At 40.3% G+C, this 69,287-nt stretch overlaps 1 protein-coding gene across 2 annotated transcripts; it reads right to left on the bottom strand.

The window, feature by feature from the left end:
* Positions 1 to 9,287: 9,287 nt before the first annotated feature.
* Papolg (poly(A) polymerase gamma) lies at positions 9,288 to 50,526 on the bottom strand. 2 transcript variants are annotated; one of them, XM_028778063.1, is made up of 23 exons: positions 50,271 to 50,514; positions 46,977 to 47,138; positions 45,579 to 45,645; positions 41,003 to 41,084; positions 40,512 to 40,621; positions 39,415 to 39,468; positions 37,505 to 37,616; positions 33,767 to 33,856; positions 30,335 to 30,473; positions 28,220 to 28,292; positions 27,535 to 27,655; positions 27,094 to 27,178; positions 26,104 to 26,157; positions 24,482 to 24,601; positions 23,559 to 23,668; positions 21,775 to 21,896; positions 21,371 to 21,540; positions 20,916 to 21,004; positions 20,619 to 20,839; positions 20,037 to 20,102; positions 19,818 to 19,874; positions 17,988 to 18,107; positions 9,288 to 9,872 (listed from the first exon to the last, which is right to left on the bottom strand). In XM_028778063.1, the coding sequence occupies exons 1-22, from the start codon at positions 50,285 to 50,287 to the stop codon at positions 18,009 to 18,011; spliced, it is 2,220 nt and encodes a 739-aa protein (XP_028633896.1). In that variant the 5' UTR covers positions 50,288 to 50,514; the 3' UTR covers positions 9,288 to 9,872; positions 17,988 to 18,008. The 2 variants fall into 2 exon arrangements, with proteins under 2 accessions (XP_028633896.1, XP_028633888.1); XM_028778055.1 differs by lacking the exon at positions 9,288 to 9,872 and having other exon boundaries at positions 16,718 to 18,107; positions 50,271 to 50,526.
* Between the last annotated feature and the right edge of the window lie 18,761 nt (positions 50,527 to 69,287).

Here is a 69,287-nt window from a genome sequence, read left to right as displayed (position 1 = left end):
GAGAGAGAGAGAGAGAGAGAGAGAGAGAGAGAGAGAGAGAGAGAGAGTCCTATAGGCAATGAGGGGAGGTATGAGATCAATGGTCAGAGAGAGGGTGAGACCCAGTGGAATCTGGCCTGGCTCAAAGACTCACAGAGCCCTGGTCTCTCAGCACGACTAGTTTATTCTCACAGGTTTTTCAAACAAGGCTTTTGGGGCTCTAAGGAGAGAAAGGCTGTTAGTCACCACTGGGGTGACTTTTGTAGACCATTGTAGAAAGTTATATTTCAGAGTCCAAGTAGAACACAACTCATTGTGTGTTGGAGCAGGATCCTTTCGCTCTCAAGAGCTCTCTTCTCCAGCTCAAAACTCAATGCCATCACGCTGGGATATTTCTCCCTGGAGACTGGAGGTTAAATGTTTACCAACATGAGCGTGAGCCACTTCTGCTGTTTTCAGAGATGCTCTAAATCTTCAAACAATATAAGTCCCCTTGAAAAGGTTGACAGTGTGACAGAGTGCCACAGTGATCCTGCCTGAGGCAGCCACAGAGAGATTTTTGCTGACCCACCTCTGCCCTCCCCTCATAGGAAATGCTCCCTGGACACTGGGTTGAGGGAGTCCGGGGTGGTAGGACTTGGTCAGGCACTGCTCCTGGCTCATCTCCTTCATGCTCACATGCTGCCAGGTTCTAGGGCCGTGGGTAAACTCTGGACACCCAGCACCTCATCCCTCTCCCCTGAGGAGAAGTTGTTTGGCAACAGAGGCCAGTCCAGGCATACTTCCCATCCTGCTTGAGTCACTCCAGTGTTTCGGAGAGATGTTTTAGTCATCTTTAGAATAGGTTGACTTTTGAATTAATCAAGCCCATGAAAGAGAACCCCGGAAGTCTACACGGCTAGAGCTCATCCTCACCTCAGTCTTCACTTTGTAACTTTTCTTTCTGGAATTTCCTATTTTACCCTAGACTCTCAGCTCAGGCAAGATCTGGGAAATTTTCCCAGAAGCCCTGAGGCTGGAGGGGTGCGGCACTGTCTTTGTTCTCCAGAGGTTTTGTGCTCACCTCATCCGCTGTAGCTGTCCGTCTGCCCAGGCCCCCGGTACAGTGTTAGGCATAGGATAGGTTCCTACTTAAGATGTAGCGGTTACACTAGAACAAAGAGCGTACATTCTGGGAGACTGGAGAAAGCTACACTTAACAAGCTCCTTGCATAGGTGACTCCTGTGACGGGCTGCAGACAATCACTCCCAAATGTGGCACGTTGGTATAAGGGTAATAATTTTCAGCTGCAGGAAACTAAGGAGGAACAGACTTAAGGAAAATTCTCTATCCCCATCTTTGCCTCAATGCAGGTCATCAACTGTTTAAAATTATTATTATTTTTTCTTTTTTTGCACTCCAGATTTTATTCCCCTCCTGGTCCACCTTCTGACTGTTCCACATCCCATACCTACTCTCTGCCACCCAGTCTCCATGAGGCTGTCCTCACCCCACCCCTGACCACACCAGACCTCTAAAATACCTGGGGCCTCCAATCTCTTGAGTGTTAGGTGCATCTTCTCTGACTGAACCCAGACCTGGCAGTCCTCTACTGTATATGTGTCAGGGGGGCTCATATCAGCTGGTGTGTGCTGCCTGGTTGGTGGTCCAGTATCTGAAAGATCTTGGGGGTCCAAGTTAATTGAGATTGCTGATCCTCCTACAGGGTCGCCCTCCTCCTCAGCTTCGTCCAGCTTTTCCCTAATTCAATCACAGGGGTCAGCAGCTTCTGTCCATTGGTTGGGTGCAAATATCTGCATCTGACTCTTTCAGCTGCTTGTTGGGTCTTCCGGAGGGCAGTCATGATAGGTCCCTTTCTGTGAGTGCTCCATAGCCTCAGTAATAGTGTCAGGCCTTGGAGACTCCCCTTGAGCTGGATCCCACTTTGGGTTTGTCTTTGGACCTTCTTTTCCTCAGGCTCCTCTCCATTTCCATCCCTGCAGTTCCTCCAGACAGGAGGATGCTCCTTTACCCTCCTATAAAGGAGAAGTCAATTCCTAGAGGCAAACATCATTGAGACCAAGGGGAGAGCAGAGAGGATCACATAATGCAACTTACTCTAGCGCCGTGGCTTCCTCCGTGCCTGTCTGTCTTCTACAATTTCCCTCTCCAGATCTTGTATTAAACTTTTAGTGTTTCTATGACCAAATATCCTGACGGAAGCATCTTCAAGAAGGAAGGGTTTATCTGGCTCATGGTTTGAGGCAATACAGCCCATCACTTCTCCACTGAGTTATCATGTCTCTGTTCAGATGCTGGGGAAGCCAGGTTCTGTCTTCTACCTTGAGTCACTCAACATGGACTGCTCTTGTTGTTCCCTCTTTTACCATGCTAACTGACAGGAAAACTTAAGGAGGTAGAAGGGAAAAGGCTTCCTCCTCTAGGTATTGGGACCGATCCTTTCCCTTCCAACTGTGAAGGTAAACTATCATTGTACAGAGAAGACACTGAAGACCAGACTAGTTAAGTGTCTTAAGGAGCATCACACAGCTGTTAACAGTTTTAGGGTCCACATAGAATTCTCTACCTTCCATTTTACAATGATTAGGGGAAGGTTGGAACTAAAATACTCAATTTCAGTGATTGAAAACTATTTATCTTAAAGATCCGTGTCTTTAGTTCTTATCAGACACCACAACCTTCACAACTAATTCCATGATGGTAATAAGATGCCCGAGGTTGGGTGTCTATGGTTTGCAGTTTGGGAGGCTGAAAGCACAAAGAGCAGGACACCAGCTCTGACAACATCCTGCTCCACGCTGGACACCTCCACACCGTGATATGTAGGGCAGTACATCCGGAACACATGAGAGAGGGAGAAATCACGTGGCAAGATGGAAGCCAGTGAGCACTTCAAGGGTGGGGCTCCCTGTTGTGAAGTAGCTCTTTCCTTAAAGCTACTCAGTACTCCAGGGAGCAGAGCCTTCTGTAGACCACTTCCTTCCCAACAGGCAATGGGCATCCTCTGTCTTAGAAGCACCCCTTAACATGCCTACGCTTAGTACCTAGCCTCCAGAGTGGGTCTGTCCCGGTTACAATCAGACCACCTCCAGCATAGCAGTGGTAAAGAGCACCGCTGTAGAGGTTAGGCAGCAGCGCCCCTGCATGTGGTGGCCGAGGTGGCCTGCAAGTACTGGGGCAGGTACTCAGAAAGAATCACAAGAGCCCTTGCTGGAGTTAGCACAGGGACCAAATGGACCAGGAAAGGAAAATAGTATCTTATTCTCACCTTTTGTTGAGGGAGGAAGTGATGAATGTCTCTGACACCCCTGCTACGGCAGATCAGATCTCCCATGGAGGAAACTCAGGAACCACAAGACAGCCACCACACTGGAGGCTCACTAGGCGCCTGGCGCCCCATGTTCTCCTTTAGCTCATGTGCGAGGTTTCCGCCCCAGCAGACATTCCCTTGTGACAAGTGGAAAACTAGCTTAAAAAAAAAAAATCTGGAAAGAATGAATGCAGCAAAGCGAGAGCAGATACCAGGAGCCTAGCCAGAGGGGACACACTGAGCCCTGGACAGGCTGCAAGAAGGGGGCTTCTCCAGGAGGCCCCGCAGTGCTAACACAAGTTCTCTGTAGCCTGAGCTTCTGACAGGCCCCCTCCACTCCTGAGTATTAAGTGGTCAGCTGTGAGAAGGGCCACAGGGCAGGTACTGCCTTCAGCCCTAAATTACATACGTGGGCAATATGGTACTCTGGCCAAACTTCACTTATGATCAGAGTGATCCCAGCAAGTCTCCTATCCCTTCTTAGTTTCCTGTGCCACGGTCTGCTTTCCTGAAAAGTGGCAGTGTTAATAATGATGTCTAAATTAGTGAGGATATAGAATATGGTCAGAACAAAGCATGGGATGGAGTCTCCCTATGTGAGCACACTGTCTCTGATTTCTGCAGCTGACACCTGCCCTCAAGCTGGTCCTACATGGCGGCCACCATCTTATTTAATACTTAAGTGAAAGGCTGATATAAAATAATGATTTTTATAATCTAGTCTGTTCTTCTCCAAACTTCCACCAAGAATATTACTTCCCCTACCGGGCTGTGATTTCTTGCTTTGTGCATCTCCTTGTCTTTTCCTTCTCCCCACAGCCATGCTCCAGAAGGGCTGTGGGAGCCAGCACTATCTTTGGGGTAGGGTGGAGTGCAGAGGAAAATTTGATGGAGCCCCCGATGACCCGTGAGCTGCTCGCGCTCAGACAGAGAGCCCAAACTGGAGCCTTTGGGCCATGAAATGAAGCTGTTTCCACCGAGGGCAGACGTGGTCCCTGAAAACCCTGGTCTTATTCTTTCTGTTCCCAGGTCATACAAACGCAGGCAGCATTGGCTCTTCTGGATGCAAGTGTGGCCTTTGGGGGACCTGGCTAGCTTGTCTTGTTTCTAGTTTCCTAAAGATCTTTCCATCTTTGTGGAAAGCCATGGGGTATGTTATTCTGAATGCTCCCCGCCAAGTCATTCTCCAGAAGCCCATGCACAGGACCTTCGGTGGGGACTGCTCAAGGTGAGAACCTTTCAGGAAGAACCTAGGATAGATAGAAGCCAAGTTCTTAGGTTGTCACAAAGGCAGCTCCTGCCAGTAGCACTAAAAGCCCAGGAGTCTGTGACCACTTGAAAAGGAGTACAGAGCCGACTTCTAGTCTCTGTATACATTCATTGCCAGATGCTACTTGCCCTGGAATCAGGCAGTGGCTCTCAAGTTGGGACAAATTCTGCAGAGGCTGTGACTGCAAGCTGCAGCAGCCAAAGCTGTCTGGCAGCTGAGGGTAAGCACCTGTGCCCTAGGGCAGCCACCAGCTGAGCTTTGGGCCCCTTCTTCCTCTCCCTACTTTTACGTACTTTATTATTCTCGAAGGTCCCACAGTGTAGTACTTAATGCCGGGTTTTAGCTGTCTATCCAGCATGTGCTCAGATTCCATTTCTGCTGTACGTCTGACAAGGCTGGCAACATCTATGTTCCAGGTGCTGTTCAAATGCAGAGGTGTGACTGTAGAGTAAGGAAAAACCTCAGACTTCTGCCACTGGAGCTGACTTGAGTGGAAGGGACATTGGCAAATAAAACCAAAACTGTACTGCTAAGAAATGCAGCCCAGTAGCTTGCAAGAGGCCTGGATCCAAGCCTCAATAGCAGAAAAGAAAAATATAGCAGGGTGGTCTATGCCATCTAACCCTGTATTTACTTACATGGTTTCTGACAGACTTCTTGTAAAGCTTCAGTGGAGACGGCGGGGGTGGAGTGGGGGGGGGGACGCTGGTGTGGGGGAAACCAGCATAGCAGGTACGTGTTTTGTGTGGAAGTCAGGCCTCATGAGCATGGCCACACAGAGACCTGAGAGTAAGGGCCACAGGCTGAGTCGAGGGTGCACTGGGAAATGTTCCTGCCCACAGGGAGTATGTGCTCAGGAGGGGAGATAAAGACAGAGAACTTTATGTAGGGAATCTACAGCAGATGAATCTGCAGGCAGAAAACAAGGTTGCTCAGGATTGGGTAAGTGGGTGAGCCTGGGGAGCTCTCTCCCTCTGGGTCTTCCCAAAGTGATTGGAAATGCTCTACAGGGCCCTGCTATGGTGGTGGCACAGCCCTGCCAAGGCACTAGAGCTGCACGGATGTTTACGCCAAGCGTGGAAGCCTCTGGTCACGTGAAGCACCCCTTAATAGAGCTATCTAAAATTAGAGCCAATGTCTGACTGCGGATAGGGCTGTGAGGGGCCTGTGGACCAGGTGAGGGGTGTGAGTCTATGCCAGAAGAGACAGGAAGCTTTCCTGAAGTCCCTCTGGAATGACTGGATTTACATTTGAAAAGCATCTCTTTGCTCTGTGCTGAAGGGGCAGGTGTGGGAGCAGGGAGCAGCTTGCAACAACCCAAGGGAAAGGTCGTGGTGGCTCCCACTAGGTGCTGGAAGCTGAGAACTAAGTGGTTGCATATGTACACTCTTTACTGGGGGTTCCGAAGGGAATGTGGTGTGTGTGTGGCGGGGAAGATGGGGTGACTTTTGGTACTAAATAGTACAGCTTCCATTTACCGGATGGCGATGGCTGTGAGAGTAACTTATCTGGAGTTGAAGATGAGAGCTAGTTTTGATAGGTGAAGCTTGTAAGGTCTCCCAGGCCAGTGGTAGTTGTGTCTAGAAAGCAGGCTGGCTAGAGGTGAAAGCTAAGGTCACCGGGATATGCATGCAGTCTAGTCCAGAGCACAGATCCAAGGTAAGGCCTAGGGTCTGGCCCTTTGAACCTCAGGTTTCTAAGCCAAAGAAGGACTACCTTTCACATCCCAGACTTCTTTACACATTTTGCTCAGCACACTTTTGATCTTAGCATCTTTGTCTTTGCTGTGTCCTGAACACTGGTTACAAGTCAGCTATTTTGCCAGGAACACCAGATTCCTTTGAAAGATCTGGCTCACATGTCCTGTGTAGGGGGAGATATTTAGAAAACTGTGCCCTGTCCGGCTTGTTCCTGGGCAACCTCCATGTTCCCGCTGCTCCTCAGCTCTGACCAGGGCTTTGGCTAGCTAGATGCGCAGGCCCTGGCACCCACAAGACGCCAGTGTGGGGGATGGCTCTGCATCCACAAAGTTCGGCTGAACCCCAGACAGTATCTGCCATCCTCGCTGATGTGTTTATAAAAAGATAAAGCAATAAAGAGAGTATGTCCTGTGGGTGTGTGGAGAGGTATGGGGGAAGGGGATGTCTCAGTGGGCCCATGCAGAGGCATCTCTTCCCCCTGAGGGACCAGTCACACACAGGTATAGCATAGAATAGAGTTTATTCAGGGCATGGGGAGTTGAGCCAGGAGGCTGACCATGACCACATGGAGAGAGAGGGAAGGGAAGGGGGAGGGGACAGAGAGAAGCTAGAGGTAAGAGATCAATAGAGCAAGAGAGAGGGGAGGGGGCAAGCAGCCCCTTTATAGTGGGCAGGCCTACCTGGCTGTTGCTAGGTAACTGTGGGGAGGAGCATACCTGGCTGTTGCCAGGTAACTGTGGAGGTGGAGTTTAGACAGAATACTAACACTCCCAGTACCCGGTAAAAATGAGACTCTTAAAGCTTAATGATGCCGGGCAGTGGTGGCGCACGCCTTTAATCCTAGCACTTGGGAGGCAGAGGCAGGTGGATTTCTGAGTTCGAGGCCTGCCTGGTCTACAGAGTGAGTTCCAGGACAGCCAAGGCTACACAGAGAAACCCTGTCTCGAAAAACAAACAAACAAAAAAAGCTTAATGATTATCTCAAGGATTTATATATTTAGAAATGCTCAATCAACAAGATGTCCAAACAATTAGAGTTTTAATCCAATATCTAACCTTTTGATAGAAGTTACTGCCCAGGACAGCTTTCAACCCATCTGTGATTCTCTATGGCTGCTAGCCTCCTTCTAATCCTCCCTTTCCTCTATTTCTCCCTCCCTTTCCTCTATTTCTCCCCTCCCCTTCCTCTCTTCTTCTCCCAGCTCTATCTTCTCTTCTACTGCCTAATCACTGAGCTCCACTGCGAATACAATGTAGCAGAATAAGTATCCTGCTACAGTCTTGCTTTCCAGAGAAGCACCTTTCTTGCCTTCAGGGCCATAAGAGTGCAGTCAACTCCTTTATAAAAAAACTCACAGAGTCTTTGTTTCTCAAAGTGCCTTTCAGCATGGCAACTGCTTCTTCAGGGTGAGTGACCCAAGCGGGAGGGAGAGCAGGGCCAAGGCTGGAAACCAAGTCTCTACCATCTATTCAGAAGTGGCATGCCATTGCTTGAGTGATACTGTTAGAAGCCAGTCAGCAAGTGTAACTCCTCCAGGGGATCATGTACATCAGGAGATCACTGCACAAGTCTTGGAAACTGTCCACACATTTTCTCTCCCCATATGGCTGCTCCTCTTCTGACCCGGTCCCTCAACACCTGCATGTGTTCCTAAAGCAGCTACCTAAGAGCCTATCATCACTCAGTCTTCGAGGCCCCACCTCAGCTTTAAGGCATGTCCAGAAATCTAATTTAACAATAAAGCTTCCACCTTGATCTGTGACCTTTGATCTCTCTTCCTTCCTTCCTCCCCGTTCTTCTTGAGAAAGTGACCTTTATTCCTTGCGCAGCTTCCTCCTCCACGGCAGGCTCTGCGACAGTCACCAGCGAACTAAATGCCAGGTCATGTGGCTGCTTTCTTCAAGTTGACCTCTGCAGCATTTCCTTCTTCCTTTTGCAGTACTGAGGATGGAGCTCAGAGCCTCACATATCCTAGGCAGGTGCTGTATGCTCACCACACCCCGCCCTCCCCGCAGTGTGCAGACTAAAGTGTGAGCAACACATTCTCAAGAACACTGCCCTCCCCGCAGCATTCAGGCACTGCTGATGCTTTAGTCTGTATGCTCACCTTACCCTGCCCTCTGCAGCATGCAGGTGCTCCTCACGCTCTTGTCTCAACAGTTTTAACTTCATCTTTTCAACTTCCCCAGTCACTGGAGTTGTAGGGTCAGAGCTAGGTCTCTGGCAGCTCTGATGGGCTAAGTTTGACCAGCTGTCCTCAATAAGCCAATTAAACAAGTGACAGAGAAGGATAGAAAAGAGATTGTTTTTTCAATGTAGCCATATTGGGAAGAGGAGCAAATAACAAAGGACAGGAAATCCCCAACACCCGTTTTCTGGGTCCTGATGCAAGGATTTATGCTTAGCATGAGACAGGCCATCCTGCTGAAGGGTGGTGGTACTGCCTATGGCTGTCTGGGCTTCAGGCTGTCTCTCCTGCAAGGTGGTAAATTGTGAGAACTCAGGGAAATGTCTTCCTCGGAACCAAATTCCTCCTCTGGCAAGTGGGTACCAGTCTTCAGCCATTTTTTCTCCTCAAAGTATGGGATTCCTGGGGGAAATTCTTGTCCTTTAGGGACCATTGCTTCAGGACTTAATGGCCACAGGGATTCTACAGAGCACAATGTCTCAGAGTCTCTTTGTTACTGCCAGGATGATTGTGTTCTTTCACCTACCCAGTGTCTGAGATTGCTGGCTGTCCCATGCTTCATGGCTTCTGCCCTCCCCTGTACCACCCTAGCAAGTTTGTTTTGTAAATGTTACTGCAGCTGGGAATTTTAGTTTTCCAACTCTGATGTGAAGGAAATAACAGTCTTCTTGACTGTAAGTCAACTTCCTGAGCTGGCAGGGAATAAATCTCAGTAACTGTTGAGTATCCTCCTGTAATAACTTCTTTTCTTGTTGTTGAGACTAAATATCTGACCAGAAAAACAAACAAACAAACAAAAACCCAAACCAAACAAAAACAAAAACCACTTAAGGATGGGTTTATTTTGACTTCTGTGCAGACAAGGTAGCAGGAGTTTGGGATGGCTGGTACAGTTGCCTCAACAGTCAGGAAGCAGAGCAGTGATCCTCAGTGCTCAGCCAGCTCTCTCTCCTCACTCAGTCCCTGGGATTAATGCTACCCATATCCAGGGTGGATCTTCCTTCTTCAGTTAAACTTTTTGGAAGCAGGCTCACAGGCACACTCAGGGGTGTGCTTCTATCGTGATCCTAAATCCAGTCATGAAGATTAACTGCTACATCTCCTTTGGCCAGAAGTGTGCCAAGCCTAGCTCCCCTTGGGATCTCTGCTAGGCAAATCCATTGAGCTTTGGTTCTCACTGGGCTGCAGAGATGTTCTCTGGTCCAGCTGAGTCCAGGTTCACAGGTCAATAACCTTGATGATTAGAGCAAAGGCATTTTCTGCAGAATGTGTGTTCTTGACCCTGGGTCCTCCTTACAGCATCTACCGCTGTGCCCTTTAAGGCTGCAGTGACACAGTGGCACCCAGATCCCAGCCCTTGGACACTTGCTGATATGTTCTCCCTCAGCTTCAGGGACAAGTCTCTCTGTTCTCCTCTCATAGCCTGCATAGAATGCAAAAGAGTACAGCAGATTAGCATATGCTAATGTAGGGGAGCACTCTAGAGATCAAGACTTAACTTTTTCTTTTCTGCCCCTCAGTTTGTAGGAGGCAAAGATCCACATTCAATTACTGACATAGACTTGATCGGAGACATGGTTTTGGGTCAGCTTCAGATGGGCTTGCTCCACAATCCAGCCCATCTGGCAAGTCCAGAGAGGTGCCGAGGGGCGTGACCAGAAGACTAATGAGAAAGGCCAGGGTCAGGTCTGGGCATGCGCCACTCCCCAAAATGGCCAATTAAGTAAACCTACTTTGGCTGTGGGTTGCAATGAGTGTTCAACCAGCTAAGAGTTTTTTCAACAGAACCCTTTTCCTGGAGCTGGGAAGCCCGCACAGTATAGTGGCTGGTGGTGAAATCTAGAGGCTTCGACCAGCATGTCTTCTGACCTGTCACGTATTACCACATGGACTTGCCATGTAGCGCTGATTAAACACCACCAATCTGAAGTCCGGAACCTCTCTTCCCAGGCGCCTCTGGTGTTGCTTAGTGACGGCAGTGATGCCTAAGAAAGGCGCACATCATCTTCCACGCTTCCCTCATGTATTATGTTGGCAGAACCCATCTCCCCCACCCCCAACCCCCTCAAAAACCTCTCAAAACTCGTTTTGCCAGCTTGGTTTCCTCTTTCATCTCTTTCGTCGTTACCTCTGGGCCTCTCTTTCACTCCAGCATCCATGGTAAGTGGAGCTCTGATTACTTTTCCAGCCGAACACATCCAGTACTTTCTCTAAGATTTTTTTTTTTCTATTTATATGAGTACACTGTGGTTGTCTTCAGACTGACACTAGAAGAGTGCATCATATGCCCATTACAGATGATTGTGAGCTACCATGAGGTTGCTGAGAGTTGAACTAAGGACCTCTGCAAGTGCAGTCAGTGCTCTGAACTGATGAGCCATTCTCCAGAGCCACATCCAGTACTTTTAACTAGTCCTTCCAATACTGTCTAGTTTACAGAACATTCATCCTAAACATATATGGAGCGAGTAGGCTGGTTGCCTACTGATTCCCTCTGGCCCCAACAGCATAGCCTTCTCAAACCTATGATACCCTCTCTTCCCTTCTTCACTCTCCCCACCCCCTCACCTGCTGACCATGATGCAACTGATTGTTTGCTGAATTTATAGGGAGTTTAATGGTGCTTTCCCTCTGGGTGCTCAGCTAGAGGTAGGCCGGAGGCAGGCTGTGAGTGGGCCTTGCTGGGGGAGCCACTGCTTTGTGCAACCTCAGGGCCTCCTGCAAATCAGACTTGATCGCCTTCATTTCCTGTGCTCTGGGAGATTAGATACTGCCTAATCAAGGTCGATATTTTTTTTTTCTTTTCTTAATATTTGAAACTACTAAATACCAGTTGCCATCCAAGTGGGTGGTGTTCAGAAATCCCCACTTTTCTGATGTTTGACTAGTTGGTGAATTTCAAGAAACCAACCTATTTGGAAAGAACCTGCATTTAGTTCTTTGAACTGCTATAAAGCTCTAGCAGGAAGTGAGTTGGAAACAGGGTTAGACAGTCTTGCTTCATGCCCAGGAGAGGTGGGAGGAGGGAAATACAGGTGCAGCTGGTATGGGTGTAGCTTTATACTGTGACACCCTCCCCCTGCATAGCTTACAGATCTAGTTGGATCAGAAATGAGGATGTCAACATACAGATGTTTACATTGCAGAATGTTAAACTCTGGTGGAACATCGGCTCAGCCAGATGTTCTGGGTGTTGTGCTGGCCGGGCAGGTGGATTTGCTATGTTCTCTAACCTGCTGTAATATATATGTGAGCTTTGTAACAAGTCATGAGTTCTACTTTTTTCCCCTACAAATACAGAAGCTGTTTTCCGAAAGGCTTGGTGACAAGGTGTTCAGCATCTGCCTGAGTTCAGCTGTGTCCACTTGGCAAAAGATCATCACAGCTGGGCCTGTTGGTCATTGTTCCCACATAGAAGATTGGAAGGCAGGGGGGCTGGGGGTTATGGGATCCTTACCAACCAATTATTTGCAATTACTTCCCAATTACATGTGGCCTCAGGAAGGTGCTGGGAAGGACTAGGGAGAGGGGCTTCAAGTCTACAGCATGGCAGAAGGGTAATGCACACTTTGGCAAGGATTCCAGTATGGCTTTTTTTCCCCAAGATTTATTTATGTATATGAGTACACTGTAGCTGTCTTCAGACACACCAGAAGATGACTTCGGGGATCCCATTACAGATGGTTGTGAGCCACCATGTGGTTGCTGGGAATTGAACTAAGGACCTTTGGAAGAGCAGCCAGTGCTCTTAACCACTGAGCCATCCTTCCAGTTCCCCATTATGGCTGTCTTAAGGTTACCTACTCTCCTGCTTGTAACGCCTTACTCCGTTTCTAAGCCTAATAAATGGTCAGTTCCCCCAGTGTGAATCTTGGAGATACTTCTGGAGTGTGCTTCTGAATAGTTAGTGTCTGGAAATGGTCAAATTGTCTCCTCAGGCCTTAGTTTCCTCATTTGTAACATAGTAGTGCTGCCTTATAGGATCATATGGATTGTCAGTGTTGTAAAGGGCCCATGATAAATGCTTAATCAGTGACAGTTATAATTAAAGTCTAGAACTAATATAATTACATAATTTTTAATGCTGGAACCCTATAATCTAGTTTCTGGACTGTGTTGGGGTGTATGATACATGGGTACAATAGGAATTTGAGTGAGTTTATGTCTCTCACATGAGCAAATCTTTAATAACTTAGTACGTACATTTGTGTTTTGCCTGCATGTGTGTCTGTGTGAGGCTGTTGGATCCCCTGGAGTTACAGGGAGTTGTGAACTGCCATGTGGGTGCTGGAAATTGAACCAGGGTCCTCAGGAAAAGCAGCCAGTGCTCTTAACCACTGAGCCATCTCTCCAGCCCACTTGAGCAAATCTTAACACACTATTGTTCTTCAGTTCAACCTTGACCCACTCTGAGCATTGATACACTCTGACCAATATAAAAATGTCCCAATTAATACTTTTTTGTTGCATATTGGCTTTTGCTTTGTTTTTGAGACAGTTTCTTTGTACAACCTTGGCTGTCCTGGAACTCACTCTGTAGACCAACCTGGTGTGCGCCACCGCCAACACACTAGGACTTTTAAAAATATAGACAATAAAAATAACTGGTATTACAATAGTAAGGAAAGTTATTTCTCCAATCTAAGACATTCCTATGTGAATACATACATACATACATTTTACATGCAGATATATTCATATATGCATATACACAGCCATCAACTTACATGAAACATGCTTTATGGGTTACTAGTAGAGAAACACATTTTAATGTTCTGCTTTCTTGCACTTAGTCCATTAAGTCTATCTTTAAAGTAATTGTATTAAAATTAAACAAACCTGTTTCCCTCCAAAACCAAAGATGCATGTGTTTTCTTCTTCAGTGTCCTCTAAGTTTTCTCTAAGGGAGAGCTATTGTTTTTCTCATGAGACAAGGATGTATCCTGAGCTGGCCTGGAAGTGGATAGCCAAGGATGACTTTCAACTTCTCACCTTCCAGCCTCTACCTTCCTAGTGATAGGATTGTAAGTGTGTGCCACCAGGTCTGCTTAAGAAGTGCACGATAGGCATGCACTCCATCAACTGGGGCACACCCCTAGCCAACCTCTACAGAGAGATTCTTGAATAAAGGCCATGTGTTAGTTCACTTTCTATTGCAGTGATAACTATATAGTCAGGGTAAACAAATATGTGAAGTGAGTGTTACATGAGTTTGAGTCTCTTAAGTGTTGTTAAGAGGTACAATAGAGATATGCATACTGTCAATTTTTACCCAGGGAGATGTAAGAACATATGAATTTCCTTATGTAACTTGTGATTCTAGGTCTGGTACTCAAGGCTGATTACTGATACTTCTGTTTTCAACTGGAGGCTTCTGGCTCCTAGAGCTGACAAGAGTGACAGCATCTTCAAAACCTGACAGATACCTCAAGTATCCCCTTGATGAAAGTATGCAGAAGGCCACCCAAAAGGACAGGAAGCTGGCACTTCTTTAAATTTAGATCATATTTGCAATTACAGCTTGCTACTAAATATTGCTAATAAGTGGTTGTGTGTGAGTCAAGTTGAGTCTGAGCTTTGCTTTCCTATTAAGTAGCTAGGAGATACTATTTTCTATCATAAACAACCTGAGTCATAAATGACTGGACTGCTGTCGGGTTAAGAAATAAGTATATAGTCTTCTGGCAGTTCTACAATACTCCCAAATAATATCACTCAGACATCACCTATATATCAAAGAAAGTTTATTAGATTACTTATTCCAGACAAATGAAACTCATGTGTACAATTATAAAATAAGACAAAACTAACACGTACCACACAACTATTGAGAAAAAAGCAGCAGCTGCAGCCATTTTCCAGAACACTGGCGCGATGTAGCACCATGTACATCAAAGATATGCTATATGGGTCTTTTCAAAAATTCAATAAGTTTAAAATAGTAACAAATTTAGAAGCTGGAGAGATGATTCAGCAGTGAAGAATTCTGTCTGTTCTCCCAGAGGACCTAAGTCTGGTTCTCAGCGTCCATGTTGGACAGCTTAAAACAGCCTATCACTTCAGCTTCAGAGGTCTTCTTCTGGCTTCTGTGGGTGCCACACTCACATTACACACCCACAGTCACAAGATCAAAAATAAGTTTAACAAATTTGATAATCTAGTGTTCAATTAACTTCAAATACAAAATTATTAGATTATTTCTAAAATAGAAAACTTGGAAAAGACCTTATATAATTCCCTTAGAAAATCCTAAGGAAAATTGTCATTACTGACATTGATTTCCTTCAATCATTTGCACAAATCCTAAGTTTTGTGTGATTTACTAGGTAGTTATTGATTTAAACATTATTTATATAAAATATATATGTAAAAAAACTAAAGCATTTATATTTATTTGTATGTTTCCTGTGTTCTGGCCTGAACTACAAACTTGGAGGAGGAAGTGAGAACTTTAATGCATGGAACTCAAAGGATTTGGATCTTTATTCTTCTGTCCTCTTGAAGCTACTATCCTTTTCTATCTTTTTCTAAGCCACTCTATTCTGAGTGACCTTGACAATGAATCTAAGTTAGCATAGGAAAGTTGATGGTAAACAGTTCTCTAAATACCAACCACATTAAGTTTCACCTGGAGTATATAAAATACCTAATGAACATAGTATTTCTGAGCCCCCCCCCAGCCCACCTTGTTAAAGAGACACATTGCATTTAGAAATCTATGGCAGAAAAATCAAATGGAGTAAATTATAAATATTCTAGGACTGTTCAATCCTGGTAGTTTCCACCGCCAGCCTCCTTTTGGAGGGCATGGACTAGTCTGAGAAACCAATGAAAGCTAACTTCCCTTGACTGAAAAAAATCCACAAAATCCACCTTATACACAATTCCAAAGGATTCTCAGGTACTCATGACCCTCAAGCTAGAAATTTCCATTTTAAAACCAAGAGACAAGCCAGGTACTGAGGAAAGAGGATCACCCAAATCTGTAAGCCAGCATGATGTATATATAGCAAGTTTCAGGCCGGCCAGGGTTACAAAATGAGATCTTGGGAGATGCTGTGGAAAAGATGTTGGCCCGCTAGACACTGTCCATTTTCATTTAATTGCAAAATTAGTAAGCATTTTACTAACACTACTGAAGGGCTGTCTTCAGAGAAAATTAGTCTTATTTTAAGCATCAGTAAACTTTAAAAATTAATTCTTCTCCCAGTTTTAAAAGAAGTTAAACCAAGTATTTTCTACCTCAAATTGGTTAAATTCTCAAAGCTGAAGCTTGCAGGAATGTTTTCCTTTGTTAGTCTCCAGAGCAGTCACTGAAAAATGTGCAGATTAAAGTCCAGTACCTTAGGAAAATGAACATTTGTCTAGGTGCTGCAGGTTACTTGGCCTTGTAGAATACATCTCTAGCTATAGTTACGCACTTGAAAACAGCCAGGAAACACAACATTGAATCCCATACCTTTTTACTTACTTGGAATCAGTCCAGATACCCCTACAATGGTAACAAAGTGTATGACGTTTTCCCTACCAGTCAGGGCAGGAAGCTTTCACTTTTGAATAACCCACCATATCAACCCGATCTAATTCCTCAGCTGACCATGCTGAATGGGCCCTTGGCCTAAGAACAAAACTACTATAGTGCCAGACTAGGCTTCTTTCTCAGACCTAAGATTTAATTAGGTCCCCCACCAAGTCATCTCCGCAGGTTCATAGTCAGGTGACAGTCCTCTCATAACCATCCAACTTCACACACAAGGGTATGCGAAGAACAAGTCCCAAACATTTAGATCCAAGGAACGTCTAACTTTGAAAATGAGTTTGCTAAGGAAGCTGAGACTCCCCATGGCCTTTGAGTAGCAGGACAGCCTTGCTTTTTCAGCCCTTGCTGTTTGCTTGCAGCAGGTTTTTTCATTTTTCTTTTGTATACATTAAACACTAGAACCTGCCTTTCAGACACCCACAGATCAGGAGAGGGAGAATACAGCACTCTGACAATCTAACCTAAAGAGTTTAAAATGGGTGGTAAAGGTTTGCAAGTGAAAGTGGATTGCTATTCCTCCACTGACTGTGGCTCCGCATGTGTTCTACGGAGTGCACAGCCAGGTTGTCTCCTGCATACTCAGTGTACACCGCCCCCCCACCCCCGGCTCTGCACTGCTGAGCACTGAGTGACAGCTGAAGGTGGTGTGCACAGCACTCCTGCCTAGGAGTCTGCAGTCCATTTAAAATATATTAATTAGGTGTATTTAAAAAATTAAAGACAGACAGTAAAGGTTTTAAAGTTTCTCTTTGAAAAGATGATATCTTACAGTACATACAAAAATACTCTGAAAATACATACGACTTCATTTACAAAACACGGAGTCAACAGATTACAAGAATTACATGGTTGTGGATTTTTAATAAACTGAGCATGCATTCATGAAACTTAAAAAATATTAGGAAATGCACTGAAAAAAGCAGTGTAAAAAAAGACAACTCATATAGTTAAATAAAAACTACAAAGGTCCTGAGCCAATTAATGGTTGGTAACAATGTCATTCAAAAATGCCTTGAGGTTTCAATAAAATCCACTGCTTATTTCTGCATGCCTAACCCATGAAGAAACTGTTGGTGACTGGGAAGTTATGGTGAGGGATTATCATGCTGAGTTACTTTTATACTTCAAAAATACAAGTCTGCTATACTTAAAGGGATCTTATCATTGATGGTAGAATGAATTCTTCCTCTGTAAAAAATACCAATCAACTAACAAGAATGTCATGAGATAGTAAGATATGTAACAATTTCACCATTCATATACTGACTTTCAGTATCCTGGTTGTAGTTTGATTTTTAATAAAGATGCATTTTGAAGGCCTCCATGGGAGGCAAAACATTTATGGTGCCCAACTCTTGTGTAGTCACTGGACTAATCCTCCGTGGTAACTATGCAACATTTGGACAAAAACACAAAAAATAGTTTAAGTATTTATGTGCCAGTTTGGAAAAAAATAATTTAAATAAACAAAATAGATATCTACACAAATGAAGGAAGCAGAAAAGATATCTCACATTCATTAATCTTGGGTTTCACAAAGTGGCGTCAATGCTAAAGTAAACACATAAACATTTGGAAAATTACAAGACAAGGGGTTTTTTTTTGTTGGTGTTTTTAACTTTTTCAGCTCTATACAATGATTACAACATAAGACTTAAACAAAGAAAAAGAAAAAACAGTTCAGGACTTGTTTTTATCAGAGTCCAAGTGGCTAAGAACTGGTTCCCATAACAGAGAAACAAACATCAAAAGTTAAGGCAGTAAAACCTCAAAATGAAAAGCCATAATATTGTAGGTGACGTTTACTAGCAGGTGTCCTCAGAGTGTGTGTGGCAATCAGTGAGAGAATGCTACGTCATCTCAGGGTTCAAGTGTGAGAGTTCAAAAACCACTCCAAGGTCATTAGGCTGGCGACTGTCCCTGTCACCTATTTGTATGGCAGCTGGTTCTACTTTGAAGACTGGCTGCCATCAATGTACTGCATCTCTGCATGCTCACCTAAGTGAAGAGGCACTGCTATTACCTATTAAGGGTCAGGCGGATCGAGTTTTTGATGACTCGGATGTTGTTTGCTGGAACTGGAGATGATGAATCTGGCAGTTCTTTACTGGGTAGTCTCTATTTCAAAGAAAGACAAAAAAGTATGTGAATGCACATGCTCTCTCTCTCACACACACACCCTCTCATAATGGCTCCTACCACTCCTACCACTCACGTGTATGTTCGACATCTCCTTCCTCTTCCCCTACTCATTCTAAGTACATTTTTTGCCCTTGGTCATTTGTTTTTTAGACAGTCAGAACTGAGAAGCAGGAGTAGGGAGGAGTAGAGGCGGCAGCAGTGTGATGGTGACAGCCGAGGAAAGCCTGAAGAATCTGAAGTAAAAGTGAGGACTAACAGAAAGATCTGCTCCCTGACAGCTATGTCCCCAATTAGCATTTGGATTGTGTAATAGAAATATAAACCTTCTCAATAGTTCACCTTCAGAGGATGTATGGTAGACCATTTGTGTGGCATGCATGAAGTTCTGGGTTTAATCCCGAGAACCATAAATAAATGAGTAAATGATTGGTAAAAAGTTCAGGCATATAAAATAGAATAGGGCAATAAAATGTATCCAACCAGATGTTATACAATCCTACTCACTTACACTTTATCCTTTAATTTCTTTTTGTTTTTGTTTTGTTTTAACACAGGTTTATCTATGTAGCTATGGCTGTTCTGGAACTCAGATGCTGGGAGTAAAAGCATGCACCATCCCCTGTCCGTACTTGAAATACTTTAAAGTACAATCATGCCATTCACTGTTTTGTATTTTAATATCCACGCCAATACTTTCTTGGATTATCATATTTAATATATATTTCTGCAACAGTCTTACAGTATGAGTTATGTAATTGACACTGTCTGTAGAAATATTAGTGTGTTTTCAAAGGGTCTGACGAGGTAAAAGCTGATTAAAAGGAAATGCACTTTTCCTCTTTGGAGCCATGAAAATACAGTCTCAGAAAAGGGCTTCCAGTGTTCTGTACAAAGCTCCTTTCTTAGCTTTCCATGCTTAATAATATTCTATTTATTAGTTTTAATGGTTATTCTTCAAAGAGTAGATTTTAAAATTCAACGCTAGAATCTATTTAGCTCATTAATGGTGTTCTCTACATACAGTGTTACATTTGGCTCCTCTAAAATACAAATATATTTGATTTCTTTTTTTAAGATTTCTTTATTTTATGTATATATAAGTACAAGTCCACTAAAGCTCTCTTCAGACACATCAGAAGAAGGCATCGGTCCCATTACAGATGTTGTGAGCCACCATATGGTTGCTGGGAATTGAACTCAGGACTTCTGGAAGAGCAGTCAGTGTTCTTAACCTCTGAGCCATCTCTCCAGCCTACAATATATTTGATTTCTAATAACTTAAAATTTGAAAGCTATGTATATAACAAAAGCTACCTCTGGTATTAGTAAGAAACTTGTGAACAACTGTTCACAGATAAATAGAAAGATTTAAATCTAAGTAAGTCATGAGTCTTCTTAACCCATTTTCTCTTTTCTAGATTTTGAGGAATGCCCACTGAGAACTGTCATCTGCAGTCCTAACCAATCACATTGCTTGTCTCTGAGAACAAGACATAATCATACCCTTTTCTGGTCCTAGGTTTCTGTTTCTTAGAGACAGGGTTTTACTCTGTAGCTCAGGCTAGACTTAAACTTGAAGCAATCCTCCTGCCTCAATCTTCTAAATACTTGGATTTAGTTTTAGTTTCTTAATATATTTTTTTGCATTTGTGTTTACCTATAGATATACTATCTATCATCTGTTACCTTTTTGCGTGATGTATCAATAGTTGGAATGGGCATAGAGTCTCCACCAATTGAATCCTAAAAACAGAAGAGTTAAAAATACAGGTTTAAATTTTCTTTCTGTATACAACACTTATTCCTACTTGAAAACCCAAGACATGAAGACTGAATACTTCCTCTGGCACTTCTCACACTACTACTTTTTAAGCTCACATTCTGAGACAATACCAACTCATTTACCATTGGTTTTCTTTTCCTATCCTCAGCAGCACGGGACTCCTTAAATGCTGATTCAAGTTGAATGAACTAAAATAGAAACAATAAAAATGAGTTGCTATTATGAATCTGCAAAGACCATACCCATCTATATAAATCAGGAAACTCATTAGTCTACCATCAGAAACTACAGTAATTACAATTAAAGACTTCAATTAACTACAACTAAATTGAGACTGAATTAAACTGCTTCCCTTAATTTTTGCAGCTGAAGTGATCTTTCTGGTTAAATCAACTCAGATTCTAATGAAATACATTTTATTACCATCTACTGGAAGCAGAGATCACATAACAGAAGAAACAGTATGAACAGTACCGTCACCACTAATCTCCTTAGCTTTTGTGTAAATCAAGAAATGTAAACCAATCAAGTAGACTTTCAGACCTCAGTGATTTGAATTTGAGATGAACAACAACTGTTGTTTCTTAAGGGTTTAAAATATCCTTTTAAACAGAACAAATTGTCAGTTTATTTACTATTAATGTAGAAAAAAAAAAAAAACCCAAAACCAAAAGGCATGATCACCACTGAAGGTATGTTGTTACCTTTTCTATGTCTTTCAGCCTCTTAGAAGCCCCATCTGTAGGTGGCGAATGGGATCTTTTGGGTGTAACATTCTTAGTAATATTTGATATTCCATTTAGATGTGGTTGTCCCTGGACAGGGTTGTGGGGTGTTGTGATTCTAGGAATAACATTCCGTCCTACTACAGTAGGAATGGTGCACACAGCTGGGGAGGTTACAGCTTTTACTGTAGGGTCAACTTCTGTAAAGACAAAAACAAGTTAGTAATCAAGTCTTTATGTAGTAGAGTTGTCAGTGGCAGGAGCTGAGATACCTACTTGCACCAATGACTGGGATGGATAGTCCCTGAGCTGGGGGAACACTTGGCAGCTTCTCCACAATCACAGCCGCAGGCTCAGCACTACTCCTAGTAAAAGTATAAAGTTATCAACATTAATTTATTTCCTATTATGGATTTAAAGCTCTCACCTTTAACATCTTAACATTACTTCTTTCTAGTATTTCAACCTTACTCACTAGAAAAACAGAGAAAGTCAGATAAGGTGTGAAGCAGAAAATCTGTACATCCACCTGTGTGGCACGATTCCAGTAAGTCCTTAATCATGGGGGAGCGCCTGCATCACTACACAAATTGTCAAGCATTCCTAAACAAGAAACTAGCAGCTAGCAAGAGAAAAATCTCTGAACGATGAGAATAGGCCTTTTAGGAAAGGTCCAGAAAGTTCTCATTATCCTTCAGTAAACAGACTCAAAGGACAGTTCTGACCCATACCTTTCTGCATCTCCTGTGGGGCTGTCTGGGTTGGAAGGCTTATTTGCAGACACCGGAGAGTTAAAAGGTGTTCCACTGTCAGTGTCTCTGGAGCTATCCAAACAATTGCTATCCAGAGATGATCTTTTGGATTGAAGGCCCCCTGAACTCCGACTTACATCAGAAAGACTCTGCCAAAAGAGAAACGGCTGTTAGGGTTTCAAAAACAAATGAGACTAGAGACTACCTTCAGTTCTGAAACACACAAAAGCAAATCATCTCTGTGATAAATGAGATTTCAGACTGACTGTGACTGTCTACACCCTCTATCCAAATGGGTTTAGGAGAGGCGTAAAGTTCAAATGTGGTCTCAAGATCAACTGTCTGAATGAAACCATACTGGAGAGCTAGGATAACAGACTTACCTTTTTCTTCTTTTGAAGAATCTCTGCTGGTAGGTAGTGATGAAGCTGTTTTTTCTTTACATGAGTTGCTTCAATTTTCATTCCATCCTTCAGCATATTTATATTGTTTGCCTGCCTGTACACTGTAAAAATGTTAATATGATAAATGAGAAATTCCTTTCTGAACCACAGGCTGTTTTCCTTTTCTGAAATATATAGACCTTCTATGCCTCACTAAAACCACACCCTCTCATGGGAACAAATATTTCTAAAATACTTCCATTGTGTTACAATACTATTTAAGAATAGATTGGTTCTATGTGTATATCTTCTAAAAGCTCTCTTATAGACAACGCTTATTAACAAAATAAATATGTAGCAGATATTTTTCCCCCAAATCTGTTTGCTATTTTCAAAAAGGCAACCTTTCCTCATAATTACTTGTCTAAGTCTAAGAAAAGTTTTTCTTTTCACACACACACACATACACACACACATATGGGTGCTAGGGAACCAAGCCTTAGGCTCTCGAGAGGGCCAGTCTCTACAATTCCAAATGCAATTCAAGTTCTCTATCTATCTATCCTAAACTTGTTTTATTATTGTAGCCCACATGAGATATAGAACATGGGAGTTCAGAGCCATCTGCAAACCTATCCTAAGTATAGAGGTGGAATGTTGGTCTGAGAAAGCCTGGAACACCTTGACTGCATCCCAAGACATATGGCTCTAGATTTTTGTTGTAGTGCTTTTCAAACTTGGTAAAGTCCAGTTGTGTTACCAAAATTAAGGTACTTTATGTCTAGCCAATTAGATTTTTAAGTCCACTGGGGAGAGAAGGACTGTTTCTCACTGTAAATACTATGATGTATGACACTGAGTGTACACATGTGAAAACGAATATTTGAAAAATATTATTAATAGAATATCTCAGCGTTCTCCTTTTTAAGACATATGATCCCAATTTATATTCATAATTTCACTGAAGATTGCTTATGATTATCAAGAGTACTTGTTCACATTGCAGATTCTCAGGTTCCTTCCTCAGAGTCTTATTTAGTGGTTTAAAGGTGAAGAAGAAGATTATCATGATAAACATGAAGACTAGCTAAAAAGAATTTAGAAAACTCATGTGCCAAGAATAGTAACAACATGAATGTGCGTACTACTACAGATCAATACTAGCCCAATTTATAACGGATATTCCAGAGAGATGTGGCTGGGGCTAGTTATAAAGGACAATTTTTTTTTCTATTAATCTTGAAACATTATCAGCAAATCTGTATCTCCTGGTGATTATTTAAGATGAAAAACATAAAAAATACGGACTGCAATTATAAACTAGGGTTGAACAAATAAGAAAGTCACCTGAGGAGTTTAGTTTCATTTAAAATAAAAAATACATTAAGATGGTACAACATGTAACTCATTCAGGAGTATCCAGGGAGAATCACTCCTGCCCCCTAGGCACACTGGTTGGTTCCCAGGCTAAGCAGCCAGCAGTGCCTTTAAAAAGAAAATCTGCCAGAGACATCCTCTGCGTTTGTAAGTTTGTTACATATGACTCTTTTGTATAAATGTAGCAGCACTCTGTAAGACCATTACTCTGCAATGCCTTATTATGTTGTAAACTGCTTCATCATTTCTTTCCTTTTCCTAAACAGCAGCATCAATTTCTACAATAGAGGTACCATTTAATTAAACCAAATCAGGAATTAGAGAGTATCTCCAGCTAAACCCTAAACAGATAAAACTGAGTTACAGTCATGGTTGAGAATCATAGTCCCATGATTACAAAGTCTTACCTGTATCTGTAAATGACTGTATATCATATGTCAAGTCTATGTTAACACTTTCTGCATTTTCCATTCTCCGAAAAATTATCCCGAGGAACCACATTGATACGTAATTGTTGCTATAAAGTAAAATTTAAAAATTTCCATTAATTTTTTTGTTTTTGTTTTTTTTTTTGAGACAGGGTTTTTTCTCTGTATAGCCCTGGCTGTCCTGGAACTCACTCTGTAGACCAGGCTGGCCTCAAACTTAAGAAATCCGCCTGCCTCTGCCTCCCAAGTGCTGGGATTAAAGGTGTGTGCCACCACCGCCTGGCTCATTAATTTTTTTCTTTTTTTTTTTTTTTAAAGAGTTATTTATTTATTTTATGTATGTGAGTACATTGTAGCTGTCTTCAGACACACCAGAAGAGGGCATCAGATCCCATTACAGATGGTTGTGAGCCACCATGTGGTTGCTGGGAATCGAACTCAGAACCTCTGGAAGAACAGCCAATGCTCTTAAACACTGAGCCATCTCTCCAGCCCTCATTAATTTTTTTTTTTTTCAATCTAACAAATGCTACTGGACAATTAAACTTGGTTTCTATTTCTCTGCCTTATTAACAGATTTCAGAGATGTGATCAAATTCTTAAAACTACATTCAGAACACTGGTATAGTTGCTTAATACTATTTTAAAAGAAGATAAGTCGTATTGAAGAATGACTTGTTGACCACTTAGATGATGTTCCAAAAAATAATCTGGAGTTTTTGCTTAAGTTTACTGATGACTGCATTGTATACTAATATGATAATAAACACATGATCACTCATATTTGAAACATACATCATTCTTCCACTATTGTCTGTTAAAGACAGTCTTAAAACTCATTTGAAACAATACATATGTCAAATAATAGTAATATTTTAAAAATTTATTTAGGGAAAACTTACGCTTTGTGATGTTCCTTATTTCCTGGGAATGACTGGGGATTCACATGGGCAAGAGTAATAAATTCATTCCGCTCCAAGTTTCCAACAAGTACACGGATTTTAGATTCTACTAATCCAACCCTGAGATATACAACAAGATTTCTATGAAGTCACATAAAGTTTGACAACTATACTCAAGTAAACCAAGTAAGCCATACATCAACTATGAAGTGTTGTATATTCACTTAAGATAGTCTAATGCAATGTGGCTCATAACAGGTCAAAGCATTTGCCTCGCAAGCCTGACAGCCCGAATTGAGCCCTGGAGTCCCAGAGGAAGGAGAGAGCCACGTCTGAAGGCTGTCTCAAGATATCCACATGCATGCTGGGACACAAGCACACTCTCATACACAGTAATAGTGACAATAATAATAAAGTAAGACATCAATCAGGCAAATGTTAAATTTAAGTGACTTTCTGCTTAAAAAGAACTGATCTTAAGTTTCATGCATGTCTGAGTCTAACAATAGAGTTAAGACTAATAGTCAGGGCTTCAGCATAAATAAAGCTGTTTTTCAATGTGTTCGTTCCTAGTTTCATATCTTTACATGTAAACACTAAGGCTAAGCTACCTTTAAATAATATGAACAAGAACAGCTAATGTAGGTATATAATTCCTGAAAGAAGCAGACTCTGATTTTCACAAAATACTGGGTTTTGCATTTCAAAAAGTTACTAAATTTAAATCAGCTATTATAAAAACACACAAGTTTTGCCAGATTTCAACAACTTAATTTTCTCTTACCTAAAATACTTAACTGTCAGCTATATATTTATTAGTGACTATAAATCAGAATAATTTCAAGAATACTTTTAAATATTTTCACTTACAAAAGCTGACGCTACAATTATGTTTCAAGAGGAGATGCATGAAAATCTGAGTTGTTGCAGTGTTGCTACCTAAATGAGAAGTAAACTTTTTCTATTATATACCAAACAGTGGTTTTTGAGTGGTATAGTCTCTGTGCAACTATTTACTTTGCTATATAGCAAAGAGTAACATTCAGCAACATATTAATGAAGGATTGCCCTGTAACAGTAAGATCTCATTATAAGTGGCAGTCTGAATTTGTCATAGGATGTAGTTTTCTGACTCCTCACCTAGACAAACAGTTCATCAATAAAAAAATTAAATTACCAGAGGGGGGAAAATCCCTTGTAACAGGAATGTGAATATACTGACAGCAGAGAGGATGAATTTACATGCACTCAAAGATATATTGTAGCTTGACCAAAACTACTGTCTACTGTCAGAAGATTTAAAATTCTGACATGTGTGCACCACCTAGGTTAAGAAGGCTCTTCTTCCCTTTTGAGTTTGACGGGAGAACAATAGTAGTGAGCTGCAGACTACTTCAAAAGTTTGCTTAAATCTGACTCTGGAAAATAGCAAGAAAACTGCTTTCACTGCCTTCCATCACTGCCGATGCTGAACTCTAACATGCCCCATCATGTACATCAGTCACTAATAAAATACACTGACTTTGAAAGCCAAGCAGGACACTATTTTATAACTGGTGTGGCACTGTATAACCATTCTTATTATCAGACACAGATAAGGGAATGTGAAACCTAAGTCTTACCATTCTAGATGGTTCTCTTCTGTTGATGCACTGGCAGTCAGTACTATATAATGTCTACACAAGATTTGCAGCATAATCAAGGAGGAAAAAAGCCAGAAACATCTGTTAGTCTGAGTTTTTTTTTATCTGTTTTCTTTCTTCTTCACAATAAACTAAACAATACAACTATACAGTTTCTGAAAGTTACAGATTACTCTAGTTTCACAAAACTATAGACTCCACAATTAAGAAACAGCTCACTTTTGTTTTTTTGTTTTTTTTTTCAAGACAGGGTTTCTCTGTGTAGCCCTGGCTGTCCTGGAACTCACTCTGTAGATCAGGCTGGCCTTGAACTCAGAAATACGCCTGTCTCTGCCTCCCAAGTGTTGTGATTAAAGGCGTGCGCCACCACTGCCCAGCAGAACAGCTCACTTTTAACAACTATTCCAAATGCTAGACTAGCCACTGCTAGAATGAGGGTCCCTACCACTCAGGATTTCTACTGCCTATTCTCTACCTTGCTTAAGAAATGTGAGTAATACTGTCATCTATCATAATTAGCTTTCTAGATTTAAAGCCCTATTGGACTTGTGCTGGCTCACACCTAAAATCCTACCACTCAAGAGGCTGAGGCAGGAGAATCACTGTAAATTCCAGGCCAACCTACATTACAAAGTAAGTTTGAGGCCAGCCTGGAATACAGAGTGAGCCTCTGTACTGAAAACAAAGCAAGGGTCCAGCAAAATGGGTTAGTAGGTAAAGGTACTTGTTACGAGGCCTGATGACCTGCGTTTGATCCCTAAGAGCCTCACAGTCTACAGAAGGCAGATCTAACTCCTACAAGTTGTCCTCTTCACATGAGTATGACAGCATGCATGCCCACAGGCATACACAACCTTACCCCCTTAAAAAAAAAAAAAAAAGATGTAAAACAAACAAAAATCATAAACATGACAAAAAGTTATTTTTTCCCCTGATACATATATACCAAGATTATGAAAGTTTAAATACCTGTATTTTTGAAAGAAATTTGGTGGCTCTAATAATTTGGACCAATCTGATTTCCCTTGAAGAATTTCATCTGTAACTGCAAGACCTAAACAAAAAGAAAAAACAAAAAGGGTTTTTAGAATCTAGGTCTAGTTTTGAAAAGTGTCCAGCTTTTGTGTCATTCTACCCAAACCATCGAACCCAACAAATTCCTGCCTTAGAAAATGTAAATACACTGTGCTGTTTCTGAGAACATAAAGGTTAAATTCCACCATATTGGACTGGTTCAAATTTTGGCCTTAATATTATGTATTTTATGTATTTTGTAAAGCATTTGAAGTTTTACAAAGAATTAAGAGTTACAGAATCCTAACTGACAATCAATAACTATCCATATAGAATAAAACTATCTACTAGAATCTTGGGAATATGTAAGGGACAACAGGGCCAAAGCATATTTACCTTGTTTAAATTCTTCTACCATTACTGTTCGAGTTGATGTAGACACATTATATGTGGAATTCTGTTGTGGGTAGGCAGGGGTAATTATTGGCATAAGATGATACCTGTCTGATGGATTTACCTGTGAAATTAGAAGCAGAATAATTACCTATTCTACTTAGTAGTCCTCACTTTATTCCCCCAAATTATGAAGAATATGAAATATAAATTTAATACTAAACTCTCTCAATTCTAGGAAGTATCTTTCTCTTCTGAACTGCATTTCTTCCTGAAGTCAGACATATTTGTCAGAACTCTGCAGAAGTTAATTTCTTCTCAATAAAGTTATTAAATGATGCATCTTAGAAGCAATAGTTTTTCAGAATTATTAAAATACAATTAGAGATATTATCTCTGATTTTATATATAGAAATGAGTGCCTACTTTTATTAAATTGGAAGCTATGTGAGAATTATGAATCTGCTTTAAGCTGTACTACAAAGTATTACTTTTATATATTTCAGTATTTTATTATAAGCAACTACTTATGAGATGGTTTTTTACAATGGGTTATGATACTGTTCTGATACAACCACTTATCTAGTCATATATAAACAATTTTTAATGACATAACATTTGAACTATGATTTAGAGAAAGGCCCTACTCCTAAATGATTGAATAAAGTTCCGTAATAAATTCTCATACCCGAGGATCCCAGACAGGCAAATTCAAGTTGCTTTCTTCTGGTTGCTTCAACAGCACAGGATTTGGCCATTCCCTAACATAAATAAAGTAAAGTAATTCACAAACATTTCAGATGCCATATAAAAATATTAAAAGTATTAAGCTGTCCCAATTTTCACATGGCAATGTACAATGTACCAGGAAGAGTCTGTTTATTTGCCCTTCCTCAGAAATGCCAACTAGTCCTTTGTTAGTTAAAGCAATCTGAACCTCCCTTCTTATCTGCTTTCACAGATTTGATTTTGATGATATAGTAACAGCAGTAACTAACATTTGCTAAAAATACCAGCACATGAAAGAAGCAGCTATGATTATCATCTTCATTTTCCTAGGTGAGCTTAATGTACAAAGCCCAAATCTATGGGGATGTTACTCTCTTAAGATAAGGCTCATTCACAAACTCAAGTGACACCTCTGACTTAAGAGAGGCACAAAGGTTATGAGCACTGATTGTCAGAGAACATCATGGGACAGACTAGGCTCTCTGCACATATGCAGCAGATGTGCAGCTGGGTCTCCATGTGGGATTCGTCTTTTTTTTTTTCTTTTTCTTTTTAGTTTTTCTAGACAGGGTTTCTCTGTGTAGTACTGGCTGTCCTGGAACTCACTCTGTAGATCAGGCTGGCCTCGAACTCAGAAATCCACCTGCCTCTGCCTCCCAAGTGCTGGGATTAAAGGCGTGTGCCACCACTGCCCAGCTTCCATGTGGGATTCGTAATAGCAGGAGCAAGGGCTGTCTCTGACTCTATTGCCTGCCTCTGGATCCCTTTTCCCAACTAAGCTGCCTTGTCTAGCCTTAATAGAAGATGTGTTTCATCCTACTGCAACTTGACATTGCCAAGGCTGCTTGATATCCATGGGAGGCCTCCTCTTTTCTGAGGAGAAGAGGAGGAGGAGTGGATGGGAGGTGAGAGGAAGGAGAGGAATGCTGTGATTAGGATGTAAAGCAAATGAATAACTTAATAATAAAACTCAAAACAAAACAACCGGGAGCACTGACTGCTTATCCACAGGGTCCAGGCTCAATTCCAGCATCCACATGAAAGGCTCATAATTGTAACTCCTGTTCCAGGGGATTTAATGTCCTCTTCTGACCTCTACAGGTACCAGGCACACAAGTGATGACAGACATACACTTAGACAAAACAATACACCCATATACATAAAATAAAAAAAGGAAAAACAAGAGGCAAAACTAGGTGTGGTGCTACACATCTGTGATCCCAATACTTGGAAGGCTAAAGCAAGAGGAATTCAAGATGTATATAAGCCTGGACTACAAAGTTAAGCCCTTTTCCCAAAACACTGGTAGGGAGTGGAGGGGAGGGGCAGCCAAGGGAGCACAACAAAGTTATGTCATTTGTGATAACATGGATGGTACTGGAGGCCATTACATTAACTGAAATAAGGCACAGGATTTCCCTTCACTCATTAGAGGAATCTGAAATATTGGCCTCATAGATGGTGGAAGTAGAAGAGTAGCTAGCAGAGACTAGGAGAGCAGGGTAGAAAAGAGGATAGGAAAATGTCAGTCAATAGATATTAAATCAGTTAAGTTTTGGTGTTCTGTTGCACAGGAGGATGACTACAAGTAATGTTAATTGTACTATGAACTTCAACAAGCTAAGAGACTGTGTTCACCATAAAGAAATGATAAAGGTTTGAGGAAAGACACATGCTAACCTTGATTTGACTGACTGTATAATGTACACTACCAAAATATCATGGGCACCTCATAAGTATATACAATTTTATATATCAGTTATAAAAAGAAAGGAAAGCGTGTCATCTGGATGTCCCATTCTCAGATAAATACATCTTAAAGCTTTTAATGAATAAAACAACACAAATATCTATGTATAGGTTTGTTTTCCTTAAGGTCTCTCTCTCTCTATAGCCAGGACTAAAATAGACTATGAGCCCAGGTTGTCCTCAAACTCATGGCAATAGTCCTACTTAAAGCTCTCAAGTGCTAGGATTACAGGCAGAAACCACTATGCCTAGCTATAGTTCTTAAAATTTCAAAAATTTTTTTACACATTCATAGAAGTTAACAATTAGTCAATACATGCTTACCATTTGGAAAAAACTAAAAAAAACTTGTGAACTAACGTTGAAGCTGCTGCATTTGGGTACAGTTGGCAAGTTCTGGCAACCAGCATTGCCCAAGAGACTCCACCAAGGAATCCCAGCATATTGGAATAAATACCACGACCTACAAATATGAACATTTGTTAATTATTATTCAGATCTATTATGCTTGAAATACAACAGGAAAACTTCATTTATAAAACTGAACACAAAACTGAACTGATAAGCAGATCCTAACACTAGGCTCAGAGTCAGTCAGCAAACCTTGGCTGACTGCTTTGTCCCCTAATGTACAAGGACCTCAGCTCCCTGCTTTACTGCCAACTATCCTGAATAATTCTATTGAAATTATTCCTAAATCCTCCTCCCTCCGCCCCTGAGAAATATCTGGAGTTAAAGAGATAAATAAATAGAAGGAAAGACATCTGGTGATAAGTAGGTAAGAAAGAACATTTCACTAACAATCATATACATGAAGAGTATTTTAAAACCAAGCATAAAACTGGCAACAAACATCAGTATTTCATAGAAATTGGATAAGTCTCCATTGTGAATATACCAGTGATATCAGACTCACCTGTGAAATATTTTATAGCAATCTATGGAAAACTATTATCATATCTGATTAAGCCAAATATTAATATGCTCTTATTATACAATATGCTATTATTTTATGTTCCACAAAGAGAGGGGGGAAAATCCTACAAAAATATCAGTTTAAACATTTAAATATAAAAACTATGCATGTAAAAATTGAAAAATACAGTGTATGGTTTATAAGGAGAGATAAATTGTTCATGTAACCCTTACAATACAAATTACATTATCCTATTTAAGGCCATAGGCAAAAATCACCTGCTAAAACTCATTTAAATCCTCCACTGTTTAATATGGTGGCCACAAGCAACATATGGCTATCATTTCCCGAAAACGTCACACATCATAAGACTGATTCATTTAAACTATACAATTCAACACTTTTTGGTATATTCAGAGTTGTATAATTCCCACAGTCATATCTAGGACAGTTCATCATCTCCAAAGAAACCTAACCAGTCATACCATACCCCCTTCTCTGGACCTGGAGACCTAAGCAACCACTCACCTACTTTCTGTCTTATACATCTGTCCTAATTATGGACATTTTCATATAAATCAAAGCATACATATGTTGACTTTTATGTAACTTCTGTGACACTTAAAATGATGTCAACATTCATTTATGTTGTATTGTTTACCAGTACTGAGTTCCATTTTATTGCAAAATAGTACCTGATGGTAAGGATAGACCATGTTTTATACTCACTCATCAGAGTATGAATATGTGACTTGTGTGTATTCTTTGGCTATGAGGAATGATAATATATGTGACAAGATTTTAAATGAATGTTATTTTACCTTTCTTGGAAATCATTTAATTTTAATACCAAGGAAATAAAACACAAATTTAAAATTTCAGTTTCTTAGTTGTACATTTGAAGTGTCTAATAATCACAGAGTTAACTGGATTTGACAATAACATATAAAACATTTCCATAATCAAAGTTTTTAACGCCGGGCGGTGTTGGCACACGTCTTTAATCCCAGCACTTGGGAGACAGAGACAGGTGGATTTCTGAGTTTGAGGCCAGCCTGGTCTACAGAGTGAGTTCCAGGACAGCCAGGGCTACACAGAGAAACCCTGTTTTGAAAAACAAAAACAAAACAAAACAAAAATCGAACTTTTTATGGAGAGATCTGTTTTAGGATATGTGAAGCCTGGTTCTGAAATACAGCACTGCTTCAGTGTAGTCGTGAGCCAAATAATGATGTCAGTCAAGGACACATCACATACATAATGGAAGTCACTTAAAATTAATTATAATGGAGATGAAAAAAACATATAGCTGAAGAGGAGGTAGGAGAAAAGCAAACACCAGGAAAAAATTAAGACAACTGAGAGCAATGTTGGTCTGGAAAGGAAGCTAGCTTCTAACTCACAAGCTACTCCAGTGGTCATTCTCAGCATTTTGAGTACCTGGGAACATTGGTGGGAGCCATTACTCCTGCCTGTATACATGGGTTTTGTTTTTGAAGTCAAAGTTTTGCTGGCCCTGAAAATGTGACCCTCCAACTTCAGCCTACTGGGACACTAGAATTATTGGTGTGCCACCATGCCCAATTTGTTATTACAAAGGAATTAAAAAACTTTAAAAATTTAAGTTTAAAAAAATTACAACTGGGCGGTGGTGGCGCACGCCTTTAATCCCAGCACTTGGGAGGCAGAGGCAGGTGGATTTCTGAGTTCGAGGCCAGCCTGGTCTACAGAGTGAGTTCCAGGACAGCCAGGGCTACACAGAGAAACCCTGTCTCGAAAAAACCAAAAAAAAAAAAAATTACAATAAGTTAAACATATTATTGAAGAAAGAAAAACATTTTATAAGTCAGTGAGTCATAAAGTCTATAATAGTGGATATTAATGTCTCAGGCTGACTCACTCAGATCAACTTTGGGTTCAGCAATTTCCACTTATCATATGTATCTCATCTAGATCATGCTTTGTGTTTTTGCTGTATGTTGTTATGTCTAGGTATCTTCTATATGAAAGTACTTAGCACTGTGTTACAAAGGCCTACATTATCCAAGTAGATAGGCTTTCAGTTTAGGATCAGTAGATTTCCATAGAGCCCAGATAAACAGCAGGCTGTACTAACCTAGGTTTATGTGAGCACATTCTATTTTGTTTACACAGGCACAAAATGACCTAACGATTCATTTTTCAGACCATATCATCATTCTTATTTTACTTTTAAAATCGTGTGTGTGTGGTTAGGTAGTATTCCTGAACATGTGTGTACAGGTACATGCACATGGGCAGAGGATGCCTCTGGGTATCTTGTTCTTTCTCTCCCTGACTGATTCCCTGGAGCTTTATCTCAGTGAACCTGAAGCTAGGGTAATAGCAGCAAGCCTCAGAGGCTCTCCTGTCTCTAGCTCTCCAGTGCTAAGGTTATAGATAGAGGCACACACACAGTCACGCACACCTTTTGCACGTGTGCTGGGGATTCAAACTCAGACCACGCAACAAGTGCTCTTACCATGAGCCACTGCTTCAGCCCTCATCTCCCCATTCTTAAGCAGGGTCTGACTATAGTTATAAATAATACAGAATGTCCTATATCAGATCAGAACTAGGTAAAGGGCATTTTATGAGTTATACACAAACACACTCACACTCTGTCATATAGATATGTATGTATATGCCTATGTACACATACACACAGAGAGACATAGACTACTACACCTGAGAAACAGCTTTTCTAAGTTTACAGACCATCAAACCTCAATAACACCAATGAGGTCAGAATTTTTTATATGTGTTTCAATTACTGGAAACAGAAAATTTAAAAAGACACATAAAAGATTTGGGATACTTACGCTTTGCCCATAATTTGACGGCTCTTAGGGTAAGTCTAAAGGTTTCTTTATTTGGCACTAAATGCAAAATTTCATCAGTAACTCTACATCCTGAAAAAGAGAAAACATTGATTTTTTCACTAAGGAGTAAAACTCAAGTTAATTCAAATGGTCTCCTAACCTTCAGACTCTCAAATGTTAAAATTTGAATGCTAAGTCAGAATAAATTTAAAATTTTGAAATACATGTGAAAAGGTCTTTTACTTTTGAGAAATCAAAAGAATGTGGGTAAAATCCAATGCTGAAGAACAGATTCGTCTCTTCTACATCTGACTTAATCATAATGCCTCCAAGTTACAAAACTTATTTAATAGAAACCTTTCCACAAAGAAGTGTAATTTGCTATCATATTAAATTAAGAAAAAAAAAAAAAAAGCTGGGCATAGTAGTGCTTGACTTTAATCTCAGTCAGCACTCTGAAGGTAGAGGCAGGTAGATCTCTGAGTTTGAGGCCAGCCTGGTGTAAGAGTGAGTTCCAGGACAGCCAAGGGTACACAGGAAAACCATGTTTCAAACAAACAAACAAACAAAAGTGTAAAGAAAGGAGAATATAAATCAGTGGCTCTCAAACCTGAAGAACTGTGAGGTTAAACCTATTTTTATAAGAAGTCTACGTCTTTCCTTACCATGTTCAGTATGCTAACATTTGCACTGATGGAGCACTGGCGACCACAGTGTTACCTTAGAGGTCTACAAGGCAGTGGCAACAAAGTATACAAGTGTACAATACACTTCACTACTCTCACAGGCTCTGGGTTAAACAAAAGCAAACAAAAGGAAAGAGGTGTGTCATTTCAGCTGTATGCTAAAATAGCCTTATTTTCAAGGAATACAGGGTTGCTAGAAATTATAACTAAAGATAAACAAGGTTACACAACTGGGTATTCAGTAGACAGTCTCTGAAAAATAAACTAAATTCCTTGCCTCAGGGAAAACAATGATACTATTTACTGTGCAGAAGAGGCAAGCTTTCAAGTTAACTTAGTTATAAATCACTTTTATTTACTACTGTGAACCTGATAGCCTATAATGCTTAAAAAACTCATGACAGAACTAGTACTAATATTAATTAATCAATAAAACTTAAAACCCACTTTATAATGAAACCTGTGCTAACATTTGGAAGATAAAAATAACTTTATGAACTAACATTTTCTAAATAGCCGGAGTATGATAGTTAAAGCAAACACCCAAAAAAGAAGAACACAAGAATAATAAAAACAAAAAAACAAGCAAAGGCAAAAAAGGTTATGTTCAAAGGACAAGAGAGATCACTAGATATTAATGTGACAGAATAATTCCATTTCTTCTTACATTTTAACAAGAACAAGATATCAGATAATACCTTAACTATAGAAGCAGATAGGGTAATCTGGATAAAAAGTCCATTTCATATATAAAATTATTGGGCTGGAAAGATGGCTCAGTGGTTAAGAACACTTCCTGATCTTCCAGAGGTCCTAAGTTCAATTCCCAGCAACCACATGGTGGCTAACAACCATCTGTAGTAATGGGGATCTTATGCTCTCTTCTGGTGTGTCTGAAGACAGCGACAGTGTACTCATATACATGAAATATTTATAAAATTATTAATTTACAATTGCTTTTTTATTTCTAGTGAGCTATAAATATTCTAAACATTTTTCATTCATAATATTGTAAATATCGACATATAATCCAGATGAAAAAATATTTTGGGGTTTTCAATAATTTTTTTTTTTTATCTTTTGTAAATATTTAATGCTCCTAAGGTTTTACTGGTTGTCTGAATTATTTAAATTTATATAGATAAAAATGATATAAAGCCTCATGCATAATGATAGCAATAGAGAAATAATAACTTTTCCTTTATATAAACTTGATATTTTAAATTTATGAAAGTTACAAAATATAAGTTCAGCTTATGTTTATCATTAAAAAGTATAAGACCTCCTTTTGTTAACTATTGTACTAAAGTATGTGATAAAACCAACTAATATAAATCTTAATAAACAAATATACAGAGTCTTTCCAAAGACATTGATGTGAGCATTAAGTGAAGAAGAGAGACGTTTTCCAGTTCTGGGGCCTGCCCTGTAATATTCAGTCAAAAAGATTTCAAACATAACATTTTGTAGTTTTAAAGACTCCTCAACTTATTGCAGCCTGGCTTTGAATCCATGACTCCTCCAAACAATGGAAAGATGGGAGGTTTGACAAGCACATGGGGTTCTAATGGAGATCTAACCCAGATTCTTATTTTGGACCTAACCCTAGTCATGGCTTACTCTCTCTATGGAATCAGAGTAGACCAGATGGAAGCAATGGTGCTCTACAGGAATATTCAGAACTTCCAGACCAGCTAACCTCTTCCTAACACCTTATACTCACCTTGCCATCCTCAGTCACCACCCCAAAGGCCAAATCTCCAGTCATTACTTCTGTTTTTCTTTTTTTTTTTTTTTTAAAGATTTATTTATTTCATTTATATGAGTACACTGTAGCTGTCTTCAGACACACCAGAAGAGGGCATCAAATCTCATTACAGATGGTTGTGAGCCACCATGTGGTTGCTGGGATTTGAACTCAGGACCTCTAGAAGAGCAGTCAGTGCTCTTAACCACTGAGCCATCTCTCCAGCCCCCACTTCTGTTTTTCTTGTGCTCCTATTTCAAAGAGTCTATGCTATCTCCCATTGTGGATCTTCCTTTCAATAAACTTCATTGCAATGATTAAACACTGGGGTAGTGTTAGTAGAACTGACTATCTTTAATCTTAATAACAATCTCACTTGGCCATGGGGATTCTCAATAAATCTTAAAGGTTTACAGGGCTGGGCTTCTAAAAACAATATGTTTATGAACCACAATTCTAAACATAATCTTTCAAATAAACTGTGCTTTTCAGAATATTTAAAAATAATTATTATACTATTTCTATAAAGAAAACCATGACTGGTGTAGGTATTTCTGGTGTAGGTGATGGACTGCAAGGTCTCTCACACTAAGCCTGTGCTCTAATACTGAGCTATACTCCTTCCCATTCTCAGTTTTTTAGTTTGCTCAAGTCTTAAAATAGTCCATTAACAATTCTGCAAAAGGGGTCCTGTTGTGGATTTGGTTTAAAGACTTGTATTATGTTAACTGGGTTCCCAAAATTGCACGAGAATCCCGAATGTAAGATGTTGAGGGCCTCTGCCCCCAGTTAGTTCTGATTGGTAAATAAAGTTGCAGGCAGCCAATGGCTGGGCAGGAAAACAGAGGTGAGACTTTAGGATTCCCAGGCAAGGGGATGGAGAGAAGAAAGGATAGAACCACCATGCAGGGGAAGCAGAAAGATCAGGCCTAAGAAGTGCAGGACAGAGAGACAGCCAACATGTAAGAGTCACAAATGGTAGCCCCGGGTAGCTGCAGGCCAGGGTGGACAGGATGAAATATAGGTTTTAGTAAGTAATAATTCAGGAATATTGGAGGGGAGAGTGTGCTAGCCAGGTGGAGCTTAGGGAGTGGTCCTGACATTGAGCTGCTTAGGGCATATTAAAATATAAATATATGTGTTTGTGTCTGTCATTCAGGAATCCAGAGCATTGGGGGGAGTAGTGAGGAACTCCCACTATTGCTGCCGCCAGGGCAATCTTTAGAGCACATTAACCAATTAATCGTCTACAACTACAGGCTCTATTTACCAAATTGTTTTCAAACAAGTATCTAAGATACTTACCATTTAAACTTCGAATGCACCGTATATCAAGGCTTCTCAGGCGAGAGTCATCTCTTAGATCTAAATTATCTGATATGGTTTGTATTGCCAATCTTGCAAAGACTAGATCAATCTTTGGAAAGAGATTAAAAAAAAAGATAAAAAAGAAAAAGATTAGTTTTACTTCTTCCGGTCCATTCTTCCCAACTCCAAACATAAAAAGTTTCACTTATTAGTTTGGGATAGACAGTCTACTAAAACATCAGGAGGCCTATGTAGGTGACCTAATGTGGGAGGAGAATCACTGCACATCTTGAGATAAAGATGGAAGATACAACACACGTTTACTTTTACTCCCTCTTGAAACTCAATTGAGGTACTAGGTAATGTTTTGGTTTAGTTTTCTTTGAGTTTAGGAAACTGAGACAAGAGAAACATCAGCAAAAGTCATGGAGGCTGGAGAGCAAGTGGGCAGATGCTAACAGAGCCAGTGATCTAAAAAAACAGATTTAAGCATTTTATTTGGGAAATAAAAACAGGTAGCTCTGAATAAATACATAAATAAATTTAAAAGAACATTTAGAAAATACAATTAGTATTTTTAGAAATTAAAAACAGGGCAGTGGATAGTACTACAAAGCTTGAAAGACAAGAAAAAAACCAAGAAAAGGAATAAAAATATTAAGATGTGGTTAATTAAGCAATAAAGGAGAATTGTGTGTGCTTTTATTTATTTATTTTAAAAGAAAGCTGTTCTCTGGAGACTCAACACACAAATGTTAGGATTCCATAAAAAAAGACCTGTGTGTAAATAAAGGCAGGAAATCCAAAAGAACTCAATAAAAGTTCCTAGAACTGAAGGCCTTTCCAGTCTAAAAGAAGGCTATTACATGCCAAGTACTCAATTAAAAACACAAACCAAAGCTTATTATCATCATGAATTCTACAAGTATGAAGACAAAATAAAAAACAAAACAAAACAACTAAATAAAACAAGAGACAAAACTGGCCATATATACAAAGAAGGAGTCAAAATAATAATATGCTTTTCTACAGCACAGAGGCCACAAGACAACACAGGCCTTTAGAGAATGTAAAAACTCATTTCCTACCTAGAATGATGCACTCAGCAAAATTATGAATTCTGTGTTTTTTAAGCATGCAAGATAAAAAGAAAACAAATTCTTATTTAGGCATCCAATGGTTGAGCTCCAGTTAAAATGGTAGTATATCAAGAAAGAAGGAAATTCTAGAGTAGGGAGAGCAAGTTCCATGAAGATCATAGCAAGACTGACAGGATGACAGCTGTGCACAAACAATGGGCAACACTCAGCTAAGTACAGGGCGAAGACCCAGCAGACTTTTCCTCAAGATGCTGATGACTCTTAGCTTAAAGGAGATTATAACAACCATAGAAGACTGGGTTTAAATTAGACATAAGTATAACAACCAAACAGAACTGAATAGTCACTAACTCCCGAAGGAAAAAACTGTTCTAGAGCAAAGGAATTGTAATAAGTCAGTACACTCAGTACTGAGCTTTGAACATTGTTTTTAAGATAATAATGTAAACAGAACACTGCTCCAAACAAAATTATAATAGTGCAATTATTTTAGATGAATATAGGAATGAGAAAGTTTATGTACAAAAAGCATGAGGAAAGAAATGGAGGTCTGTAACTTTTCCATGATGAGTGGTCAAGAAAAACAAAAAAAAGGTGAAAAGACTACTATTTAATTCTTTAAACTGTAGTTAGTACCAGGCAAGCACTCAGGAGACCAGCTAGAGTTACATATGAGATTACTTCAAAACCCAAGCCTAAAACGAAAACCAAACCAAATAAAATGTGCCCATGCCAAGTCTGATTTTGAAACAAAACTTATACATTAAATATTTCAATTGCAAAATTAAAAATATATTAAACACTTACTTCAATACCATCAAATTCAAATTTTATAACAGGTACAAAAGCATCCTCTACAGCCTATAAAAGAGGAAGACAAAAAAAAATAACACACAGGTTAGCCTTTTATTCAGGTCACACACATAAGTCTCTGTGTCTGCTATTTAACTTACCCTGTTAAGAATATCTGTCAGAAACTGGAAAGCAGAACTGTTGTTATCTTGATATTATTTCTGGAGTCTTAAATTGAAAATTGATTATTTACAAAAAGTATTAAGTGTATACTGTATGGTGACCCAGTCATGCAGTCCTGGTACTCAGGAGACAGATTGAAAGTTCAAGGTCATTGTTGGCTACACATTCAGTTTGAGCCTAGTCTGCATGAGACTCCTTAAAAAGGTTTACAAAAAGCATTAGTGTAAAATTTAAAAAAAATATTTATGAAACACGTGTGCTGGGGGCTGGCTCAGTACTTGACCTGCAGACCTGAGATTAGAGTTCAATCCACAGATTCTAACGCTAGGCACAATGGTGCATTAGAGAGGAAGCAGGATTCCAGGGCTTACCGAGCAGTAAGGGTACCCTTGTTAGTGATTCTAGACCAATGAGAGGCTGTGTCTGACAGAAGGTAGACAATGTCTTGAGGATGATACCTAAGTTGTCCCTGTGGCCTCCAAAAGCACACACACCCAAGTGTATGATAACCTCCACACACTTACAAATACGTACATACAAAATTATGCTGTTAGAACTGAGATCAGTGTTTCATAGTTTGCTAGAATGTAAATGTTACTTGTCAAATGAAGGGCTAGATATACACAGTCATTAACTGAACCTCACACATGTCACCCACAACTGGCTATACATCAATCACTTATCAGATATTACAGTGAGTGGTCGGATCCTCAAAACTATCTTATGAATGTTATCACCAATTCTCTACTTTCATAGATGGGAAACCAAGCTCAGACAGACGTGCCTACAGAGCTATAAAATCGATGTTCCTGATTCCTATGCGTGATATTAACAAGAGACAACAACTTAAGAGATATATCAATAATTTTAAGTCCTTGCTTTTATAGCTGTTTCTATGTTCAAAATATTAGATGTCAAAAGATACTTACTCTTAAGTTTCTAATGCCATCTTGATGTTTCAATTTTTCAAAAAAGGACTGAAAAAAATCTGATCTCTCCACATGTCTTGGGGCTACACAAAGTGCATCAATATCAGCTCCTACAAAAATAAAATTATTTCTTATTAAGAATGATAAATTAGTGGTGGCGCACGCCTTTAATCCCAGCACTTGGGAGGCAGAGGCAGGTGGATTTCTGAGTTCGAGGCCAGCCTGGTCTACAGAGTGAGTTCCAGGACAGCCAGGACTACACAGAGAAACCCTGTCTCAAAAACCAAAAAAACAAAAAACAAAAAAGAATGATAAATTATATTTTCATTAAAATTCACATAAACATAAATATGGATTAGGTATGAAAGATGAGTATAAGATAATGCTAACAATATTTATTAGTGGTAGTAAGATACGACTCGCTAACTGCAAACAAGTAAAATGATTTCCTAAAAATTCTTATTGCTAGAACATAACTAAAAAGCAATTACCTTTGGTGTGCACTCCAAGCCTGTAAGATCCAAATGTGAAAATTTTACCACCAACAGTAGCCACAACAGAAGGTGGAAGATTCTAAAATAAAGCAAAAGACATTCAATCATTTAAGTTATTTTGCATAAAGAACACCAAAAAGTTTGCAGTCTTTTACTGCACAACTAATACACTGTACATTTATCAATCCTCTTAAAGAGATGTGTAAAATCACTTTAAGGCTCCTTTAAGGAACTCAACTATCAAACTAAGAAACTGCAGCTCTTTCCAGTAAAAGTCTCAGCCAATCCCCATCTTCCCCTTAGTTTTTGTTACATGCATATTTAATTGTTTGATTTTAGCTTTTTAGCCTTCTTCAAGAATGAAGTCATTCTTGATGGGAACATTTTATGAGAACAAATGGAAAGACTTCACTTTTATTTCTCTGATTGTTTTATAATTAAAAAGCTACTTTTTAACCTCTTTCTAGGGCCAATTCCAAGTGCTTATTAGATATTTCTTGTATTCTGATTACTTAATACCCATGCTTTAAACATTCTTCTATGGTAAAAGCGAGATAGCCCTTCTAATTCATTATCTTTGTTCCCCAATGGCATTATTGTCCCAACGAACATTAGTATCCTTTTATGGATGAGTTTTCTGTGTTTGAGACAGGGCTCCCTGTAGCTCAGACTGGCTTGAAGCAAACTTCTAACATTCCAGTCTCCACTTCCCAAGTGCTGGGATCACAGGCCAGCACTACCACAGCCAGTTTCATTTATAAATTTTTAGTTTACATTCCTCACATTTGTTGCTTCCCTTGTCAACTCCTACTCCCCTTATTCTTGAGTTTATAATAGATATTATCCAAAATTACACACTTGCCCCAGTCTTCTCTTACTATTTTAAATACTCACCTATTCTATTTAATGAGCCACCTGCATAAAGCCAACCACCAGTGCATTCTTCCTCAACTACTAAAATAACAATTCTTGGGCCTGCTACTAAAAATCTCCACAATGTGCTCCTATGGTCTTCCTTTCTCAAGTTTAAACTGCCAATTTATTTCATGATCTAACCTCCTTTCCACATCACTTGTCACTGTCTCTCCCTTGAACACTCACTTTCTTATCCCATCAGTACCTTAATACTATACACTTTTTTTTTATTGTATGCATGTTTTACCCAAATGTATGTGTGTCTGTTCAACACCTGTGTGGCTGGTCCCTGTGGAGGTCAGAAGAGGGAATCGGCTACCCTGGAAGAGGAGTTACAGGTGGCTGTGAGCCACGGTAGGGTGCTGGGAATTGAACCAGGGTCCTATGGATATTTTCTTTACTTACATTTCAATTGTTTTCCCCTTTCCAGGTCTCCCCTTCAGAAACCCTCTATCCCGTCCCCCTTCCCCCTGCCTCTAGGAGGGTACTCCCCCACCCACCCACTCCCATCTTCCCATCCTGGCATTCCCCTACACTGGGCCATAGTAACCAAGGTCAAGTCAAGTGTCTTTGTTGACCACTCTTTACCTCATTCTTTTTTTGACAGGGTCTCTCACTGACCCTGAAGTTGAGGTTAAAGAGTATGGTGTCATATTTAGATGTCTATTTTTCTTTCTCTCTACCTCTCCCTCCCTCTCCCTTTCCTTCTCTCTATCCCTCTCTCCTTCTTTCCCTCCCTCCCTCCCTCTCTCCCTCCCTCCCTCCCTCCCTATATCTACCTACCTACCTATCTACCTATTTTGCTTGTTTGTTTGTTTTTATTTGAGATAAGGTCTGTCTATGTCCTGGCTACCCTTTGTAGCTTTGTAGACCAGGCCAGGCTTGAAGTTATAGAGCTTTACTTGCTTCTGCCTCCCAAGTCCTGGGATTAACAGCATGCACCACCATGCCCAGCCTTACCCATTTATTTTTAATCAGGGTCTTGGGATTTGAACTCAGGTCCTCATGCTAGTGTGGCAAGCACTATATCAACCAAGCTCTCTTTCCAGAAATATCTTTTTAATATGTAACTCTCAGGTCTTCAACTATACTTAAAAACTTGTCAGAGGTGAGAACTGGATCTGCTACTCTCCTTTATCTCTCCATCCACAGTTCTAGATTGCTGGTGATTAATCTGAATAAAATTACCTGTACAAGACAGTTATTTCCTCTGTTTAATGCATATTAATGTTTCAAGAGTCTCACAATTTTAGCTAGAAAGGAGCCAATAAAATTATTAAGACTCACATTAATAAAAAAGATAAATAAGCCAGACCATTAAAAAATTTTCATTTTACTTTCCATGTTGGGAAAAAAAGAGTAAGAATCCTTGCTGGGTATGGTGGTAGGAAATGCCTTTAATCCTAGCACTTGAAGGGAGTCAGTCACAGGCAGTCTGTGAGTTTATGGCCAGCATGGTCTACAATAGAGAGTTCTGCAACAGTTGGAGTGATATAGTTAGACCCTGCCTTAAAAAGAAAAGTATGATCCATGGATTTTTTTTTTTATGAGAAGTGATATTATAGTACACAGTATTTTTTTATACAGCTACAAAATTTAAGATTATTTTATCTGTGAAAAATACTGGAATACCTCAACAATTATCAAATGAACTTTGACTTAGCTTAAATCCTTCAGTTATTTATTTTCCAAATTAGAATATTCATGGCCGGGGAGTGGTGGTGCATGCCTTTAGTCCCAGCACCTGGGAGGCAGAGGCAGGCGGATTTCTGAGTTCAAGGCCAGCCTGGTCTACAGAGTGAGTTCCAGGACAGCCAGGACTACACAGAGAAACCCTGAAACAAAAAAAAAAAAAAAAAAAAAAAACCAAAAAAACTGGTTACTTTATCTGCTCGATAGCTGTTATAATTGAATTTTTGATTACTCATGACTAGCGTTTTACCTCCATAATCTACAGTATCCAACAACCTTAGCTACTGATATTACCCTTCTTGATGGATCAGAAATGAGCTAGATATCCTTTTGGCAACAAAAGTAAATAACATAAAGATTAGATTAAATTTAATGACTTAAGTCTAATTCTTTAATGGCTCATTACCTTATTCTAAGTCTAAAGAATCAACCTTACAAATTCATCGTAACTATAAGACAGAGTTGTAAAAGAGAAGAATTCTCTTAGGAAAATTCTAATAGAAAATACTGAGATACTTTAAACTGAGTACTATTAAGGGAAGAGATGAGAATACTGTATGAACAAACAAAACTGCTTAAACTCCAAGAGTTAGGGACACTTGGTGACTAGACAAATGGTTTAACATGAGTAGTGTTTCCTCAAGATCCCATGGTGACAGGCTTGGTCCTAGGATGGCAGTATGGACCTTAGAGGCTAGGTGACTTGGACTGGGATGTGGGAGGACCCTAGGTCACAGGGGTATGTCTTCAAAGGGGATGCTGTTGGATTCCACTGGTTATTTCCTAGGTGGAGTGTGACACTTGCTCTGACCCTCACTCCACTCCTTTACAGCCTGCTGTTGTCCTGCCTCTCACTACCACCCCAGCTCGAAACTTCAGCGCTATCTCAACTTGGACCTGAACCTCCAGTGCTGTTTGCTATCTTAATCTTTTCTCCCTAAGTAGTCTATCTTAGGAATTAGTTATAGGGATAAAAAGCTAATAAAACCTTTTACCACCTAGTTGAACATGCTCAATCTCATCCTAGTACAGTCAGTAAAATATTCACCTAACAATAAAGAAAACTCACAATCCAAAACCCTCTAAAAAGGCAGAAAACCAGGTAAGTTCCACGAGGAAAATACTGCATAATTATGAACCAAGACTTGCAAATTTTTATGTCTGAGGGGCCACACAAGTGCAATGAAGAGATCTGCACACAGGAAACACAAATAAATGGCAGTCACCCATGTCATGAAAACAGAGGTCCCGGGGCCATGGAGTGCTGGAGAACAGGAACCTGATCTCAGTCAAGCCTCTCTATGTGTGCTCTAAAGCAAGCCCAGTGCTGTCAGATGGGATACATTGTAAATCTAATGTCTGCTTTTTAAAGTAAAATCTGAAACTGAAAACTCTGGCCTGGTACATGTGAGTCAAACTAGACATTTTTATAAGCTTGCTGCTACAATTGGGTATTTCTGGGTGAAAACCTCATTTACTTAGAAATCCAGTTGTTTAGACCATTTTATTCTCAAATGTGTCAGAGAGCCTGTTTTTGTTGTTAATGACGTTCAGTTTGGAAGCCAGTAGCTAACTTAATGTAAACCAAAATGGAGAGCTACAAAATTGTAATACCTATTTAAAATGAAATGTTTCTATAATGATTTTGATATAATTGTAAGATATGAAAGTCAAAATTAATAGATTGAACCTGTATTTCATTTGCTTACAACCTGGCACATACTACTATTCTGCGAAAAGACAATTACGACAAATGAAAAGAAAACTGCCCTTTGCAAGCAAGGCAAAAAAGCATCCTTCCAAAGATACAAAAGTAGACCGCTATATACTGTATAAGGTTATATTATTCAGAAATGCAGCATTTATTTTAAAGTATTTCAGATAATTCAAATCTTACACATCATTGCTAGAATGAAATGACTGAAATACAAAACAGTTAGTTAATTCTATGCAGTTTTGATCTTACCTTACTTTCACTGATATCAGAAATCCATTCTTTTACTAAATTGTTCAATTTACCAAGAACAACCAGCCTATAATAAAAGATGAGAACTTTAAACTTTTAAGACAAAAACAAAAACTAAACAACATTAAAGAAATAAGCACACAGGTAGAAACCTTATGTTGCTGCTACATTAAATCCATTATATACACACACACACACACACACACACACATATGTGTCCATGCTATCACATCTGTTGATACACTGCACATCTGGGAGAGCTAAGAGTGCCAGACATGATAAATGTGATGATAATAGTTTGGTCTTTGAATTGTCTTCAAAAATTAAAAAACCCAATAAAAATCACCAAGTTACCTTCAATTAGGCTACAGAGGCAAACTGAATTGTCAACTCTGGTTTACAACAGAATTACATCAATTCATTGTGATATTAGAGACTAGCATTCTCTCTCACTGATACACATGGGGTTTTGAATAATTAAAATAGGTTAGTTAATTACTGGCTAATTTTTATGAAATAGTACATAACTAATGCAGTTTGGTATTATTAAACTTAAAACCAATGGTATAAACACTCATATTAAAAATTAACAATAAAAAAAGAGATGAGTTTAGGTATCCTATAAATGGAAAACTATCTCCTGATTCTTCCAAACTTGCTTTCATCTCAGTCTTCCTCAGAAAATGGAATTCCATCTAGTAAGATGCAGGTACTGAAAATCTTGAGACTCATCTTTGGAAACTACCTCTACTTGTCATAAAAGAACTCTACCTTAATACATCTAGACTATACTATTATTTCCACTGATATCCAGATTTCGGGTATCATTATTTCCAACCTGAGTTGTTATAATGACCTTTTAACTCATCTGTCTGCTTCTGCTCTTGTCCTTCGACCCCCACTTCCCTTTTACACTATTCCCAACACAATGGCCAGAGTAACTGCTAAAACATGGGTCAGATCATGCCAATCTCCTTCTCAAAACCCTAACAAGTTCAATTTCCAAAATCTTATAGTGCCTTATAAGGTGCCCTTGTCCTAAGCTCCTTCCTACTCCTCAAATATACCAACTACACACTCACCCTAGACTGTCTGCCCAGAACACAATTCCTTCAAACATCCACATGGCTCCCTTCCTTTAAATGAGGTCTTCTCTAAAGACTTCTACCCTCAAATTAATTTTCCCACAAGTACTGAGTCATGTTTAACACTGTACTTATTTGACAGTTAAGTCTCTTTTTTAATCCATATTAAAAATGTAAGTTCCAAGAGAGCTAAGATTTTTTCTTGGGGGGGGCATTTTTATACACCTAGGCAGTGATCACTGGGCATTCAATATGTATGAATTAATGATTAAATAGTATAATGTAAAAATATTTTATAGTTTCATTGGCATACCTGTGGTTTAATTCTTCTTCATCTTCAAATACTCCAAATGGTTTCATGGCATCAATTAATTTCTGTGTATAAATATGATCAATTTCTTTAGGACATGCCAAACTAATCGGAGAGGTAATTCCATAATGCTTTTGTTGACGCTGGCTGTCCAGCATAGTGTTTCTGTTCAAGAAAAAAGAAATAGTGAAAAAATGTAAAGTATCATTTCATATGGACACAGTGAACCTCTTAAGTTATTTGAGCCACCTTAAAAGTTTGTAGGACATTACCAAAGAAGTCATTAAAAAAAAAAAAAAGGAAAAAAAAAAGGAAAGGTGGGTATTCTGTCTTTATGAAGTGTTTTTCATACAGCTTCCAGCTTCCATGGTCAGGATGTCTTTTCAAGCCCAAAGCAGTAAGTATGTCTTGGCATCAAGACAACTGTATCAACACCATTCAATTCAAATGCAAAAAGCCTGAATAGGCTCTATGCCAGGGCTCCCTCTACTATTCCCTACAGGCTGAGTCAAGTACCATCTAGGTTATGGAATCTTTGAAAAGCAGTCAAACACTTGAAAGACACTATTAGTAAAACAATGGTCTTCCTAAAAATAAGGGAACAAAACATCCCATCATAAGGTCCTTAGGACATAATCTAACCTTAAAAAGAAACTTCATCTAGTCCTTGGGAAACCTACATTCACAAACATCTTTTCCTGAAACCAGAGTTTACAGTTCTGACACTTAGTGACTGTACTTAGTATTCTCTTCATTTTAGACTGGAACTCATACCATTTTCACACTGAATAATTGTCAAATTCTTTACATTAAATAGCATACTTTGAAGGATACAAGTGACCCTTAATTACCTTTAGCCAGCATAAAATTACAATCTTGGATAAAGCACAACAGAATTTTTGACTACATCTATGACTAAAAGATGTGGGGTAAATTTTGTTGCAAAAGTAAGAATGAGTATATACTCACAACCTAACCATCTTTCTTCATATTTGCATAAAGAACTATTCATAACAGTAAGAATATAATCTCAAAATAAAAGGCAGTCTTTTAATGAGTAAATTAGCTCTTTAAAGGACAGGCATAGTGGCTCATGCCTCTATTCCCTTCATTCAGAAGGCTAAAGTAGAAGAATCTGAGTTCAAAGTCTGGGCTACATAGCAACACCTTCTCACCAAAGAAAGGTATATAATTGAATACTAGGATTTCTTTCTTCTTGAGACAGTGTCTCACTATATAACTCTGTCCTGGAACTTACCAGGCTGGCCTTGAACTCAGAGATCTGCCTGCCTGTGCCTCATGGGGTTAGGATTAAAGGTCTGTGTTATCATGCCTGGCTCTATGATTAATTCTAATATTCTATAGCACAGTAGAGCACCTGTGATAAATAATAATTACAGTGTACATATTTATATAAGTAATCAGTAAATGCAATAGACAAGTCAATTACTTTAAACTAATCACTGTATAATTATGTGCAGCATATCAATTTAAATTTTAAACACCACAAAAATATAACAGTGGTTAATTTTTTTGCATTTTAACTGCTTAAAAATTGGCTTGGGGTTAGAGACATACCTCAGTGACAAACTGTTTCATGTGTAGGGCCCTGAGTTCCATCTCTGAACAAAAAACGAACTAACAAAACAACAGTGGCTCATTACTAGTAAGTCCACAAACTAAGACATATTTTTTCAGCTAGAGGCTTTATGGGATGGGAGAAAGAAAGGATAATACAGAAGATAAGATAGCTTAGCCAGGTTTGGTGGCACAAGGTCTAACCCTAGCAGTCCGGAGGTAGAGGCAGAAGGAAGATCATGGCCAGTTTGGATCATGTGAAACCTCATCTCAAGAAACAGCCTATATACCTTTGAAATGACTTAATGAAAAATAAGGGAGTATTTAAAAAAAAAAAACAACTTTAACTTATCTCCCATTTTTATCTTTATCTAACTGAAGTTAAATAAAACTTCAATTAATTATTTCAAGTTGTATTTCTCCTTAAAGAGACACACACACATATATCTTTGAGAGAGAGATAAGGTTGTCTGGGCAGGTTTGTTTGTGATAAATACTGGCACTGATCGATTTTCACATAATCAATCCCAACAGGAACTCTGAGAAGTAGGTCTCAAAAAGTGCTATGAATTTCACTTACAAGGAAAAACCTTACAGAAATTTTACTGCAGGTACAAAGATAGGTAAATAGAATGTTCATTTCACTCTATAAAAAACTTTTAAATAACCCAAAATAGTCACTATGGGTACTACACTGGGCTGTGTTTATAAACAGAATATATTAGTTAATAAAAATTAATTAGAAATGAAAATATTAACATAGAGAAAGGTCAGAGAGAACATGTTCTAAAGATCCAGTCTGCAGAGTAGTAACTGATAACACCCTATAAACAGTTTAAAACAGGTACAATGGGTTATGGACACAGGAATATGTAGCATCAACATTAAAAATGCAGCAACAAGAAACACCAAATTCAGTACTCTGGGGCCTTGGAAGAGCGTTGTGAATGTAACCAGAGAAGGGATAAGCGAGTCTTCAGATGTATTGGAATGCTTGACTTCTTTTAAAGAGGAAAAATTAAAGAGGTAAGAACACACCCCATGTTAGTCTTTGGGGAAAATGGGTGGTGGCTACACAAATGGTGTTTTTGTTTTTCTATGCATGTTTCTGTATGTTTGAATTATTTCCAGATAAAGTGAAAGGTAAGAAATTGTAATAAATTCTTGGCAAGTACAGAAACTGCTTCTGACTTATCAAGTGTGAGCAGGGGATACACACAGCCCGGTAGATACTGTGGGTCGGTGGGAAGGAACAGAGTGGAAGGTTTAGCCTTTCTCATAGTGCAACCGCAAACCTACGGGCTCCGCTAGGTCAGTCCCTCTCTGAAAGACCTGAAAGACAGCGGGTCCGGCCGGGAGGAGGGGAGGCAGGGGGATGGTATTTGCGCCAATGCAGACAGGAGCAGACGGGCTCAGACACGGCTGGGGCAGGAGAGTGACCGACCGTTTTTCTCCTCAGCCACACGCGCCTTTCCCCCTCATCCTGGTATGGGGGCGTCCTCTGAGGCGGGCGGCGGGGGGCTGACGGCGACTCCCGGATCCCCGCAGCGCAGCCAGGTGAGCCGCGGATAGGGGAGGTGCCCTTGCGGAGTGGCGGGCAGCGGAAAGCAGAGGTCCCGGCCGGCTGCGCAGGGTGCCAGGCGCAGGGCTGGAAGCCGCGGGGCTGCCCACCTCAGCGCACCTCTCTCCACCTCGCCCTCAACCGCCGCCCCCACTTACGCAGACATCTCTTTCATCGCTTCCTGCGTCTCTCTCCAGCGAGTGTCTTTCGCTTTGGGGTCCTGTTCTTGCCGTCTCTTCCTTCCTCTGTCCACGTCCCTTCGCTCGCTTGTAGCTCGCTTGCTCGCTCACTTCCCCACTCTCTACAGCCGAGGCATTCAACCGAGTAGTGAAAACACCACAAAACCGGCTCTATTTATGACAATACAGCGCGGCCGCCGCCAATATGGCGCTACTTCCCAGGCTGCCTCTCGCCCTCCGCGGCCCCGCCCCTGGAGCCCTGGGCCCGCCCTCGGCCACACCCCCAGCTTTGAGCTCCCGGGGCCCGCCTACCTCAAGTGTGCACGCTTGCAGCAAACGCGGCTGTCAGAGAGTGTCAAGTCGCCTGCCTGATCTGTGGGGTTGTCAATTCAGGCAAACCTCTGGAAAGGTTATTTGTCAATTTTCCCTTGTTTTTGCAATAAAAACATCTAGAAAAGACCACCGCTTTCCCTAACACCGTATTGACTGTTCCGTTATCCCACATCTTAAAGTCATATACATAATCAGTACTCATTGAGAAGATTTTTGTCGCCGAGCGTCACACCCAAGGTGCGACTTTAACACAGCCATTCCAGAAGAAAGCTTATAAATAAGTCAGCCTAACTTGTATCCTTTTCCCCTCTCAAGTACAACCTCCAAGCCCCGATTTACGACTTTGTGACATTTAGCTGAGAGGCTGAACATAATTGCTACCAGTTAGCCGTAGGATAAACCCAAGGATTTCCACCCCTCTCCCCCCAAACCCTCTCATTTTCAAATAGTAAAAAAATCATGTTCTATGTGATTATGATGCTGAAAACGAGGGAGAAAGTGACCAATGTTTAAATGTTAAAGAATAAAAGTAATTTCAAACTATGTCTTTCCGCCCCCTCTGGAGTCAAGCACGCTAGTTTGGGGAATGTGACTCAGTCACAGGAAAGGAGGTTTCTTACTAAATTATTCATTTATTCACTCATAATATTTACTGAAAATATGGTCTGTCAGTTTGTTTATACTCCATGTTCTTTCTGATGCATAAAAGTAGATCTATTGTTTAACCTCATGTTTAATCTCAGCAAGTTCAGAGTTTCCCTATCAAAAGGTAGAGAAAAACTTCAGATATGAGTGATATTCTTCTGCTCCAGAAGCATATATCACACACGGTAGAAACTAGATTCCTACCCTCAAGAGTTTATTATCTAGTGGATGAGAACATATATCCACGGACTGTTTAAATACAGATGGGGTCCACTTGTCATTGGGGGACCAAAAGAGGACCATCTAAACTCGGAAAGTCACTAATAGCTTACTAAAAGAATGGATTCTGTATGTTAGCAGGATTTGGGAGTAGAGATTTTGTAGGTCAGGAGAAGACAAAGTCGAGTCCAGGAGGTATAGGGTGGTAGCTAGAAACGGGTTGATTCAAAGCAGACCCACGCTTGTCATTTGCTAGCTTTGTGACCTCTAGAACGTTAAAATAAAATTTAGGTTAATCTTGAACTTTTTCTTTAAGAAAAAAAATTAAACTACATTTACTTTATCCTGCAGGGGAGTCAGAGAATGACTTCTGGGAGTCTGTTCTCTCTTTTCACCATTTGAGGCTCAGGGATCAAAATTAGTTCCTCAGGTTTGGGGGCAAACGGCTTTATCTACTGAGCCTTATTCATAGTCAACTTTTAACTTTTGAAATACTTTACTATGCCTATCTGATAAGAACACTTTGCTACACAACCACAATCTTTCTATGCTCAGGCACCATTGATAGTTATCAGGAGGAGGAGTGACACCCAAGCCTTGCAATTCTTAAAAGCCCCTTAGCTTGCTTTCTCTCAACTTTGCTCTTCATTGTGAATTTTGGAGGATGCTTTCCAGCATCTTCTACCTTCACCCAGTTTATTGTTCCCTCAAAGAGGAAAGCTTGCCTTCTGTGGTTCAGTTTTATTTTACTACCCAGTTCCTTCAGCACTGAACGTTAGCATTCGTCTCTGGTTTCTAATGTAAAGTCCCTGTTGCTGGTAGAGTTGTAGTCAATTTTCCAGATCCACAAACTATATCTTCAGATTCAACCAACTGAATTGAATCTTCAGATTCAATTCTTGTATTTTAATTATTTAAGATAAAACTCTATCCACATTGAAGATGTACATGCCTTTTTCTTGTCATTCTCTTACTCTGTAGCCCAGAACTCACTGTGTAGACCAGATTGGCCTTGAACTCACAGAGATTTGCCTGTCTTTGCTTTCTAAGTGCTGGGATTAAAGGTGTGTGCAACTATGTCCTGCTCCCCTGAACTATTTCCATTGTTTAAGGTATTATTAGTATTCTACAGATTATTTAAAATGTACAAGAGGATATCCATAGGTTATATGCAATATGTTAGATTTTTTGGCATTACTCCCTATTTACATAGCATTTTACATTGCATTAAGCTTTATAATTAATCTACAAATAGTTTAAAGTCTGTGGGATGATGTTGTAGGTTATATGCAGCATGGTGCCATTTTTAGAGGGAACTTGAACACCTCTTAGTGTTAGTGTTGGAACCAGTAAGAGGTCCTCAAACTAGCCTTAATACCAATGGATGACTGTGTTCACACAATTTGAAAAGTAAAGTTGGTACAGAGGAAAAAAGGACAGGAATCTATTTACTTTCCTGTACCTAGAATATATAAAACTAGGAACGTAATTTGAACAATTAAAGAGTCTATTGTGTTTTGCTTTTTACACTTTTTTCCCTTTGTTTATGTGTATCCATGTCTGTGTGAGGATATATGCACGCCTGTGCCGGGGCCCATGGAGGCCAGAAGAGAACACAGGACACCCTGGAGTTTCAGGTGCTTGTGAGCTGCCCAATGTAGAAGCTAGGAATTCTCTGATCAGTCCATGCTTTAAAACACTGAGCTATCTGTCTCTAGCCTACATTGATTTTAAAATAGTATGCTTATAGAAAATAATGCAAATATGAAAAAAATTAAACAAATAATTTATTATTTGTGTGTGTCCATGTGTGGTGGTCAGAAGAAAACTTTGTAGAGTGGAGGCTCTTGTGCCACCTTTGTATGGGTCTCAGGAATAGAACTCAGGTCGAACTTTTACTTGCTATGGCATCTTGGCAGCCTTCAAAAGTCTTTTCTTTAAATGAGGTAGATATTTAAAAGATTTCCAATGTCAAATCTCTGCATTTTCCTGGCACTTCTTAGGTAAGGCTCCAGGCATCTGTGAGTAATATTTTTTAACTTATAAAAAAACCTTGCTAGCATTTAGACATCATGGTGCATGCCTATAATTCCAACATTTAGGAGGAAGAGGCAGGAGGACAAGGAGTTCTATGTCTTCCTTATTTCCATTGTATTTAAGGCCAGACCAGAATACATGAAACTGTTTAAAGGAAAACAAAACAAAACCAAAAACCAAAGGCCAAAACTGTGTTTCATTAGCAGCGGCTTTGCTCTATATGTTGAGATATGAGATGCACCAAACCAAGCAAGGCATCGATCAACAGCTTTTCATGGTGGTGTCTATGCAGCCTTCAGTTAGGGAACTCAGCACCCCTCCCAGACATTTGTTTTCTCCTCCATGTGTTTGGAGGAACAGAAAAAGTCTCTCCATCAATTGAAAAACTTTCCCCCAGAACTCAGACTGATTAACATATAAACTCAAAGGGCAGAGAGGTAGATGTCTTGCTTCTTTCCAAATAGAAGCCAAGATTAATTATGGAATTCACCTGTTCCTGAAACAGGTTGCATAATAGACACTTGCTGTGTGCTACCTGAGGCAGCCTTGGCCCCACAGTTCTAAGCACACTCACTAGCTGTAATCAACTCACTCTTTCTTAGCAGGCCAGAGGGTAGGTACAGGACACAGTACTTGGTTTACAGTCATATTAATTTTGCCTTTTGTTTTTCTTTAGCAGTTGGAAATTAATGAGTGAAAAAGGATTTAAAATATCAACCATCCTTCTCCTGAGTACTTGACTGCTCTGTCTCTGGTAATTTCAACACTCTGATTTCCTGAACCAATCAGGTATATAGTTGCTTTTTCTAATATAACCTATATTAGAAAGACAAGCCTCCAAAGAACTTCAGCTACCACACTGAATCCAAGAAAGGCTATTGTGAAAATACACCTTTGTCGGACTTTACATATTTTAGGTGACATTTTTGATAAATCAGACATTTCTAAAGTGTTTTATAACGACTGCCCACCTGGGGAGTACAGAGGAGTTTTAATCCAGCAACATGACTACTCTAGCAAGGGATAACATCCAAAGACCTTGGTCTGTGTGAACTGGATGAAATACTGACACAACCTTAGTACATACCTTTAATACTCTGGCTGGAATATTGATACCCCCCTTAGCACACAGCCTCAATCCCAATCCCAAACATTGACATCTAACTGAGGGGCAGAGAAAGTGACAATCAGAGAAAGATTTGACAGAGCGAGTCAGAGATAGAATATGCCCAGCTCTCATGAAAACACATAGGAAAGAGAGGCGACTTAAGAGCAGAGCAGGGAGAAGTGGAGTTCATGCAGTTCTGTTTAGTTTGTACAGTCAGTGCAGTTCAGTTTGTGACATTCAGAGGTGTAGGAAGCTGCGTTTGCGCTGGCAAGAATCCGCCATTGCAAGATGGCGCTGGCGTCCGGGATTCTTCCTAGTAAACAAGTAAATTGCACATGTGCCATGGTAAAAGCCTGCCAAAGATAAAGCCCATCCCATGGTGTTTTGGCGCGCAACGAGTAAGCAGCCAATCAGAGGTGAATACACCGCTCTAAGGGTATATAAGCAGTGCTTTCCCAGGCCTGGGGTCTTCCACCATTTTGTTTTTGGAATAAACGTTTTCCAGCGGAAGGATCCTGATGTGTGCGTTCTTGCTGGAGAGACGATTACACACGCGTAGCAGCTGGTGCCGAGAACCTGGGAGAATTCACCATCGCCGGCGCTGTTTGAGAAGACCCTCCGCTCGCGGAGCAGATCCAGAACCGCAGGACAAGGTAAAGCTCTGAGAGACATGTTTAGACCTGAATTATTTCGTCTCCCTCCCCAGGCAGTGTTCATACTATTCCTTCTGGTTTTGCAGGATGAGAAAAGCCGCTCGACTGTAGCGGCGGGCTGGGCAGTGCTAGACGGATTACAGGCCAACATGTCAGAAACAGAGGGAAGAAAGTGCTTAGAAACTCAGAAAGAAAAAGGAAAAAAAGACATGTCGAAGAAATTAAGCCCCCCCAAGGACCCTCGATCCGCGGGGGTGAAAGATCAGGGAAAAGACGCCCTGGGTGAGAGAAGTAGAAAAGGAGAAAAAGCCCTGGAAAAGAAACCTCTTTATCTGGTAAAGGAGCCGGGGTTTTTACGGCTTGATAGCTCTGAGTCAGAGGAACTAAGTCTTTCTGAGGAAGATTTAGATGAACAGGCAGCCCGCTATGAGGAGGAAAGATACCATCCAGATAAACGGCCGCCGCCGCGAGATCGAGTGCTGGCGCTAGTGATGGTTAATTGGAGGCTGTGTTTACAAGAAGAGTGTTTCGGGGGAGGCAGTCTAGGTGAATGAGATATTGACCCAGTGCCGATTTTGCCTAGGAGATGACAGCGAAACATAGGTCAGGAGAATTCTAAACAGACATTGCCTGCAGCCTAAAAGCTACTTCAGGTGGAAAGAGCAGGGTTAAAAAGAATTGGAAAACTAGAAAACAGGGTACTGAAGTGTTACAATAGCTGCCTGCTACATCTCCAATGAATGAGATGAAAAGTTACATTTTGAATATGAGAGAGAGAGAAAAAGGGTTTTAGAAATACAGGTGTCCTCTCTCTGAGCTGTGTCAACAAAAAAGAATGAAAAGGCTATTTCAGAGCTTATCTAGAAAAGAAACAGAATTCGGGAGACGTCCTGAATTTCTCTGTAGCTCCTAGATGTTCTTTGTTGTCTGTCCTTGGCGCGCCAATGTCCACGTGTTTGTGTTTGCTTTTTGTGTCGTTGTCTAAATGTTCTGTGTTTGTTGCATGTTCAAAAGAAAAGATCGTTAAAACTGCTTGATCCAATCTTTGGGCTAGTTTAACTTTGTTTTAAAGGCAGTCTTAATTTACACAGCAGAGGCTGATAAGCTACCCTACACCTGTAGCTAAGAGTTGAGCTGAGCTGAAAAAGCCTTTCCAGGAATTGAAGTTGGCATAAGCTGCTTTTAAAAGAGACCAGTAGCTTTTTGGGTTTTATAAGGAAGCTAAGAGTTGTTTTGTCCTAGAAAAATCTCTGTGACAAGGTGCTTTTCTCTTGAAATTACAGCTAGAAAAGGCAACAAATTTTGTTTGGTCTAAGTATATAAGATACATAGCCACTTCATTGTTGTTTCTGATTGGTTTTAAAAGTATAAAAATGTTCTACATGTCTTGGTTATAGACTATTGGCTTAAATTATTGGGTGTGATTAGAAATTTACAACTTTGGTAACAGAAAGTTGGCGTAAAACTAACTCAGTGTTATAGTCATTCAGAAACCAGAAAACAGTATCTCTTCAATGAGATAGTAAAAGCTGCTTCATGCACTCATATATAAGAATTGGCAGCAAAACTTTGTAACATAAAGGTAATCTACTTGGTGTTGATTTTAGAAAAAATAGATTGTTTACATTGCTTTGGTTTTGGTCTTGCTTCTCAAAATTAATGGTTATACTCTAATGTTACAAAAGAAATTTAAAAATTCAGTTAAACTGCCAGTATTCCCTTGGCTACAGTTGGCAGTTCAATTGTGAGTTTGGAATTCTTTGACTCACCCATGTTTATGGTTCAGAAAAAGATAGAACAGAGTTGGCTATTTTGTCAGGAGGAGATTACTTGATTTGGAGCTCAGATTGGAGTGGTACTAGTAAAAAATCATAGTGCCATGATGAATGCTCAGACAGGCACGTAGATTGGGATCTTAACATGCTTGTAGGAGAAGGACAGTGTGATGTTAATCAGGTTAAACTGCCTACACAGCTCTCAGACCATACAAGCAAAGACAGACTTAGATACATTCGTCTTTGCGATGAAATTGCACCCTCATACAATCAAGATCTGGCCATAGCATGCACAGAGCCATAGGGATGGGGGGTGTTTTAAATGTGGAAATTTAGATAGTTTTTAAAGTGACTGTCCCAGGAACAGAGGCTTGAGCAACAGTCAGGTGACCAAGGTTACCTGACAAACTTGTCCTTGGTGCAGGAAGGATAATCCTGAGGCCAAGGTTACTTGACTGAAACTTGTCCTTGGTGCAAGAAGGATAATCCTTGGGCCAGGCCTCAGGATATAGGCCAAGATTAAAAACATTTACATTTAAATTAAGGCTATACACAGAGTGGGCGAGGCAAGAGCTTGGATTTCAGACATTCCTGTTGTCCTTACCCGCCTCTAAAAGGGTGTTCTCTAGAATTGTTTATTGCCTTGCTTGTTCCTTAGGGAGGTGTCAGCCTCAGACTCAAAAGAAATTCAAAACAGCTTATGGGCCAGGCCAAAATTGTTGAGTGTGATAGAAGACAAAATGGCTTTGGTTCCTCTGATGTGTATTAGGTCTTATCAGTAACAAGAGACCTAATCTTAAATTAATAATTGAAGGAAAAAGGGTTTTAAAAGATTGATACTGGGGCTATTTAACAATTATTAGAGGACAAGATTGCCTTCAGCTTGGCTTTATCTGATACTTCACTCAGCTAAAAGGAGTTGGTTATTCAATTAACCCAAAAACAAAGTTCAAATTTAAGATTTATAAAACTAATGGGGCACTACAGCCTGACTTGCCTACTCCAGCTGCCATTCAAGTAAATGCATATAAAATTATTATAGATTTAGAAGATTGTTTTATACAGTTCCTTTACCTCCTGGTAAAGGTGAGAGGTTTACATTAAGTGAAATTGCTTGTGATTTTTGAGAGCCCATGAAGCCATTCATTAAAAAAGCTTGCCTCAAAGAATGATTAATGGCCTTAAAAAATTTGTTGTTGCTTTAATACAAAAGGTTAAAGCGTTTAAATCTCTCAGTGTATATTATCCATTGTATATTTTATTGGCTGATCTCTCTAAAAGAGTTTTTCTGCAAGCCTTTGCTCTAGTACAATGAGCTTTAAGATTTTGGAGTACTTGTTGCTCCAGAAAAGATTCAAAGGCAGTATCTTTTCAATATCTGGGAATTCAATTGTGGCACAGAAAATTCCAGTAAGAGTAGATAATTGGGGCTAGAGAGATGGCTCTGCCGTTAAAGGCTAGACTCACAACTAAAAAGAGTTCAATTCCCAGCAACCACATGGTGGCTCACAACCATTTGTAGTGAGATTTAGTGCCATCTTCTGGCTTGCAGGTGTACATACAAAAAATGGTTTACTTTTAATGATTCTCAAAAGTTGTTAACAGATATTAATTGGCTAAAACCTCATCTTCAGCTTACCATAGAAGAACGTAAACCTCTGTTGGATATTCTCAAGGGAGATGCAAGTCCTAATTCTCCTTGACAGTTAACTGATGAAGGAAGAACAGCTTTTCACACTTTTTACCCTCAATATTTTAAATCTGGACAGTCAGGGCCATTCATGTTTAGAGCCTGACAGGCCAAAAGAGATGGTCAAATGGAAGGACATCTTGACCGGACAATGGAAAGGCCCGGATCCTATTTTATTAAGAGCCAGGGGAGCGGTTTGTGTTTTTCCACAGGAAGAAGACAACCCGTTTTGGCTACCAGAGCGACTGACGTGACGACTCGCGATATTAGAAGATGACACCCAAGCGGACCCTCCAAACTCTGATGACAGCCCTTGTGCTGATCCAAGGGATACAGGTTCCTAGTATATCGGGGGAACAACGATGGACCATATTATCTGCCTTTCCAAAACCCATACCAGTCAGACATAATGTAGCTAATCTGTCCAGAAAATTGATTCAATATCTTGCAGGAAATTGGTCAGAAAACTTCGATGAGACACTCAGAAAATTGAGAGCAGCTGTGGTGAACATCAACTCGACGCTCGTAGATCTGTCCCCGACTGAGGGACTGTCCTCCTGGATTTCTTCAGCTTTCTTTTTCTTTTCTTTTTCTTTTCCTTTTTTTTTTTTAAGTGGGTGGGAGTAGGCCTGTTTGGTACGCCCTATGTTTCGGATTAGTGTTCATTTTTTGGTTGGCTTGCAAACTCAGAGCTCAACAAAATCATGACAAGGCTATTATTGCTCAGGCACTTGTGGCCAAAGAACTAGGGGCTTCCCCTGCAGTGTGGCTATCACTGCTTCGAAAATAAGTAGTCTCCCCCTCACTAGTGGTGGTGCTAAATGTTGGGCCATCAGCCGTTGCACCCCAAAGGATTTGCCCATTGCACTGGGTCGGTGAGGAGTCTTGGCCTGGCTGGTCCTTGTCTGTGTAGCTGTGGTACCTGAATTTTGAGGCAAACAGCCCTTGCACCCCTAGGAGATGACTCCATTGCACAGGGATGGGTGTTTGCATCTCTTTCTGTTTCCCTTAGCCCTTACACCCAGAGGACTTGCTTCCATTGCACCTGGTAGGGTAAGGGAGACTGTCTTAAACTATTAGTCCTTGATCGCTTATTCCCCCAAGATGGAATTTGCTTGATCGGGCTTGAGTTTGAGTCATGATTGGTACCACGCTAGACAGGCCAAGGACAGCCAGATAGACAGCTTCATCTTTTCGTCTCCAGGCCAGCTGCCATTGGTCCCAACGACGGGAAATAGGCTGACGCCACATGCCAGATATACACCATGAGGACAACTGGGGAATTGATGACAAACCAACCCCATGACGGGATTAGCGAGTGACAATGACCCGGGCGCGGGTATATCCCTCGTAGCCTAAGACAGGGTGGCTTGCCTTTTCTCGGTGTTAACCCTATTGGTGCTGGCTGTGGAAAAACGTCAGCTAGCCTAAGACACAGGACATTGACCAGTGCCTGTTTAACAAAACAAAAGGAAATAGCCAGTAGACAGATTCCTCAGCTGCTGTACCCCAAGGGCTTTTGGTAAAGACACCCTATAAAGCCTCAAACATATCTATACGCAGTCCCTGCCCACTAAGGTGTTCGTTCCACGGATAGTAGGTCTGGTAAGTCAATAACGGAGTGGACAGATAAGTCTCGGCCACCTAAGACAGGGCAGCCCCGGGTGGGGAGGCTGACCCAGTGACGGGTAAGAATTTGAGCACCGCCCTCCAAAGAGACTCAGACCTGCCATGAGACCCCCCCAAATATGGGAGTTACGAAACCTTCCCAGGGATCTCAACTACCACCCTCTGCAATAAAACAAAAAAGGGGCAGATGTAGGAAGCCGCGTTTGCGCTGGCAGAATCCGCCATTGCAAGATGGAGCTGGTGTCCGGGATTCTTTCTAGTAAACAAGTAAATTGCGCATGTGCCATGGTAAAAGCCCGCCAAAGTTAAAGCCCATCCCACGGTGTTTTGGCACGCAACGAGTAAGCAGCCAATCAGAGGTGAATACACCACTCTAAGGGTATATAAGCAGTGCTTTCCCGGGCCTGGGGTCTTCCACCATTTTGTTTTTGGAATAAACGTTTTCCTGCGGAAGGATCCTGATGTGTGTCCGCGTGCGTTCTTGCTGGCGAGACGGTTACACGCGCGTAGCACACAGGCAGTTTTTCCAAGCAGAGCAATTCAGTCACAAGCCAAGAGAAGCCAATTGGAATCCATCTGTCAGCTTGGGGAGGAGTTTGAGCCAGAACAGCTGAGTTGAAACAGCTAGCCAGAGTTCAGAAAGAGCTAGAAAAAGTAAGTTTATTCAGCAGTAAATCTAGAAGGTTGGAAAATTCTAGGCCTAGGTTAGTGGATGGATACTGGAAGCTGAAGCCTTTGGCATCTGGCCTTGCAGAAGATCAGACTGTACAGAGCCTAGAAGCTTCCAGGCTGAGGCCTAGGGATAGTTAGAGAAAGAAATGCTCAGAGCTCTGCCCAAGCTGTGCATTCACACGGGGGGTATGTCTCTCATCTCACCCCTTCTTCTGAAGAAATAAAAGTAACATTTACAGGGAAGCTCTGGAATTAATAGCTCATAGGAAATAGAGGGATAGAGGGATTCTTGTTTTCTAGACTGCTCACTGTTGGGGTGATCTATTATGTAATCATTGTGTTTGGAAAAGGAAGAAGGAGCTGGAGAGCAAAACTGGCTGCTATGTAGGTCACAGGGTTGAAAAAAATTTATCATTGAGAGTTACTAGGACTTATTCTGAAAGTAAGACTACTCCTCTAGCAGTTATACATGACTAAACAGCGTTTATCCAAGAAGTCCAAGATTGGATCAATATTGAAGAGTTTGTAAATATAGTTAGTATCTATATCGAATAAAAATAGAATCAGAAGAGGTGTTCAGTATGATTAACATGCAGCCGTGATACTGAAAACAGCCAGTATCCAGGGACAAAGATATTTTTCATTAAATTTGATTCTATAAAAAATCTATAGAGAATATATTAAATAGTAAATTATCAAAACCTTCCTCCATAAAGCTAGGAATGAGACAAGGACATCCACTATTGTCATGAGTATTTAGTACTGTCCCAGCAAGCACAAGAGACAAGAAAACAAAATAAAATGTACAAGGTTTGAAACAGAAAAGAATTAAAAGAGGTAAATATTTTAAAATAATTTAAATGCTTGAACAATAACTAAAATAATAACAATTAAAACATCTAGCCTACCATGTTAATATATTATGATAAGTTTAATTTCTACATAATATTAATAACCAAGAATGAAACTTAAAACGTACTACTAAGTTTGATAAGAAAAACCATCAATAATGTGGCATTAAAGAACCTCCACTAGGCATAGTGCCTCTGTATTAGTCAGAGGTCTCTAAAACAACAGAAAGATAGACTAAGTTGAGATGTAATGAACGAAGATTTATTATATTGGCTTACAGTCTGGGTAGTTCAATGATGTCTGTTGCACACTGGAGAGGCCAAGACTCTAGTACAGTCCACAGATCTGATGCTCAAGACCTAGGATGCTTGGAGAGCCAGTCTTCAGTTTGCATTGGAATCCTGCAGAAGTTGCTTCTACTATCTGTAAAGGAAGAGATCAAGGAGGTAAAATCTGAAGTTTGCTTCTTTTATCTGTACTTTTATCTGCACTGCTGTGAGAAGCACTGCCCACATTTAGGGTGGGCCTTTCATCTTCAAATGATTGGCTAAGGATATCCCTCACAGGAGTGGCTACTAGCTTGTGTTTTAGTTTTTAGTTGATATGATCAAGTCGACAACCAAGATGAGCCACTACAGCACTTCATGCCTGTAATCCCCACAGGAGTTCACAACAAATTTCAGACTAGCCTGGCATATAGAATTAGACCTTGTCTCAAAAGGCAAAAATCAAACAACCTCAGAACATACCAAAGACAAATAAATAGCTTTGTAGCTGAGAAGCCTGGAAGTTTCTACCACCTTAACTAAATTATTAAAATTTATATTACTAGCCTAATATAGTGGCATATGTCTTATAATCCTGTCACTCAAGAGGCTGAGACAGGGGCATCAAGAGTTGGAAGCTCGGCTTCATAGCAAGAATCAGTCAAAAAAATAGTTGGCCTTAAGTGTAAAGGGAAAAGTTGACATCTGTTTCATAATATCATGCACCAAGAAACACATAATGCCACTTCTGTGGAGTTTCTTCATTCTGAAAATGCACAACATAGATTTAAGAATAAGAGAATATAAGATTAGTACATCAAGGATATTATTTTTCATAACTGACTCCATTTTTAAGAAATGTCAAGACTAGACTGGAGAACTATTCTAGATTGAAGAAGACCAAATGGATATGATCCAGAGTAATACGAAATATATTTGGCTTTTCTATTGTTTCTATCATAGAATTAAAATATTCCAAATTTTCCTGAGTGATAGGCATATTTCTTGTTAGTAATGATGCCACTTTTCATATATAGTACATGATTTTATGCTAAATAGGTGACATGGGTGCTATCAGGCATCCTTAGGGCAGGGCTAGTTACTGGAGAGACCAGGTGATTAGAGGGTGAGGTGTTGGATATCTCAGCCACATCTAACAGCCTCTGGAAAGGAGCTAGGACAGAAGACCAAGCATTATAAAAACTCTTTAGATTTGATGAGCTTCTGGTTTGCTAAACATGCGAGGGTGCTGGGAGAGCAGCAGACCCAGAGAGGGCATAGCCCCTTTATCTCCCACACCTTCACCATAGCTGGCTGGAACCACCTTCATCTAATTGTTCAATTGTCTATTATATTAGTCAGGATTCTCTCATGTTGTGGTGACCCCAACCATAAAATTCTTTTTGTTGCTACTTCATGACTGTAATTTTGCAACTGAGCAGTGCCTCCGTTCCTAAGACCATCAGAAATAAGAGCTCTCTCCAAACCACAGGTTGAGACCTGCTGCTCAAGAATAACAGAACTCATGTTATGAATCTGTCTCTCTGTCTCTGTATGTGTATACACACACACACACACACACACACACACACACACACACACACACACATACTGAAATAACTTACAGGCTATGTTTCAGCTAATCCAACAATGACTGGCTATGAACAGAAAGTCCCAGGATCCAAAATTTGCTCAGCCCATGAGGCTGAATGACTCAGCTGGTCTTCAGTATACTCTGAAATCGACAACAGATAGGCTCTAATGCCAGCAAAGGACTGGACTTGCTAACAAGGCAAGAGCAAGCAGGCAAAGAATAAAACCTTCCTTCCTTCTTATATAGGCTTCCAAGAGAAGGTGTGGCTCACTCTTCTGAATTAAGAGTATGTGTTCCTGCCTCAAGATCTGGATTAAAGACTTGTCTTCCTACTTCAAAGATCCAGTTTAGAAGTAGATCTTCTCCCTTCAAATTAAGCAGAAAACCCTCACAAATGTGCCCTCCATTAACTAAAAAGTTAATTCCAAATGTCATCAAATTGACAATCAAGAATGACTATCACATGTATTTAACGTTATTTATAATAAAGTGGTAAAGTCCTGAGTTCTAATGGTATTCTACCAATTCAAATAAGACCCAAGGAGGAAGCTGCAGGAACCTGGTTATTTCTGGTTAGTTGGAACCACATCTGTAGGACTGATTCCTCAACTTGTAAGATCTGATTATGTCCAGACAGCATCTGAGTGGACCTGAGCTGTAGAACATTGTGTCATGGAGTCTGGGAAGGGGGGTTGCAGGGGAAATCCCCACACATTTTGGTACATGAAGCTCATAGGAGTATTTGTATTGACTGTGAGGCCAGAAGAGAAATGATTTGTGTTAAACTTGTTACAGATTAGTGCAACATGTGATTCTGGATTTTATATTGGATCTTGAACCAGAAAAACAAACAAGCAAACATTTTTCCTGCAGGATGTTTCTGAGATATGTGGTGAATTTTTAATGAGGTTGTTATGGTTTGAATATCAATGTCCCCAAAAGGCTCTTGCATGCAGATGATGTACCTGATGACTTGTGGTTTATAAGTGACATTCTGGAAAATGAATCATTCGGGCTCAAATCCCATTGGTGGATTAGCCAACTCAATGAGGGGCTCATAATTGGACTGATTATTGAGAGATTGTAGAAACCGTGGAGCTGCCGGGCAGTGGTGGTGCACGCTTTTAATCCCAGCGCTTGGGAGGCAGAGGCAGGTGGATTTCTGAGTTTGAGGCCATCCTGGTCTACAGAATGAGTTCCAGGACAGCCAGGGCTACACAGAGAAACCCTGTCTCAAAAAATTCAAAAATCAAAAAAAAAAGAAGAAGAAAAGAAAAAAAGAAAAGAAAAAAGAAAGGAAGAAAGAAAGAAAGAAAGAAGAAAGAGAGAGAGAGAGAGAAAGAGAGAGAGAGAAAGAAAGAAAGAAAGAAAGAAAGAAAGAAAGAAAGAAAGAAAGAAAGAAAGAAACAAACCATGGGAGCTGAGGCCTCATTGGAGGAAGTAAGTTCCTGTGGGCATGCCCAGAAAGAATTTACCTTTCCCCTAACCACACTTGGTTGCCTCCTCCTTTCTCTGCACTCCGGCTGTCCTGAGGTGAACATTTTTCCTTTCACATAATCTTCCACAGGTTCAGAAACAAGAGAACCAAGTAACCACACACTGAAAATACATATTTGTTTCTTCAAGTTGACTTTTCGCAGACATTTTGGAAAACCTGTAGTTACAGTTTGGATATGAAATATTCCCCTCAATAGGGTTTATGACTTGTTTACTGGGTTCTGGGCTAGTGGCAATATTAAGAAATGATTGGATCATGTGGGTGTTAACTTCATCAATAGGCTATTAAGAGATGGAAACTGTCTAGGAAAAAGATGTCAACACTCAATTAAACACACAACCCAGTAAGCCATTTCACCACCACAGATGTGGCCTGAAGACTGGATGCTGATAAATGCCAAAAGGCACACAGAGATGTTCTCCACAATCTCCCCAGACTAGATACAACCCCACAATCTCCCCAGACTAGATACAACCCCACAATCTCCCCAGACTAGATACAACTCCAAGAGGCACACAGAGGTGTTCTCCACAATCTTCCCAGACTAGATACAGCTCCAAAATAGAACAGATAAAATTACTTCCTAAAAAACTACGGCATAGGCTACAACAACACAAACAAACCAAAACAAAAAACTTGTGGCATAGTCATGTAATTGAACATTAGTAGCAATAAAGAAATTAATGATTTTTTAACTATAGTGAAAAACACAGTTGAATTTCCCAAACAGTGCTGAGCAAGATACAAAAGAAAGATAATGTGTTGCATACATTTGCACACAGTTCAAAGCTAGAAAATATCAACTCATTAAAAAAAATTTAAATCAGGAGGTGGTGGAACACATCTTTAATCCCAGCACTTGGGAGGCAGAGATGGGTGGATTTCTGAGTTCTGAGGGCGATGTTCCCTACAGAATAAGTTCCAGGACAGCCAGGGCTACTCAGAGAAACCCTGTCTTGAAAAACAAGCAGGTAAAGAAACAAAGAAACATTTTGTTTTTATGTGTATGCATGTTTTGCCTGCATGTATGTATGTAAACCACCTGAACCACCTTATGGTGTCCTCTAAGAAGAGAAGAGAATTTCAGGTCCCCTGGATTAGAATTATGGGTGATTGTGAGCTATCATGTGGGTAACTGAGATTCAATCTTGAGCCCTCTGCAAGAGCTTCCAGTACTCTTATCCACAAAAATTGATTGAATCATGATAGGTAGAACAAAAGGGGAGGATCGTAAATGTTCAGAATTTTACCTATAGACATCTCCCTCTCAGATAAAATGTGGAGTATTTGATCATCTCAACAGATTTGTCCCTCTCCTAGATTATAACTTTAAAACTCAGAAATATAATTTTATGAAACTGTAGACTGCCTGAGTTATATACTTCAACTCCTTATAGTAACTATAGAATTTTGGTGGGATATATCTATTAGTCGGGGTTTTCTAGAGTGACAGAATTTATGGAATGAATCTATATATCTAAAAGGAATTTATTGGAATGACTTACAGACTGCAATCTGATTCTGCCAACTGTGAGTGGAAAGTCCAAGAAGCTAGTAGTTGCTCAGTCTTATGAGGCTGGCGTTTTAGCTGGTCTTCTGTATAAGCTGGACTCCTGAAAAAGTAAGTTCCGATGGATGGGCTTCCTTTTTCTATTGTCCTTGCATAGGCCTTCAGAAAAAGGTATGATCCAGATTGAAGGTGTGCCTCAAGATCTGGGTTGAGAGCATGTGTTAGACTTCCCTCAAGAGCTGGGTCAAAGGCTTGTGTCTTTCGGCCTCCAGATCCTTATCACAGGTGTGAATTGTAGTTCATTCCAGATGTAGTCAAGTTGACAACCCAGAATAGCCATCACGGTATGTTCTAAGCACTCCTTTTCGCCTCCTTACTATAGGCATATTTCTGATATGTTTGAAAAAAATCACATGTATTTATTTATCAGGTGTGTGCATGTGTATGTGTGGGTGTACTACAGTATACATTCAGAGGTCAGAGAACATCTTCAAGGGGTTGGTTCTCTCTTTCCTTCACATCCTGGGGATGACACTCAAGTCATCAGGCCATCAAAGGGATCTTTGGCTGCTGAGCCGTCTTGCTGGCTTTAGTTTCTTTTCTCATAGGGCATCTCCCTGTAAAGTCCAAGCTGTCCTCAAACTCAAACATGTAGATAGACTTCCAGATGGCCTTGGAACCCTGCAAACCTTCCTGGCTTGAATTTGTGATTATCCTGCCTCTATTTATGGAGTTTGGGGTTATAATCATGAACTCTCATGCCCAGTTATATTTCATGATTATTAATTATTACACATTTACTCAGTGAAAAAATGTGTTAAGATAGGAAGGTAGATAATATCTTAAAATTACTGCACAGCAGAAATTTCTACTTTGGGGAGAACTAACAGATACCTGTGGCCTGTTTTCTCCCACACTTTCCAGTTGTGATGGCTAGCTTTGGTTGTCAACTTGACTGCATGTACAATCAACCCTGTGAGAGGTTTTCTTGACCGGATCATTTGAAGCGAGACTACTCCCCTTCACAATGGATCATTTGAGGTCAAGAAGACCTACCCTAAATCCGGGCCATACTTTCTGGTGGTGGTCCGAATAAAAAGACGTGCAACAGATGGGAACATCACAGAAAACCGCAACACCAAAATGCAGAGCTGTGAAGCCCAGTCCTAGTGGACACACCTCCAAAACATGTCCACACCTAAGGCTCAGGGAACATTGTGGAAGAGAGAACAGAAAGATTTTTTAAATAGTCAGATGATCAGGGAGTTTACTGTAAAATTGTGTTTCCTGGCAATGTCAGAAGCTACACCCACAGTCTGAACCGTGTGCTGAACAAGGACAACAACAGGCATGCCAAAGTGGGTGAAAGAAACCCCAAGAAGCCTCAACCCTACACAAAGACCTACAGGCAACTGAGGATTGCTGAGACAGGGAGAGATGCATCCCATGGTAAGAGCACACCAATTGATTATCCAATACCAGGTGGTCATCCCTGAAGACATACATACAGGTAACATTATACAGACTGAGCAGGTTATATTTAGACTGAGCAGGTTATATTTAGACTGAGCAGGTTATATTTAGACTGAGCAGGTTATATTTAGGAATATATGTGTGTGTGTGTGTGTGTGTGTGTGTGTGTGTGTGTTGCAACAATTAATGAAGAAGGAGGTCATGAATTTGAAAGAGGGCAAGGAGGAATATATGGGAGGGTTTAGAGAAAAGCAAAAAATGGAAGAAGGAAGTTTTGGTTCTTGCCTGTTTGCCCTCACCTCACTCTTTTAAAATAATTATTCTTAATTTATTTACTTTACATCCTGACTGCAGCTTCCCCTTTCTCCCAGTCCCTCACTCTCATCTTCCCTCCTCCCATCCCTTTCTCCTTAAAGAAGGGGAGGCCTCCCATAGATATCAACCAGTCTTAGGATTTCAAGTTAGAGTAGGACTAGGCACATCTTCGCCTATTGAGCCTAGATAAGCCAGCTCAGTTAGGGAAAAGGGGTCCAAAGGCAGGCAACAGTCAGGGTAAGCCTCTGCTCCTGCAGTTAGAGGTCCCACATGAAGACCACACTACACATCTGTTACATATGTATCAGGAGTCTACATCCATCCCAGGCATGCTCTTTGGTTGTGCTCTTTGGTTGGTGGTTCAGTGTCTGTGAACCCCTATGGGTCCAGGTTGGTTTATTTTGTAGGTTTTCTTGTGGTGTCCTTGACCCCTCTGGCTCCTTCAGTCCTTTCTCTCCCTCTTCCACAAGATTCCTCGATTTCCACCTAATGTTCAGCTATGGGTCTCTGCATCTGTTTCCATCAGCTGCTGGGTGAAGCCTCTCAGGGGACAGTTATGCTAGGTTCCTGTCTGCAAGTATAGGAGTATCATTAATAGTGTCAGGGTGGCCTCTCTCTCGTTCCTCTCTCTCAAGTTGGACCAGTCATTGGTTGGCCAGTCCCTCATTTTCTGTTCCATCTTTATCTCTACACATCTTGTAGGCAGAAAAAACTTTCCGGTTGAAGT

This window comes from Grammomys surdaster, unplaced genomic scaffold (genome assembly GCF_004785775.1).
Source record: "Grammomys surdaster isolate TR1022 unplaced genomic scaffold, NIH_TR_1.0 67, whole genome shotgun sequence".
In the NCBI taxonomy this organism is placed as follows: Eukaryota; Metazoa; Chordata; class Mammalia; order Rodentia; family Muridae; genus Grammomys; species Grammomys surdaster.
The sequence above is the reverse complement of the archived record's forward strand: the minus strand, read 5'-3'. Positions and strand labels throughout refer to the sequence as shown.

Excerpts from the sequence above, each read along its gene's own strand:
- Papolg (XM_028778055.1), bottom strand. Across the intron at positions 45,646-46,976 it reads GAAGAAGAATTAAACCACAG|GCTGGTTGTTCTTGGTAAAT; the intron begins GTATGCCAATGA and ends CTTTTATTATAG. Across the intron at positions 26,158-27,093 it reads AATTTCTTTCAAAAATACAG|ACATTATATAGTACTGACTG; the intron begins GTATTTAAACTT and ends AATCTTGTGTAG.